Below are 56319 nucleotides of genomic sequence, written 5' to 3'. Positions count from 1 at the left end.
AAGTTTTTGCACAGTAAAAACAAACATCAAGAAAATGAAAAGACAACGTACTAATCCTGAGAAAATATTTGCCAATGATAAGGGGTTAATATCAAAAATTTATAAAGAACTCATACAACTTAATAAAAAAGCAAACAATACAAATAAATGGACAGAGGACCTGAATACACATTTCTCTAAGGAGGATATACAGATGGCTAATAGACATATGAGAAGATGCTCAAAATCACTAACCATCAGAGAAATGCAAATTAAAACCACCATGAGATACCACCTGTCATAATGGCTATAATCAATAATCAACAAACAGCAAGTGTTGGTGAGGATGTGGAGGGAAGGGACTGGTGGTGGGAATGCAAACTGGTGCAGCCACTGTGGAAAACAGTATGGAGATTCCTCAAAAATTAAAAATAGAACTACCTTGCCCTAGCTGGTTTGGCTCAGTGGATAGAGTTTTGGCCTGTGGACTGAAGGGTCCTGGGTTTGATTCTGGTCAAGGGCACATGCCTGGGTTGCAGGCTCAATCCCCAGTCAGGGGCATGCAGGAGGCAGCTGATCAATGATTCTCTCTCATCATTGATGTCTCTATCTTTCTCTCCCTCTCCCTTCCTCTCTGAAATCTATAAAAATATATTTAAAAAATAATAAATTACATTATGACCCAGAAATTCTACTTTTGGGAATTTATTCAAAGAAATCCAAAACACTAATTCCAAAAGATATATGCACCCTTATGTGCATTGAAGCATTATTTACAATAACCAAGTTATGGAAGCAACCTAAGTGTCCATCAATAGATGGTTGGATGAAAAAGAGGTTGTACATATACAATGGAATATTACTTGGCTATAAAAAATGAAATCTTACCATTTGAGACAATAGGGATGGACCTTGAGGGTATTATGTTAAGTGAAATAAGTCAGACAGAGAAATACTAATACCAAATTATTTTATTTGTATGTTTAATCAAAAGCACAAAATAAACAAACAAAACAGAAATAGGCTCATACATACAGAGAACAGACTGATGGTTGACACTTGGGAAGGGGGGTAGAGGGCTGGGTGAAAAAGGTGAAGGATTAGTAAGTACAAATTAATAATTACAAAATAATCCTGGAGATGTAGAGTACAGCATAGGAAATAGAGTCAATAATATTGTAATAACTATGTATGGTTCCAGGTGGGTATAGGATTACCAGTGGGATGATTTGGTAAAGTATATAAATATTTACCACCATGGTGTACACCTGAAACTAATATAAAATAATATTGGTTGTCAACTGTAATTGAAAAATAAAAGTATTAAATTTTTAAAAATGTGACTAAACAACCAAAAAAGGAGAAAGCTTTATTTTAAGAGCAGTTTCTCTACAATTACACATTACAGGAGATCTTATTAATCAGAGATGTGGCAGACATATTTTCTGGGCTATTTAATTGAAAAGGAAAAAATTAGAATTCCCACTTTTTATGGAAGTTTTGGTCACAATTATGATCATATTGATGAACAAAATAAAAAATAGCTCTGATTATAGTAAAGCTATTTTTTATTTTTTTATTTAGCTATTCAGAATTATATTGTGCCTTTGACCTGTGTCTGATGATGCACTGCTAAACATGGAGGAACAAATAGCAGAAACACCCCATGTATACTCCAGTGGCACTTTTTAAGGATAAGAATTACTTTGTTATGCCAGAAATTAAGATCTCGTGAAACACCAAGGAATTCTGATTAATCCCAGGTAAATGTCAGGTCAATTGTAGAATAAAAATTCAAGTTATGCTATACTAGCTCCATTAGAACATAATACTAGACTACCAATTGAGTTAACGTACTGAAATCACAGTCTTTCCATCCTGTCTCTCAGCTAAGATTAAAGTTGGCTGAGCTCTTTAGATATTTCCAGCATTTATTTTGACCTCAAATACCTGTCATTTGTGTTTTGTTTCCTTCCCTCCTTACTACTCTATACAATAAAAGACCAGCAACCATAACAGTGTAATGACCGGAACAACTGATTGACCAGTCGCTATGAGGTGCATTGACCACCTCTCAGTCCCTCCCTCTAGCTGGCAAGCTCAGATCACTGGATGGCCAATGGGGAACTGGGATGGGTGGTGGCAGGGCAGGACTGAGGACTGGCGAGCAGGCAGAAGGCAGACCTCTTGGTCCCTGCCCCAGCCCGCAGGCTCAGATTGATCGCCCGGCCAACCGAGACCCGGGGTGGGTGGAAATGGCGGGGCAGGACTGGGGACTGGCAAGTGGGACGAAGATAGCCCTGATCACAGGCTAGGCCTAGAGACCCTACCCGCACATGATTTCACACACTGGGCCTCTAGTCTTATATACTTCACTCTGCTCCCCCATGTCAACACCCACATCATTATATTGACAACTTCTTCTCACAAATACTATATGAGGGCACACTACAAAGCTGGTCATAAATTATTGACATGTGAATCCATACACAATTGTGGGATGAGTTTTCCTGGGTAGCTGTGCTTCTGATTTGAAACCTATTAAAATAAAATGCAATGAGATAATTAGAACAAACATAAAGAATACAGACTACTATTCACACAATGCTAAAATAAATCTTTGAGGATATTAGTAAAAAGAGTTCTTAAGTGTCTACATTTATTGGAAAAGGAGACTTGAATTTAGATTGTATTAGTTCTCAAATGGTAACATATCCTTCATTATCTCTCTATATAAAACCCTAAGGAACCATTACAACTGAACAACCAGAATGATCAGAACAACTGGTCAACCAGTTGCTATGATGTGCACTGACCACCAGGGGGCAGACGCTCAACACAGGAGCTGCCTGCTGGTGGTCAGTGCACTCCCACAGCCAACCTCCCATGGCCCTTCACCCCACCCGACCAGCCATCCTCCCACAGCCCTTCCCACGGCCAGCCAGCCCCCAGTAGACCTTGACCACCAGCCAGGCCAAGGGACCCCACCCATGCATATGAATTCGTGCACCAGGCCCCTAGTTAAGGTATAAAAGTGATTAAAAATGTTTTTTTAATTGAATTTATTGGGGTCACATTGGTTAATGAAAGCATACAGGTTGCAAGTGTACAATTCCATAAAACATCAGCTGCATACTGCATTGTGCACTCACCACCCAAAGTCGTTTCTTTCCACCACCATTTATCTCCCCTTTTGCCTTCTTCCACCTCTCCCCACCCCCTTTATTTGTTTGTTTTATTTTGTTTAATCCCTTAACCTTTTTCACCCAGCTCCCCAACCCCCCTCACCTCTGACAGCTGTCAGTTTGTTCTCATTATCTATGAGTCTGCTTCTATTTTGTTTGTTAGTTTATTTTGTTCATTAGATTCCACATATGAATGCACTCATATGGTATTTGTCTTTTTCTGACAAGTTTATTTCACTTAGCACAGTACTCTACAGGTCCATTCATGCTGTCACAAAAAGTAAGATTTCCTTCTTTTGTATGGCAGACTAGTATTCTATTGTGTAAATATACCACAGCTTTTTGTTGTTAATCTTCACCCGAGGATATTTTCCATTGATTTTTAGAGAGAATGGAAGGGAGAGGGGGAGACAGAGAGCAAGAAGCATTGATGTGAGAGAGAGATGACAATTGGTTGCCTCCTGCATATGCCTGGGCCAGGGCTAAGGGATCGAACCCACAACCATTCAGACTGATGCTCTATCCACTGAGCCAAACCAGCTAGGGGCCTATGGCGGCTTTTTTATCCCTTCACCTATTGATGGGTACTGGGTCTGCTTATGTGTTATTGTTTTTATTTGTTTTATTTAATTTTTCTAAAGGTCTGCTTATGATTTTAAGAAATAGTACTACTTGCATAAAATTAAATAAAGCTTCAGACAAAACAATTAATATTCTATAGGCAGTTCTTTGCTTATCTCTCAAACTCTTTCCTAGAAGTATATTTATCAAATAAAGCAACAGTTTAGTGAAATTATTATTGGGTGTATTAGTGAGTAGACCAAGTAGAATAGTTATTGCTGAAAGGGATCTAGAACTGAATGAGGAATCAGAGATAGCAAAGGCCATTTAAAGAAGGGGAGAAAAAACAACTATATATTTCAATGCATCCTAAAAGCAGAATTATATTAGAATACAATTTAAAAAAAAAAAGAATACAATGTCAGACAATTACATTAACTACCATGGGTAAGTGGAAGTATGGCTCTGTTCTATTTGCTCTTCAGTCTCCTGAAGGAGCAGTACTAATTACTCAAGCTACAAGGACATCACTGAGCCTCAGGGTAAAAATTATAATCTGATATTCTTCATCTTGCCTATCTATCTCCCCTTGGCCTTGTGCTTGGAGGATTGAGAGAATTCTTCTGTAAAAAGGACTAGGCTAAGGGCATGAAACAATTTTTATCAAGGCCTTTGGGAGAATTCTGACCAAAATCTTACTTGACATCCAAAAGTTTTTTTGTTTTTTTTTGTTGTTGTTGTTGTTGTTTTTTGGATATGGACATACCTAGATTAAATTACAGCCACCCAGAAAACCAAGGCATAGTAATGTATCCAAATATTAATTTGGAACCCCTCTTTTGATTTTAATAAGAGAGCATTATTTCTAATATGAGAGGCCCGGTGCACGAATTTGTGCACCAGTGGGGTCCCTCGGCCTGGCCTGCGGGATTGGGCTGAAACCAGCTCTCTGACATCCCCTGAGGGGTCCTGGATTGCGAGAGGGTACAGGCCAGGATGAGGGACCCCACTGGTGCACAATCGGGGCCAGGGAGGGACATGGGAGGTTGGCCAGCCAGGGAGGGATTGTGGGAGGGTTCCAAGGCATGTCCAGCCCGTCTTGTTCAGTCCTGATCGGCCAGACCCCAGAAGCAAGCTAATCTACCGGTCAGAGCATCTGCCCCCTGATGGTCAGTGCACGTCATAGTGAGTGGTTGAGTAGCCTTAGCATATCATTAGCATATTACGCTTTGATTGGTTGACCAGCCAACCAGCCAACCAGACACTTAGCATATTAGGCTTTTATTATATAGGATATCTCCGCAGGCAAGGGGGACAAAAGAAAGAATAAACAAATGGGATTACATTAAACTAAAAAAAGTCTTTACACAGAAAAAAAAAAATCAAGAAAATGAAAAGGCAATTTACTAATCCCAAGAAGGTATTTGCCAATGATATATCTGGTAAGTGGTAAATATCCAAAATTTATAAAGAACTCATACAACTTAATAAAAAAAGCAAACAATACAAAAAAAAAATGGGCAGAGGACCTGAATACACATTTCTCCAAAGAGAACATACAGATGGCTAATAGACATATGAAAAGATGCTCAAAATCACTAACCATCAGAGAAATGCAATTAAAACCACTATGAGATACCACTTCACACCTGTCAGAATAGCTATCATCAATAATCAACAAACAACAAGAGTTGATGAGGATATGGAGGGAAGAGACCCCTTGTGCACTGTTGGTGGGAATGCAAATTGGTGCAGCCACTATGGAGAAGAGTATGGAGATTCCTCAAAAATTAAAAATAGAACTACCTTATTCCCTGCTAGTGTTGCTCAATGGTTGAGCATTGACCTATGAATCAGGAGGTCATGGTTTAATTCCCTTTCAGGGCACATGTCCAGGTTGTGGGTTCAATCCCCAGTGTGGGGCATGTGGGAAGTAAGTGTCCAGTGATTCTCTCCCATCATTGATGTTTCTATCTCTCTATCCCTCACCCTTCCTCTCTGAAATCTATAAAAATATATTTTAAAAAATAGAACTACCTTATAACCCAGCAATTCTACTTATGGGAATTTATTCAAAGAAATCCAAAACACTAATTCCAAAAGATATATGCACCCCCATGTGCATTGCAGTGTTATTTACAATAACCAAGATATTGAAGCAACCCAAGTGCCCATCAACAGATGATAAGATGAAAAAGAGGTGGTACATACATCCAATAGAATATTACTTGGTCATAAAAAAATTGAAATCTTATAAGTTGTGACAACATGGATGGACCTTGAGCATATTATGCTAAGTAAAATAAGTCAGACAGAGAAAGACAAATACCATAAGATTTAATTTATATCTGTAATCTCTCAGAGGGAAGTGGGGGTGGAAGAAAGAGATTAACTAAAGAACGTATATGCATACTAGAGGCCCGGTGCATGAAATTCATGCACAGGTAGGGTCCCTAGGTCTGGCCAGTGATCAGGGCCAATTGGGGCCTTCCTTCCCCAGCTGCCGGCTGCTGGCTACCAGTTGCAGGCCGGGGCCTTCCTTCATTCTGTGCTGACTCCTGGTGGTCAGTGCACATCATAGACTCCCGGTCTCCTGGTTGAACTCCCGAGGGGACACTTTGCATATTAGCCTTTTATATATATAGATATGCATGCCCATGGACACAGAAAATAGGGTGGTAAAGGCCTGGGATGGGATGGGAACTGGGTGGAAGAGGCAAATCAGATTCTTAACTGCTTGATATGTTCTTCCCTTTCTAAGAAAGGGTATGAGAATTTGTCTCTCTAGATACTTACAAGTTAGGAGAAAACTTTGAGCCATCCTCCCAGAGCCATGGTCCTTCAGCCTGAGGGCGAGAGAGCCCTATCCAAAATGAGTTAGCAGGTTGGGAAGACACTTGCTTTTCTATAAATTCCTGTAGGGAAACATAAACACAAATACACATCAAGAAGAGAGAGATAAACAGAGATAATAGAGACAGAAAGACAGAGAAGAGACAGAGATGCTCTTATAGACACCGTGAATCACTTTGGTGAAGGATGCTTGTGTACACTGCCATCAACTTCGAGAGAAGTGCCAATTCTTGAGTGCCACTTAGTGTCTCAAAAGGCATATTTCATTTCTTCAGTCATTTTATTTAATTTCCCACTCAAAGAACTGTTTAGATTCATAGTGTAGAATGTTTCCTGATTACTGACCCTTCTTATAGGCCATCTTAGTCCTAAACTTCATTCATGATGAATTGTAAGTTCCACTTCTGAATTCCTATCACATTTGTTGCCAATACCAAACATTTAGCTTTTTAAAAAATCCTTACCCAGTGATATTTTTTATTGATTTTAGAGAAGAAGAGAGAGAGAGAAACATTGATCAGTTCCCTCCCATATACACCATGACCAGAGATCAAACTTGCAACCTAGCTATGTACCCTGACCAGGAAATGAGCTCGCAACCTTTATTTTTTTTTTTTTTTTTTTTTTTTACAATACCATACATATTTATTGAAAAATATCCACTTATAAGTGGACCCACACAATTCAAACCAGTGTTTCTCAAAGGTCAACAGCATATTGAAAAATATTTGTGGTTTTTTTTGTTTGTTTGTTTGTTTTGTTTTTTTATGTCTCCTTTTTTTTTCTCCCATTGACCTCCCCCCAGCCTCCCCTACCCCCCAGTACATGCCTTTACCTGTCCCCGCCCCCAGTGTCTGGTATCCATTGGTTATGCTTATATGCATGCATACAAGTCCTTCGGTTGATCTCTTACAGCCCCTCCCCGCCCCACCTCCCCTGCCTTCCCGCTGTAGTCTGACAGTATGTTCAATGCTTCTTTGCCTCTGTATCTATTTTTTTTTTCCCATTTCGAGCTCGCAACCTTTTTAATGTACAGGAGGATGCTCCAACCAACTGAGACACCCAGTTAGGGCCCAAGTGTTTAACTTTTAACAGATGTTGTTTCTTTTTTCTTACAAATTACATGAGCATTGCAATATCAAGTTTACTTTTTTCACCTATTTTGCCTTTTCCAGTATATTTTAAGGAGTAAATGATATATAAATGTATATTATCATTGCAGCTATTTTTCTTGATAATTATGATGACAGGGGGAATAATGTTCTATCACCAAATTTAAAAATTGAAATCCAAACCCACGAAAATAAGTAGTTGCCTGATTATGATAGTCATGCAAATTTGCAGTGTATTCAGAAGGATTTGTTTTAAAATACAATGTGCTTATTTTTTAATTAATTAATTAAAATTAAAAGCATAAATTATAAACATTACCCACTTAATGCATGCTATTACTATAATTATGGAGAATAATAAATATCACCTTTTATTGCTTTTATTTAATTTAATTTAAATCTTTATTGTTCAGATTATTACAGATGTTCCTCTTTTATCCCTCCATAGCTCCCTCCACCTGGTTCCCACCCCACTCCAGGCCACCCCCTCTCCCAACTGACCTCGTCTATAGGTATAAGCTCTTTGTCCAATCTCTTCCCACACCTCTCACAACCCCTTCCCCCTGAGAATTGTCAGTCTGCTCCCTTTCAATGCCCCTGATTCTATTACATTCACCAGCCTGTTCTGTGCATCAGGTTTTTTATTCATTTGATTTTTAGGTTCACTTGTTGATCTCTTTGTCTTTTGCCCTTGGCATTTTAATTATGATGTGTCTTGGTGTGGTCCTCTTTGGATTCCTCTTATTTGGGGTTCTCTGTGCTTCCTGGACTTGTAAGTGGTAGGGGAAGTTCTCTGTCATTATTTCTTCAAATAGGTTTTCAATATCTTGCTCTCTCTCTTCTTCTGGTGCCCCCATAATTCGGATGTTGGTACCCTTGAAGTTGTCCCAGAGGCTTCTTACACTATCTTCACATTTTTGGATTCTTTTTTCTTTTTGCTTTTCCGGTTGGGTGTTTTTTGCTTCTTCGTATTTCAAATCTTTGACTTGATTCTTGGGATCCTCTAGTCTGCTGTTGAATCTCTGTATATTATTCTTTATTTCAGTCAGTGTATACTTAATTTCTGATTGGTCCTTTTTCATATCCTTGAGGGTCTCAGAGGATATGAAATTTCTCAGAGGTTTCTAGAAGATTCTTGAGTAACCTTATAACTGTGGTTTTGAACTCTATATCCCATAGTCTGCTTTCCTCCATTTCTTTCATTTGTGACTTGTTTCTTTGTCTCTGCATTTTGGTTGCTTCCCTGTGTTTATTTCTATGTACTGGGTAGCTGCTAAGTCTCCTTGAGTTGATAGAGTGGCCTTGTGTACTAGGTGTCCTATAGGACCCAGAGGTTCAGCCTCCCCAGTCACCTGAGGTGGACGCTCTTGGTGCACCCCTTTGTGGGCTGTTTTCACAGTTTAGTTGTAGTTAACCTTTGATTGCTGTTGGTATCACTGGGAGGAATTGACCTTCAGGCCAATTGGCTGTGAGGACCAGCTGTGTCTACACTGGAAGACCTGTTGCACAGGAGACACCCTTATGGGGCAGAACTTGCTTCAGTGGGGCTTTGGTGCTCACTGAGTCTGCCCCTTGAGTGCATCTCTTATGGATGTGAAGAGTTGTAATTCAATATGGTCTCACTCTGACCACTGGGTACACTGGCTCTTGGATCTCCAAGGAGGTGCAAGGTCAGCCACTGTCTGGGGCCACTCAGCAGGAGCTACAGAGACATCTGCAGATTCCTCCTCTTTGTATGGGGTTTGGAAGTGCCCAGATGAGGCCCAGCTGTGAAGCAAGGCCAGCTGCTGCTGCCAGGCCTTGGGCCTTCTTCAGCTGCAGTTTGACAGGTTTTAGGTGGAGAAAGGACAGGCCATTCATATGCAAAAGCCAACGCCCATAGATTGAGTGGGGTTGTAAATTGGGTGTGGCAGGGTCTCTGGGAATCAGGAGGGTGGAGCAAACAGCAATGGCTGCCAGTCAGCCCTGCACTGGAGAGGTCCCCGGGTCTCCATGTCCCGCGCCCCTTTGCTGAAACAATGATCACTACGAGTACCTCTGGAAGAAAGCTGCCCTCACATTCCTGTCCCAATGCCAGACAGTCCAGTTTCTCCCCATATGTGTCTGGGTCCCCTAGAGCAGCCTTGGGCAAACTACGGCCTGCGGGCCAAATCCGGCTGTTCTATCCGGTTCTCTTGCTCTCCCCTCTGCTCCTTTACTTTGAATTTATATTAGTTCACACAAACACTCCATCCATGCTTTTGTTCCGGCCCTCCGGTCCAGTTTAAGAATCCATTGTGGCCCTCGAGTCAAAAAGTTTGCCCACCCTGCCTTAGAGTCTCACCTGGAACTGGAGTTCAGAGAAAGTGGGAGCTTGTATCTCCCTCGTGATTAAAAGAGCAGCATATCCAGGTGCCAGCACTTTCTGTGTCTCCGCACCTCTTACCAGTCTCAATGTGCTTTGTTCACCTCTCTAGCTGTGGAACTTCCACTCAGCCAGCTTTCCCGCAGTTCTGGGTGGTAGTTGTTCTGCCTTTTAGTTGTAATTCTGATGTGGTTGTGAGAGGCAGCAAGTATAGGTGTTTACTTATGCTGCCATCTTGGTTCTCCTCCAATATCAGTTTTTCTTAAGGAAGATTATCATTACCTGGAATCTATCTCTATTTTTCTGCTCAGTATAGACTACAGATAACTATAACTGAAATCTACACTTACCAATTCTTTTGAACTATCTATCTTCAGGAGATAAGAGTCCAGTTGAGAGCACTGTCTTTTACTTTCATTCCAGAAATTCAGTGATGTGCGAAATAGGTAACAGCTATTTTCATGTGCAATCCAGTTAGGGGGACAAGAGCTGGAAAGAACTCCTGGAAAGAGAAGATAACTATGATGTGGTGCAAGCACCATGCATCCTGAGGACACAATAAATAATTAATGAATCACCATTAAAATATTTCCATTTCAATTCAAACTATAAGAATATGACTTTACAAAATAGGCCATCTTAAAATGTCCCCATTCATTTAAAATTTAAAAATGAATTAATTATAAAAGTGTTTTAGACAGTCAGCCTTCCTTTCTTTCTTGTCCATCATTCCTTTAAATTCAGCTGGGAACTCCCTTTCTTTGTAATTCTTAAAATAAATCAACTCAAAATAAATCATTGAGGTATATGGTAATTTCATGTTATCTTTTTTACAGGTATGAGATCCATTTCAGAAGGCAATTTTCCAAATGAAAAAAGTATAAGAACAGTTATTCACAATACAGATTATTGATGTTTCGTATTATTAGCTACTTAGTACAAATCATGAGGAAGGATGTGTACACAGATGGAAAATTGAAGTAAAAGTGTTGTCATATTTAATTATGATACAATTTGAAGATCAAGTGTATATAAAATTGTAGTGAAATTGTATGATAAAAATTATTTAACTAGAGTTTTCAGGAACATATCTATGAGGTCTATCCCTTCTATATGTGTGTCATTTAGCCTCTTAATTCTCGCTAACATGTTTCCTTCTTTTCTTTATCTCTTCCTTTTTTCCTTTCTGATGTGGTATTTTTTATTCTTACTATATCACTGTAAAATGTCAGTTCCCCAAAGGCAAATAATATATTTCAAATTATAAAATCTCCTGTAGGCTTAAACACATAGACAGGGATAAATTAGTTACTGATTTGGAAAAGAAAAATCCAACTTAGAACAGTTCAGCCAAGTACATGGATTTTTATGATATAACTTCATTGTATATATAACAGGGACATTTTGGACTGAGATAATACTGATGTGTGCTTTCTTTGAATGCACAATCACTGTATGTAAAAGTTTTCTCTTCCCCAACCCTTCCAGGCCATAACACCAATAATTAACCCTCCTGAATCAAGAATTCCATTAATCATTTAACTTTGCCCTTGCCTGTGGTTGTGAGAGCCTTGGGAGAATCCACACTCTGTTCCAAAGATGATTGTGTGGGTTGATTGTGGTTCTCTTTATTTCTTGATGGGAAATTGTCATTCTTCAATGAGTTGCTTCCTGAATTGGATCTCCAAATACCTTCATATGCCAACAATAGTGACAAAAGGATCATTCTACTATGTTTGAAAATTTAAACTCCAGAATCCGTATTTTTGTTGTAATATAAAGACTAATTCTAAAGAATATATGCATCCCATGTTCACTGCAGTCTTATTTACAATAGCCAAGATATGGAAACAATCCAACCAACTATAAATAGAAAAGTGGGCAAAAAAGTTGTGATATATATATATATATATATATATATATATATATATATATATGAAATATTACTAAGCCATAAAAAGAATGAAATCTTAGAAGATATTACGCTAAGTGATGTAAGTCAGACAGAGAAAGACCAATACCATATGATTCCACTTACAGTATATATGGTATCTAAAGAACAAAATACATGAACAAGTAAAATAGAGACAGATTTGTAGATATAGACAGCAGACTGCTGATGGCCAGAGAGATACTTTTTTTCTTTAATCATCACCCAAGGATATGGGTTTTTGTTTTTGTTTGTTTGTTTTACTGACTTTAGAAAGAAAGGAAGGAAGAGGGAGAGGGAGAGAGAGAGAGAGAGAGAGAAACATTGATGCAAGAAGCATTTATCATTTGCCTCCCACACATGCCCAGACAAGGAATGGAACCTGCAATCTGGGCCTGTACTCTGACTGGGAACCAACCGTGATTCTCTGGTGCATGGGATGGCACTTCAACCAACTGAGCCATACCATCCAGGGAAAGAGATACGTTTTTTATTAATGATAAACAGGTAACACATTGCTGATGCAGAGGTAAAGACTGATAGCTGATAGATAAATAGATGGTAGATTAAATAGGTGGGAGGAAAACAACTTCCATGAAGATAGTACAGTAAAAAGAGGAAAAATGAAGCAGAGAAGAAGAAAGAGTATTAAGGAGAAAGCAAGAAGCACATAGAATAAAGTCAATTGGAGCCATGATAAATTTGAAATAATAATAAATCTTCTATCTTTTTTTTTTACATTTTAAAAATGAGAGCTCCCTGAGAACCTGCCCAGTACCTATAATGTAGGCTGTACTCAATAAACATTTGATAATTAAATAATCTAATAAAGACTCTCTGAAGGCAAAATAGTACTTTATTGACAATAGAATGCATGAGATATAAAATCTAAGGAGATTTATTCATCCATTACAAAATATCTACTAAGTACTTAGTAAGTGCCTCAGGTAATTTCTGCTATTACCCAAAGGCATTTCTATTAAAGATGAGGTATAAAACAGTTTTCTTAAATCATGAGATATCAGAATAGCTTGTAGTCTTGTTAGGGAATTTATTTTATTAGAAAGATAGCACCACTTTGTACTTTCTTCTTCACTTCCATGGTTTCCTTCCATTAGTTTATTCCAGAAATTCCATAGCTTTGAAACCAGGAAGATAGTGGAGCAATGTAGTTCAGAATATGAATTTTTTTAGACACATTGCCTAAATTCCTAATCATGGTCCTACCACTAACTAGTTTATGATCCTTAAAAAGTAAAATAGCCTCCCAGACTCTTACTTTCCTTATAAATAAAATGAGAATTAATAGCACCAATTGAATAGGGTTCATATATATAGACTAAATTACATTATGCATGTCAAGCTTTTAAAAGAATGTCTGGCGCATTATAAATGCTTGTTAAATATATGTTGCTGTTAATCTTCTACAGTAGTACTCACCCATAGTACCCAGGACTATAGCTATCACCAGTATTACCAAGCATAGGCTTCCCAAAGTCACAGCAATGGAACGCCAAGGAAGAGATGCAGCACAAGGTCCTGATGGAGACAGAGGGAACAGGGATTGAATGAAGAAATAAGATGCCTGGCCAGTGTGACTCAGTGGTTGAGTGTCAACCTATGAACCAGGAGATCACGGTTCGATTCCCAGTCAAGGCAAATGCCTCCTGGTTGTGGGCTCGATCCCCAGTAGAGGGCATGCAGCAGGCAGGCAATAGATGATTCTTTTTCATCATTGATGTTTTTATCTCTCTCTTCCTCTGCTTTCCTCTCCCTGAAATCAATAGAAACATATTTTATTTTATTTATTTTTTATATATATTTTTACTGATTTCAGAGAGGAAGGGAGCAGGAGAGATAGAAATATCAATGATGAAAGAGAATCATTGATTGACTGCCTCCTTCATACTCCACACTGGGGATCGTGCCCACAACTCAGGCATGTGCCCTTGACTGGAATTGAACCCGGAAGGATTCAGTCTGCAGGCTGATACTCTAACCATTGAGCAAAACTGGCTAGGGCAGAAACATATTTTTAAAAAAAGAAATAGGATGATGGATCATGGTACACTTCAATTCTACAATTCATCCAAATCTGGCAAATTCTGAAGTGAATCATTGATCACTGATATTCTGATTACCTTTAGCATAGCTCTTTGGATTCTGGAATTGTAATTTGAGCACAGTGCCTTTATAACTATGCACTCCTAATTTCAGTTCCACATTGATGTCTATAAGTCTTGACATTACCAGGATTCCTGAAATCCCACTCATTCTTAGAAGAGACAGCTTCATGTAGGGGAAATAATAGTGATTACTACAGGTGATCTTCCCTTTTTATGTAGGTGTTGCATGACTTTGGGCAAATTACTTATTTTTTCAAAAAATTTCTGTTTGTGAAAAATGAGGTAATACTATTTCAAAGAATTATTGTGGAAATTAAGCAAGCTAACACATGGAAAAGCACCTAGTTTAGAGACTACTGGCAGATTATAGGTAACTCACTGTGTTTCTATACATATGCATGAACACACACCCACCTCCCTACCTCTTGCATCATCCAGTTTTTCCACTCTTCCCCAACAGGTTGCCCAAAGAAAGAATTGTGTAAGTGGTGAGAGCAAAATAATTGTGCAACGTGAATGACCAGAAAGCAGAAGAGAGCAAATTCTGATGTCAATCCCCTTGAATAATCTTTTTCTTGATAATAGGGAACTTATTTTATGTCAGCATCACCACTCCAAGAATATAGTTTTGCCTCTGAATAAGAACAATCAATTAAGAGCACTTCAAATAGAGAATTGTCAAATAGGAGAATTATAGAGGAGACTAAATGGAAGAAAAAGATCTTTTAATGCTCTTCTCCACATTCCACTTCTTTCACATTTTCTTTAAGACTCATGTGTTACTAATAGGACCTTTTCATCTAACACATATATTTTTCTTCACTGGTTTACAAAAAATTTCTTTTGTTTTTTAAAAACATCCAAATCAAGATCTTACCACATACACATAAAAAATTAGATTCAGTATTCTAAATCCTATAACTTCCAACTTCCCTTTGGCCTTTACCACAAAATCACAAGTTTGTTTTTATCTCTCACCTATCTTCCATCTTTTCATTCTTCTCTTTCTTATCTCTAATATCTTGATATGGTTTATGTATACACTTCTTTCAGTTTTCTTGACCTCCATTTTACAATTTACTTCTATCAAACTAGTCACTCTTATTGAAATTCTTTCATCTTTGCAGCTTATCATACTTATTACCAGTTCCTTGCTGCTGACCTATCTATTTCTGTAGAACAGATATTGTGAGTACTTTCTATCATCCTCATAATTAATTTAAATATGAACAATTAGTCACTGAATGGTTGCTACAAGAAAAGCCTTATCTTCAGTGACTTTGGAAAACCTTTTAAATATTAACCTGTTAATATTTAAAAGGTTTTCTGAACTTTGTACTGTCTTTGCAATTTGTCTTTAAATCTAAAACTGTTCTAAAAAGTAAAAGTTTTTTGAAAAATAATATATATGTGTATATTAATAAAACCCTTACATTCACAAGTCTTTCACATTTTCTCCACTTGGTTAAGTTTTTTAGTTGATGAGAATGAAAATGTGGAAGGCAGAAAGAAAAAAAAATACCTTTCTCTGAGGACACAGGTCTCCTGGTGATGCCTCGAGAGCTGAACTGTAATTGAGTATATCCATCTTCATCCAAATTTTCTAGCTCAGATGGGTATGCCATTATTCCATTGAGTTTCTCAATTGACACAGCATTCGGGAGCTCTTCCCTCTCTTCTAAGACAATTGCCTGTGGACCAAAGAGGATCTATGAAGCAAGTCATATGTGATATGCATTTAATGAACTTTAACAAGTTGAGCTTAAGTAAGTAGTCCAACCAGTTATACAAAAGCAGGAAATGAAAACTATGCCGTAAGTTCCCATTTGTATCTTTAGATCCTGTTTCTGAGACTGATGACTTAAAAAAATTATAAGGCAGAACCATAGACAGGTCTTTATTTCAGACCAAAAATAAGAAACATAAAAAGATTAATATTTTATGCTGTTTTCATTACTTTCACAAATAAATTTTACATCATTAATTGGCTTGGCCTATGTAAACTATCAAACAATTTTGGTACTTTAGTTTTATCATTACTTTGTTTTCATTTATTCATGTACTCACTCATTCACTAAACATATTGAATGCCCATCTTTTGAAATGGCAGGAGCTGGGAATACAAGGATAAATGAAGACACTCATTCTCTCATAGTGGAAACCTACAGATAGGTATACGAAGGATGCTATAAAAAGGTACATTGTTATAACAACAGACTAAACAAATTTCTTTGGGATTTGCTAGAGATTGATAATACAAAGTAGTAATTATTTATTGAACAATTACTATAAGCTAGGTACTAGCCAGTGGGTATGTTTTCTCACTCAATCTTAATTTTCCAATAAGACCATGTGATGGGTATTATTTTTCCTATTTTTAAATGAAAAAGTTAAAGCACAGTAATTTTAGCCCCTTGCTCAGTTTTAAGAAGATAGTAAAAATACTGAAGCAAGGAATCAAACTAACATCTACTCTTGCTGGAAAATGTATGATCTTTTCTGTTTTGCTACACTGTTTCATTCACCATTTCATACACTTATATTGCTAATAACATTATAGAGAATTCTGGGACTGAAATATTATGCTAAATGTTTGATTTTTTTTTCTGTATTCCAATTGCCATAGTAATTCCCCCCAAAACACTTACCATTGCTGGAAACTAGAGATGTACCCAACCCATTTACAAGACTTTGAAGCAAGTAGAATGAAGGAGGCATGTAACATTGAAGCAATGAGGACGGATTTCCTTCAGTAATCTTTCTTTCCTGCTGAAGGAAATAGAGAAGAGGACCAGCTTGGACTGCATGCAACTTCCCCAAAACAAAAGGCTAGAGACTTTTTAAAGGCTGGAGTGTGCTAAGGAAAAGTTGCTGAGTGGCATTATGGGGAGTTAATCCATGTGACTAGATCATTCGGATTTGTTAATTATGCTTATCCAGAAGAGAAAGAAACGTCTGTCCTTATGACAGGAAGCAATGGTGCCTGTTGAAGCTGAGTGGTGCTTCCACTGAAGTTACACACCCTTATCCTCCACAGGGGCTGGGAGAGCGAGCGTTATCTCCCTAACTCCCTGAATGCATTCAAAGAGATGTCTCTAAGGTCCTTGAAGAAAGTTTGGGGTGGTAGATTTTTACATCTTAAAGGTCAGGTAAGTAATTTATAATTGTACTAGAGGCTCAGTGCACAAAATTTGTGCACTGAAGGGGGTCCTTCAGCCCAGCCTGCATCCTCTCCCAGTCTGGGAGCCCTTGGCGGATGTCCGCCTGCTGGCTTAGGCCTGCTCCCCAAACAAGTTTGTATATTAATCTGTTGACCAAAATGTGACCAGATGCTCATAGGAACCTAACTGGAAGCAATCGTTATTCAGGGTTCTCTGTGACTTCATAGACCTTTGCCATGAATAACAAGAATTGACTGTATAGACAACTAGATAAACAATTTTAAAACTTAACAGTAACCACAATAATTGTTTAAAGCTTTGGCCAACAAAATATACTTTCAGGGAATGTTTTATCACTGACATTGTTTAGTATGGTAAATGGTGATAATAAAAAGCAGACTGACTTTTATTTTTTTATTTTTTATTTTTTTAAATATATTTTATTGATTTTTTACAGAGAGGAAAGGAGAGGGATAGAGAGTTAGAAACATCGATGAGAGAGAGACATCGATCAGCTGCCTCCTGCACACCCCCCACTGGGGATGTGCCCGCAACCAAGGTACATGCCCTTGACCGGAATCGAACCCGGGACCCTTCAGTCCGCAGGCCGACGCTCTATCCACTGAGCCAAACCGGTTTCGGCCAGACTGACTTTTAGTACTCTTTATTATTTTTTTCGTTCTCTACAGACAATTCACCACCACCACTTTATGGCCTGATTGGTACGTTCCTTGGATATATCTCATCTGTTTATGATTAGTTTATAAACTCCAAAAGGACAAGCATTCTATCTCTACTGGAATTCTGAGTCTGATGTCTAGCATAGTGCCTCAATATACTCTCTAATGAGGAAGATGGACAGAAAACAAACATATTTATACTTCTTATGAACTAAGAAATACATTTTAGGTAATTCCAATTTCTAGTCCCAAATCACAACCAAGTTGTCTTCCTTTCTTCCTTTTTTCTTTCTTTCTTCCTTTATATTTATTTTTTATATTCCAATATTATATTCTATTAGTTTCTGGTGTATAGCATAATTGTTATGTTATTGTCGTGATTATCTAGTTATTAATGTTAGTAACTAGAGGCCCAATGCACAAAATAGCGTCTCTTCCCTAAAAGGATCTAAATGATGTAATGCCTACCTTTTTAGCTTCCTTTCCTAACCATCTTCCCTTCACTGTCTTCAAACACCAGCCTTCTTTTTTTAAATCACAGGAACGTACCAATTTTATTTTTTTCTCAGGGACTTTGGACTTCCACATAGGCTGAAGTGCTTTGCCTTGAGAATTATGCCTAGTGGAATTTTTCTTGCTAATCAGTTTTCAGTTCAAATATCACCTCTCCAACAGGTCTTCCTTAATTACTCAGTCTGAAGCAGAATACAGCCAGGATGCCTGAATCATATCAGTCTGAATCATATCATACAGTTGTTTGTTATTTCTTTAAAGCACTTTACAATATTTGGATATATCTCATCTGTTTATGATTAGACTCACTCATCCACATGTTTGTAAGCTCCATGAATTAAGAATCTTGCTTGTCTTTGTCACTGTTAGTTTCGAAGAACTTAGACTAGCTTCTGATTCATTGTAGGTTATCAATAAGTATATGTTGGGTTGATGTATAAAAGAATGCATATAAGTAATGGGAAATACTTTAAAAGTAATACTATATGTATGAAATATATACAAGTACCTTTATATATTATAGTCTAAAATTACTAAATTCTATTGTCTGATTTAGTTCATAAACTCCAAAAGGACAAGCATTCTATCTCTACTGGAATTCTGAGTCTGATGTCTAGCATAGTGCCTCAATATACTCTCTAATGAGGAAGATGGACAGAAAACAAACATATTTATACTTCTTATGAACTAAGAAATACATTTTAGGTAATTCCAATTTCTAGTCCCAAATCACAACCAAGTTGTCTTCCTTTCTTCCTTTTTTCTTTCTTTCTTCCTTTATATTTATTTTTTATATTCCAATATTATATTATATTAGTTTCTGGTGTATAGCATAATTGTTATGTTATTGTCATGATTATCTAGTTATTAATGTTAATAACTAGAGGCCCAATGCACAAAATTCATGCATAGGTAGGATTCCTACGCCTGGCTGGCAATCAGGGCCAATCTGCAGGGCAACCGGCAGGGCGATGGGGATGGGGTGCGCGCCACTGGCACCCACCTTGGCCAGCCTGGCATGTCCACTCGCCGGCCCTGCCTCCCACTGCCACACTGGTCCCCTCCCTCTGTGGGGCGACCGGCGGGACGATTACCGGGTCCTCACTGGCACCCACTTTGGCTGGCCTGGGGCCTGCAAGCTGGGGGCAGCTCCTGCATTGAGCATCTGCCCCCTGGTGGTCAGTGCGCATCATAGTGACCAGTCGTTCCACTGGTCTTTGCGCAGTTTGATCAATTTGCACATTAGGCTTTTATTATATAGGATAGGAAGAGAGAAAATAAGAGGCCAGACATTATAAGCATGGTCATCTGGGCAGCATCACCAGGAAGCTACAATTTCACACTCCCCAGAAAACCACCTGTCCATTTCCTGAAGATCACTAGGGGAATGGATCCAACAAAAGGGGAGATGGGCTTATGCACAGCAAAGTTGGGGTGACATAGGGAAGATGCTTGCTTGTCAGTCTAACCTGGGATAAAGGTAATCAGCTATGGGTGGTGAAGCCACTGCAAGCACATGAAATCTTGAAGGGTTAATGGATTACATTCCTGGTTGTAATCCCCAGACAAAGAGCACCCGCTCTGTTGCCCCTCTTACACCTCTTGTTCTGCTCTTGTGCTTTGGTGCTCTTGCTCTGTGACCCACACTCACCTCATGCGTTGTCTGTTCTCTCTCCATAGCCATGTAATCCTAGAGTCTGCATGTAGAGCCGTGCAGACTCTACATGTAGGATGCTGGACTGGACTGTGCTTTAGTATGGAGCGAAGACTCCGGGAAGTGGTCTTAATTCTTACCCTACTGAAGACGAGATTGGACTTCTTCCATGGCAGAACATAGGAAAATGCAACATTGGAAACCCAGTGGTTTAATTCCATGGAAATAAAGATCACTCATCCTCCCGTGTGAGTCTCAGGAAATTCCTTTCCTTGCAACATCACAAAAACTCCACGTCCATCGGTAATAGATGAGGACACAGATTGCACTCACTGATAACAATTAGACAATCATATACTTGACAACATGTTCTCTCTGTTATTTCCAGTACCCACGTGGCATCCTACATAGTTATTACAATATTATTGACTATATTTCCTATGCTGTACTTTACCAAGTTGTCCTTACATTGCCTTTGGAAAGCAAGGGGTAGACTAAGAAGGGTTGGTGTTATTTTGAAGTGGGAAGTTTTTTGTATGTATATTTGTTTGTTTGCTTTAAGTTACATGTGACATTATCCTTCTTTCTTCCACCCACAGTGGCCCCTCCTTCTTCTTTGCATTTGCTTTTGTCACTCTATAGCCATCCATGTTTTGGTTAATTGAATATATTTGCTATATTTCTTTTTGTCCTGTGCCCTTTAACTCAAAATCATCTCTAATAGGAAGGAAAATATAGCAAAATGAGATGCAAGATAGGCCAAACAGAAAAGTCTCTAGACTTCCCAGTATTGATACGGCTAGAGCATCTCTGATTTTGCTTGTTTTATATTTGGGAATTTCATAAATAATTTTATTTAGAAAAAAAAGCAATCAAACCTACAAAATATTTGGAAGGAATTCACCTGGTATATTCCATTCATTTTTAAATGGGAGGGGGCAGAGGGAGTCACAAGATAGGACCATTTAATTGCATAAGGGAAAAAAATATCTGTTATTGGCAGAATTTCTAAATTCAGAGTCCATGTTCTATCTAATAAATGCATCATGTTGCCTTGTTCTTAATTCTGTCACTGAATGACTTTAGATGTGTTATTTAATTTTCTCTACTTGTTTCCTCACCAGTAAAATAATGATGGGTCTTAAATCTCTGTTGGAATATTTGTACAGTGAATAAGAGAGGAATGGGATAACTAAAAGATGAAAATAGATTTCCTGTGGTGTGTGATCTAAGTCAGTATGAATTAATCAAAAAGATTTATCAAAATCAGGCAGGAGTGAATGATATGGTGGTGCCATCTGCTGCTTTGTATTAGAAATTTCAAGGCAAGTTGGAGGAAGTTGAACTGTTTTAATAACACTTGTGAGTAAAATTGAAGAATCTCTGCAGGCTGGACCTGATTCATAGTAAAAATGTGACGTTCACTCTGCTTAAAGGTATCTCTATATCTTCATCTCTAAGGAATTGTGGATGTTAAGAGTTATCTTTGATTATAAGAAGCCATTGGAGTCCTTTAATAATTACCATATCTCTTTATTTTATTTTATTTCTTTTGAGTTTAAATGCATTTTATTTTTAGACAACCTACATGACATGTTTTTTTCTTAAAAACAATACCTCCACTCTGAATAAATGAAGGTCAAAATAAATGAAGAGCTCAAGATAACATCAGACCTATTTGTCCTCATCTTGGTGTAGGGAAGAAGAGCAGCAGCCAGTTACGATGACAGGTGATAGATCCAAATTGCCAAATTTATAAACATTTTTCCATTTCTAAGCCATCCTTAAAGAAAATCATACATGGGAGTCACACCATCCTCCAGGTAGTCCAGAAGAGCAACCATGCCATCTGCATTCATGTTTTCACCAATGAAGAACTGCTAGTTTTTGAAATTAGCAAGGATGTGCTTGACTTGTTCTGCAGCCCCTGTCATAAAAGGCTTTATTCTTTCTGTTCTTCAAGTTTCCCTGTGATTGATTTCATATAATCTTTGATGTACTTCTTGTAGGCTTCTTTTGTGAAGCTGGTTTCCTGTAAATGATGGTTCATGACAATATCAGCACCAGTGATTACTGTGCTTTCAGTATCTTCACCCTCAGGGCCTTCAGCGGAGGCATTTCCACCAATAAGCGAGTCATCAATGTTACCTTCTGTCCTACTGACCTTCTTCCCCTCTTCCTCCAGGCACAGCCCATCCATGATTTCCCGGACCTTCCTGTAGCTATCGGAGAACATCTCATCATGGCTGATGAGGTCCCAAAAATGATCATAATGAAAGTTTTGCTTCCTCCTTTCCAATTTGGGTGCCTTTTATCTCTTCTTCTTGTCTGATTGCTATGGCTAGGACTTGCTGCGGCGCTGGGGGGGCGGGAGGGGGGTGGGAAGCAGGCGGAAAAGCTCTTTATTTTATTTTTAATTTCTGCCACCATATCATAAGTTCCAGAGGGCAGGGAACTTGTCTTGTTCACTACTAATTCCCAGCATTTAGAATACCACTTGCATGTATTTTTTTTAAATATATTTTATTGATTTTATACAGAGAGGAAGGGAGAGTGATAGAGAGCTAGAAACATCGATGAGAGAGAAACATCGATCAGCTGCCTCCTGCACACCTCCCACTGGGGATGTGCCCGCAACCAAGGTACATGCCCTTGACCGGAATCGAACCCGGGACCCTTCAGTCCGCAGGCTGACGCTCTATCCACTGAGCCAAACTGGTTTCGGCATACTTGCATGTATTATTAAGTGAGTGAAAAAAATAGTGTATATGTAACTGATAATTTAATTGTTCATTTCCTTCCTCCACACTAGACTGTAAGTACCTTGTTCGCACTAAAGAAGGAAGGCATTTGATAGAGAGTTGTTAAATGGATTTTTAAAAAGTAAGAAAAATTTCTAATGCACATCTGTTTGTCAAAGTAAACTAGAATAACTTGGAGAAACCAAAATATCTTATACCATTATTTTGGTATGTAAGTTACTGAAGTATATACAGTAATGTTGATTAATGATGGAGATATGTTCTGAGAAATGTTTCGTTAGGTGATTTTGCTGTTGTGTGAACACCACTGAGTGCACTTACACAAGCCTAGATGGTATAGCCTACTACATACTTAGGCTATATGGTATAGCCCTGTGGTTGGCAAACTCATTAGTCAACAGAGCCAAATATCAACAGTACAACGATTGAAATTTCTTTTGAGAGCCAAATTTTTTAAATTTAAACTTCTTCTAATGCCACTTCTTCAAAATAGACTTGCCCAGGCCATGGTATTTTGTGGAAGAGCCACACTCAAGGGGCCAAAGAGTCGCATGTGGCTCGCGAGCCGCAGTTTGCCGACCACAGGTATAGCCTATTGCTCCTAGACCAGGGGTGGGCAAACTTTTTGACTCGAGGGCCACAATGGATTCTTAAACTGGACCAGAGGGCCGGAACAAAAGCATGGATGGAGTGTTTGTGTGAACTAATATAAATTCAAAGTAAAGGAGCGGAGGGGAGAGCAAGAGAACCGGATAGACAGCCGGATCCGGCCTGCGGGCCATAGTTTGCCCAAGGCTGTCCTAGACTATAAGCCTCTATAGCATGTTACTGTAGTAAATACTGTAGGCAATTATAACACAGCTTGAGGCCTGGTGCACAAAATTCATGCACTTGGGGGGTCCTTCAGCCCGGCCTGTGCCCTCTCACAGTCCAGGAGCCCTCAGGGGATGTCCGACTCCGACTGACGGCTTAGGCCCAGTCTGACATCCTTAGCACTACTGCAGAGGCGACAGAGACTCCCGCCACTGCTGCTGTGCTCACCAGCCATGAACCTGGCTTCTGGCTGAGTGGTGTGCTCCCTGGTGGTCAGTGCGCATCATAGCAACCCGTTGTTCCGCTATTTGATGGATTTGCATGTTAGCCTTTTATTGTATAGGATGTTAAGTACTTGTGTATCTAAACATACCTAAACTTAGAAAAGTTATGGTAAAAGTATGGTATAAAAAAATGAAAATAAAAAGGTACACTTGTATAGGGCACTTATCATGAATGAAGCTCACAAGAGTGGAAATTGCTATGGATGGATCAGTGAGTGAGTGGTGAGTGAGTGTGAAGGTCTAGGACATTAGTGCACATACATGCCTGTAGACCTTATGTAAATATTGTACATGTAGTCTACACTACATTTATTAAAATCATTTTTATTACTCAGTAATAAGTTCATCTTTGCTTACTATAAATTTTTACTATAGAATTTTTTTAACTTTTTTACTTTTGTGATAAAACATAAAATACAAACACATTGTACAGTTGTACAAAATTATTTTTTTCTTTGTATCTTCATTCTATAAGCTTTTTCCTGTTGTTAATTAAATTTTTTTTTTTTACTTTTTAAACTTTTTTAAAAATATATTTTTATTTATTTCAGAGAGGAAGGGAGAGGGAGAAATAGAAACATCAATGATGAGAGAGAATCATTGATCGGCTGCCTTCTGCACACCCCCTACTGGGGATCAAGTCTGCAACCTGGACATGTGCCCTTGACCGGAATCAAACCTGGGACCCTTCAGTCCACAGGCCAATGCTCTATCCACTGAGCCAAACTGGCTAGAGCCTTTTTAACTTTTTTGTTAAAGGCAAAACACAAACATACAAATCAGCTTAGGCCTCCACAGGGTCAGGATCATGGATATCACTGTTTTCCACCTCCATATCCTGTCCCACTGGAAGGTCTTCAGCTGCCATCTCCTATGATAACAATGCCTTCTTCTGGAATACCTCTTGAAGGACCTGCCTGAGGCTCTTCTTGAAGAGGTTTCATTACTCTTTAGAAATATGTCCATGGTGGTTTACTTTTATGTGTGGGTTTTTTAGTCATAGATTTAAGTAGGTAATGCACCATGAACATTTCTTTCTAATAATGGAAACCTTTTGGTGTTGAGTCCATGTTTTAAAACCTTTCGATGTTGGAGTCCATGTTCTCTTGCCTTTTGAGCTAGGCATTCCTGCTCCAGTTCCAACAACTTCTCATTAGACATTTTCTCAGGCACTATCTTTAGGGGTACCTCAATGTCATTCTCATCCATACCCAGGTTAAAATTGTTTGGCATCTCAATTTCAGCCTTGTTGATTTTTGCAACTTCCCCATCTTTGGCAAATTCTTTGAAGTCATGGTGGAATCTCTTGAGTGTCTTTTTCCATGTCATTCAGACACTTCTTGGTGACATTACCCCAAGTCCAAACAAGGTTCTTGATGCCATCATAGATGTTGTAATCTTTCCAGAATTGCATCAGTATCTTTCTCAGTAGCAACAATAGCCTGAACGAAGGTCCTCCTCAGGTAATAAGCCTTAAAAATTGCTATACCTCCTTGATTTATTGGTTGAATCAAAGAGATGGTGTAGGAAGAAACACCACTTTGATATTGGGATGAAGATTACCAATAAAAGGAGGATTTAAGGAATATCATCAACAATAAACTGAATCTTGAAAGTTATGTTTTTCTCCAAACAGTACTTCATTTCACTGGCATAGCAATTTAAGAGGATATCTTAGAATAGGAGCTGGGTCATCCATGACTTACTGCTCCTATAGTGCACTGGCAGTGTGTGCTTATTAACATGCCCCAAGGCCCTGGGGTTCTCAATGTGCCAGATCACAAATGTTTTAATTTGTAGCTTGCAACATTATCTCCAAGCAAGACTGGTATTCTGACCTTAAGAGCCTTAAAATCTGGCATTGATTTGGTCTCTTTATGGATGAAACTCCTTTTAGGTGTCTATTTCCAGAATAGGGACATTTTATACATATTGAATATTTAATCTGGCAGATTCTTTTCTTCCAAAATCAGTTGATCTAGAGTTTCTAAAAATTCTTCAGCTGCCTTCACATCAGAACTGGAGACTCAACACTTACTTTCACATTATCCTATATAATAAAAGCCTAATATGCTAAGTGTCTGGTTGTCTGGTCATCTGTTCAACCAATCAAAGTGTAATATGCTAACGATATGCTAAGGCCACTCAACCACTTGCTATGATGTGCACTGACCACCAGGGAGCAGACAGTCGACCAGTTGACCAGTCAACCAGTCTCTATCACGTGCACTGACCAACACGGGGCGGATGCTCCGACTGGTAGGTTAGCTTGCTGCTGGGGTCTGGTTGATTGGGACTGAGCGAAAGGGGCCAGATACACCCTGGAGCCCTCAACCTCCTGTGTCCTTCCCTGGCCCCTATCATGCACCAGTGGGGTCCCTTGGCCTGGCCTGTGTCCTCTTGCAATCCAGGACCCCTCGGGGGATGTCAGAGAGCTGGTTTCAGCCTGATCCCACAGGCCAGGCTGAGGGACCCCACTGGTGCATGAATTCGTGCACTGGGCATCTAGTGTAATAAATAATGATTCTTGAATTGTTTAAATCACCCAGAGATAGCAGGAAATTCAACATCGGAGGTGGGTCCAGCCTTTGCTTTCAACATCACAAACTCTTTGCTTTGGCTGTGATTATCATAGTACTGAGAGGGATACACTTCTGTGCCTGATCTTCAATCCAGATCATTAGAAGTTTCTCCATAGCTTATATAGGCCTTTCTCAAATTTTTTTATTAGCCTGATTACCTTCAATAAAGCTGATGTTCTAACAGTGTCTGTCACTTTGTTCTAGTTCTTCAAGATCATAGCCTAATTGGTGAGCAAAAACCATCACAGATTTTCCACTTTTGTAGTTCTAGTTTTATTTTCAGATCATCACTTGATGTGGCTTCTTACTGGCAAGATCAGCAGTGGATTTTGTATGCGTAGGAGCCACAATAAAAAAAACAACATGAGATTAAATCAAGCACAAGAGGAAATTATGCAATCAGGAGACACAGTAAACACAAGATGTATGCTGTTGCTAGCAGTATAACATGTCCTACTGTTTTACAATAAGTAGAAAAAATTTACTCTAAAATAATGATAAAAAGTATTGTATAGTAAATTCATAAACAGCAACCTAGTTATCATTATCAAATATTATGTATTATACACAATTGTATGTGATTTTATACAACTGGCAGCCTAGTAGGTTTGTTTATACCAGCACCACCACAAACATGTGAGTAATGCATTGCACAACATTATGATGGCCATGATGTTACTAAGTGATAGGAATTTTTTAGTTTATTATAATCTTACTAGAGGCCCGGTGCACGAAATTCGTGCATGGGGGATTGTGTCCCGCAGCCGAGCCTGCACCCTCTCCAATCTGGGACCCCTCTCACAATCCAGGACTGCTGGCTCCCAACTGCTTGCCTGCCTGCCTTCCTGATTGCCCCTAACCACTTCTGCCTGCCAGCCTGATCACCCCCTAACCACTCCCCTGCCAGCCTGATTGATGCTTAACTGCTCCCCTGCCAGCCTGTTTGCCCATAACTGCCCACCCCTGCAGGCCTGGTCACCCCTAACTGCCCTCCCCTGCAGACCTGATCAGTCCTAACTGCCCTCCCCTGCAGGCCTGGTCACCCCTAACTGCCCTCCCCTGCAGGCCTGGTCACCCCTAACTGCCCTCCCCTGCAGGCCTGGTCCCTCCCAACTGCCCTCCCCTGCTGGCCATCTTGTGGCGGCCCTCTTGTGTCCACATGGGGGCAGCCATCTTGTGTGTTGGAGTGACGGTCAATTTGCATATTACTCTTTTATTAGATAGGATGGAACCACCATGGTTCATGGTTGACTGAAACATTGTTATGCCACTCATTACTATAAGCAGGTATTTAAGAATTTTATATTAGGAATCCTACATCATTTTCAAAATACAACATACATGCTTAATATTTAGAAAAAGTTTCTTATTTAGTGTTTTTAAAATATTTGGGATTTGCTGTAAATAAATAAAAAATGTAATGCCATCATCTGACCAGTGTGGCTCAGTGGTTGAGTGTCAACCTATGAACCAGGAGGTCAGGGTTCAATTCCCCGGCAGGGCACAAGCCCAGTTGTGGGCTTGATCCCCAGTGTGGAGCATGCAGGAAGCAGCCGATCAATGATTCTCTCTCTTTCCTTCTCCCTTCCTCTCTGAAATCAATAAAAATCTATTTTTAAAAAATGTAATGCTATTTAAACATATCTCACAAAAGAGCTTAACAAAGGCAGATGATTTTTTTTAAAATATATATTTCTTTATTGATTTCAGAGAAGAAGGGAGAGGTAGAGAGAGATAGAAAAATCAATGATGAGAGAGAATCACTGATCGGCTGCCTCCTGCATGCCCGCTACTGGGGATCGAGCCCACAACCCCAGCACATGCCCTTGGCTGGAATTGAACCTGGGACCTTTCAGTCTGCAGGCCAACGCTCTATCCACTGAGCCAAACCAGCCAGGGCAAAGGCAGATGATTTGATGTTTATGAATCAATTGAGGTAGATGCCTGCTGTCAGTTTTACAGGATGCTTTATTAAACTTAAATTATATTGCTATTGTTTTTTCACTTTCCAAGAGTAGAATTGTAAATTATCTGTCAGTTTTTCTCTTAACACAATAAAAGAATTAGGAAAGAGGTGAAACATATAACCATTCACTGGAATATAACATGAAGCATTTTGGTTAAGGACCAATTTAATAATTTCAAAGCCACTTCGATTTTCTTATGGTCCAGGTACAAGTCAGATGGCTAGTACTCCTACTTAGAATTCTGAGTTTCCCAGCTGTACAAATGCTTATAAAAACTTACTCCTCTCTCAATTAAAAGAATTGCTCCCAGGAAAGCAGTGGCCCATCAATTTTTGGTTCATAGCATTCTACACATGTTAAGACCTTGTACACCATAGGATGAGGATGAATGATCATGGAAGGGTGAAGGTTGAGAGGATTTGGGGAGTAAATGTAGGTGCAAAGAAGATATATTTGGGAATATTATGATGTAAAGTTCAGATATTTTAATGGAATTTCCCAGCTGGTGTGGTTCAGTGGTTGAGCATTGACCCATGAAACAGGAAGTCACAGTTAAATTCCCAGTCAGGGCTTGTGCCTGAGTTTCACCTGGGTTGTGGGCTTAATCCTCATCATTGTGTTTCTATCTCTCTCTCTCTCCCTCTCCTTTTCTCTCTGAAATCAATATATATATATATATTAAAAATAAAAAATAAAATAAAAAAGCGTTGTCATCAACTTAGAAGTAGAAACTAAACTAGACACAGAGGCAAAAAAAATCATCTTCCAGTGTTGGACTAGAATTTTTTCCAGGGATCCTTCCAGCTCAATGTAGCAGGATACAATAGCAACACCCAGAAATCTATGACTTTTTTATACACCAATAATGAACTCACAGAAAGAGAAACTAAAAAAACCAATCATATTTATCAATGCAACAAAAAAAATAAGATACTTAGGAATAAACTTGGCCTGATCAGGGAGTGGGGCCAGCCGGCCAGCTTCCTGCGGCTCCTCCCCCTGGCCGGCCTGCCTGATCGGCGGATCCACCACGATAGGCCCACAGCCCCTCCCTCAAGCTGGCCCCACCCCCCAATGGGTTTCCAACACTCTAATCAGTCCACAGCCCCTCTCCCTGGCAGACCCCACTCCTAATTGCACTCCCATCACAATAAGAGGCGGGACTGGCTGGCCATACTCCTGCAGCCCCTCCCCCCAGCCACCCTCATCCCCAATGGACCACCACCACCCTGATCAGTCCACAGCCCCTCCCCATGGCTGGCTCCGCCCCCAATTGGCTCCTCAACCCCAATCAGGGGTGGGGCCCACCGGCCAATCGCCCGCCTCCCCCCAGCCAGCCTGGCCCTGACCCAGCCCGGATCAGGGTGGGCCGGCTGGCCAACCTCCTGCCATCTCCTCCTGACAGGCCCAGCCCTGATCTGCCCCAACTGGGGCTGGGCCAGTCAGACCCTACCCATGCATGAATTCCTGCACTGGGCCTCTAGTCAATTTACATTTGACAAGGAAGGCAAGAGCATACAGTGGAGTCAAGACAGTCTCTTCAATAAATGGTGCTGGGAAAATTGGACAGATACATGATGAAAAAAAATGAAACTAGACTACCAACTTACACCATACACAAAAATAAACTCAAAATGGATAAAGGACTTAAACATAAGATAGGAAACCATAAAAATCTTAGGAGAATCCTTAGTCAGCAAAATATCAGACATATGTCATAGCAATATCTATACTGACACAACTCCTAGGACAATGGAAACTAAGGAGAAAATAAACAAATGCGACTACATCAAAATAAAAAGTTTCTGCACAGCAAAATAAACCATCAACAAAACAACAAGAAAGCCCACTGCATGGGAGAACACATTTGCCAATGTTATATCCAATAAGGGTCTAATCTCCAAAATTTATAGGGAACTCATACATCTTAATAAAAGGAAGATAAACAACCCAATCAAAAAAATGAGCCAAGGACCTAAATAGACACTTTCAAAAGAGGACATACAGAAGGCCAAGAGACATATGAAAACATGCTTAAGTTACTAATCATCTGAGAGATGCAAATCAAAATGACAATAAGATACCATTTCACATCTGTCAGAATGGCTATCATCAACCATTCAACAAAGGACAAGTGCTGAAGAGAATCTGAAGAAAAAGGAACCCTCGTGCACTGCTGGTGGGAATGCAGACTGGTGCAGCCACTGTGGAGAACAGTATGGAGTTTCCTAAAAAAATTAAAAATGGAACTCCCATTTGACCCAGTAATACCACTTCTAAGAATAAATCCCAAGAAATCAGAAACACCAATCAGAAAATTAAAATACCAACAGCATATTAACATATAGGAACCCCTATGTTCATAGCAGCACAATTTACAATATCTAAGATTTGGAAACAGCCAAAGTGGCCATCAGCAGGTGAGTGGTTTAAAAAGCTGTGGTACATATACACAGTGGAATACTAAGCTGCTATAAAAAAGAAAAAACTCTTACCATTTGCAACAGCATGGATGTACCTGGAGAGCATTATTCTATGTGATATAAGCCAGTTGGGGAAAGATAAATATCACATGATCTCACTCATTTGTGGAATATAATGACCAACATAAACTAATGAACAGAAATAGACCTAAAGACAGAGAAGCATCTAACAGACCATCAAACCTCAGAGGGAAGGCAGGGAAGACAGGGAAGGCAGGGAAAGATGAGGGGAAAGGGTAAGAGATCAACCAAAGGACTTGTATGCATGCAGATAAGCATAACGCATGGACACAGGCACTAGCGGGGTGAGGGCATGTGCTGGGGGGTGGGAGTGGCTGAGGAGAGGTCAATGGGGGAAAAAGGAGACATATGTAATACTTTAAACAATAAAGACTTAAAAATGTAACATGGAAATGCAAAGACATAGATAATTTAAAACAAATTTAAAAAAAATTGAAGGACTATCACTATGTTATTTCAAGATATCTATAAAACTACAGTCTTCAAGATAGCACGGTAGTGCAAAAATATACAAGTAAATCAATGGAACAGAACAGAGTCCAGAAATAGACCAAAGTATATATATATATATATATGGATAACTGTTGACAAAGTGCAAAGGCAATATAGTGAAGAACAATTAATCTTTTCAGCAAATGTTGCTAAAATAATTGAATATATTTAAGCAAAAAACAAACTTTGATACATAATTCACAAATTAACCCAAAATATGTCATAGATTTCTATGTACAATCTGAAACTATAAACTTTCTAGAAGAAAGCATAGGAGAATATTTCTTTTTAAAAATATATTTTTATTGCTATCAGAGAGGAAGGGAGAGGGAGAGAGAGAAACACCAATAATGAGAGAGAATCACTGAACAGCTGAGAGAGAATCCTGCACACCCTGCACTGGGGATGGAGCCTGCAACTCAGGCATGTGCTCTGAGAATTGAACCGTGAACTCCTGGCTCGTAGGTCAATGCTCAACCACTGAGCCATGCTGGCAGGCAGGAGAATATTTCTATGAGTTTAAGTTAGGTAACAAACTTTTAGAAACAACAAAAGAAACATGAACATGGGCTTTATTAAAATCAAACACTTCTGATTTTCTGAGTATACTACTCAGAGAACAGAAAAACAAGTCATAAACTGAAAAAAAATTATCAAGACAATTTCTGATAAAGGACTTTTATTTAGAGTACGAAGAGCTTTCAAAACTCAATTATAAGAAAACAAATAACAAATAAAAATTCTCAAAAAATGTATAGTTGACTTTATCCAAGAAAATATAATAAATAAGCATATAAGATGCTCAAAATCATTTTTCATTTAGAAAATGCATATGAAAACTACAATAATATATTATTGCATACCTATAAGAATGGTTAAAATGACAAGACTAACATTCCAAGTGTACCCAATGATGAGGTGGACTTGGAACATCTGTACACAGCTGGTAGGAATGTAAAATGGCACAACTTTGGAAAACGGTGTGGCAGTTTCTTAAGTAGCTAAACATAGATCTAACGAATAATCCAGACATTACTCAAGAGAAGAGAAATCTTATGTCCATACAAAGACTTGTACACACATGTTCATAGCAGCTTTATTTGTAATAGTTCTTTGCAAGAACTCAATGGTGTCAACATGTAAAAGGATAAACAGTTTGTGGTCTAGCCGTACAACAGAATAATGTTACTCATTATTTAAAAAGGAATGAAAAATTGATATAAACCACAAGATAGATGAATCTCAAAATAATTAAGCTAAGTGAAAGAAGCTATGCAAAAAATAAATAAATAAAAGAAAAAAAAATCACACTATTATTTCATTCATATAAAATACTACCAAATGCAAACTGAAATGGATTGGTAGTTGTCTGGGGAGGAAATACTGGGGAGGAGCATGGTGAACTTTAGGGAAGATGGGTATGTTCACTCTCCTGATTTCAAGGGAACATGTTTACATGTGTAAAAGCTTATGGATTGGGTCTGGCTGCGGGGGCTCAGTCCGCCACCGCCGCCGCCGCTGCTGCCGCCGCCGGGCTTTGGTCTCCGCCAGGAACACTGCGCTGCCGCTGCCGAGCATCCCCAGGCAGAGGAAAAAGAGGCTCAAAGCGGTCAAGCACCTGTTCCAAGCTTATGTAATGTGTTAATGTTGGAGTTCCAGTTTGAAGTTGTAGTTCCGCCATGGTAGGCACATTGGAACTTGACAACCATATCCAGTCCTTGCCAGATACATCCCCTTGTCCACACACCCCGTGTGAGGTCCCTCCAGGTACAAGGTGGGCACCAGGGCTGAGAAGTGTGACCGCCGCTGCAGCAGGGACCCCCTGCCGGGGAAGAAGGGCGTGGAGAAGGATGGCCACCACCGCTGCCTCAAGTGCTTTGACAAGTTGTGCGCCAACACCTGGGTGGAATGCCGCCCGCCCATCGGTGTGGACTCCAAGGAGTGCCCTATGGAACCGCTGCCCGCACCTGCTTCCACGGTGCCCAGTGCCTGCACCCCTTGGCCAGCGAAACTTTTAGGTCCAAGGACAACAAGATCCTGTGCAACCAGGGCACCACTCGGGAGGCCTCCCCCAAGTGCAAGGGCTGCTTCAAGCCACTTGGGGCAGGAGATCAGAATGGGGAGCACAAGGGGACCGTCTGGCACAAAGACGGCTTCACCTGCAGTAGCAGCAAGCAAGTCATCGGCTCTGGAAGCTTCTTCCCGAAAGGGGAGGACTTCTACTGCGCGACTTGCCACGAGTCCAAACTCGCCAAGCATTGCGTGTAGTGCAATAAGGCCATCACATCTGGAGGACTCACTTACCAGGATCAGCCCTGGCGTGCCTAGTGCTCCGTGTTACCTGCTCTAAGAAGCTGGCCGGGCAGCGTTTCCCCGCTGTGGAGGACTGGCATTACTGCCTGGATCGCTATAAGAACTTTGTGGCCAAGAAGTGTGCTGGATGCAAGAACCCCACCACTGGGTTTGGTAAAGGCTCCAGTGTGGTGGCCTATGAAGGACAATCCTGGCACGACTACTGCTTCCACTGCAAAAAAAAAAAAAAATCCTCCGTGACTCTGGCCAACAAGCCTTTGTTTTCCATCAGGAGCATGTGTATTGTCATGACGGTGCCCAAAGCTGTAAAGTGACAGGGGCTCCTGTCCTGTAAAATGGAACTGAGTCTTGTTATTTGTGTCCTCACCCTCTGCCCTATACCATCCACAGGGAAAGAGCGGCCTTTCACCTCTTCGAAGTTGTTCCTGTCTTTTCTCCCATTTTACAGTGTTACTCAAATAAGGGCACAATGGTCATTCTAGAATTTAGCAAAACCGACTCCGCAGCGAAGTTAATTTTGCAATGGCTGCATTAAAAAATGAACACTGAGATGGACTCTTCTGCATGTTTATCACAGAGCAGAAAAGTGCTAACCAGTTAGCCGCTTAGGGATATAAGCAACAAGCCTAAGAAATAAAGCCCCCACTGCGATGCCCTTCGTGACTCAGCTGGGACCCACCGTGCCATCGACTCGCTGCTCACCCTGTGTTCTGTGAGCAGAAAGAGAATTTACTGAAATGCATGGTTTAACTTCCTCATCAAAACCTTCCTTCTGTTCTTTTGTGCTTTTGATCGACTAATACGAATTTCTAGAAAGTTAGCATTTGAACTTTTAGGTCCAAGGACAACAAGATCCTGTGCCTTGATGTGGAACATGCAGGTATGTGGAACGTGTAGGCAGATCTGAGAGAACCAGCCTGTTTCAGAGGAACATCGGCACTGTGAATACTTCTGAAAGCTTAACAAAACTAACCCAGCTGTTGGGTGTGTTTTTTAATTCATAATATTTTGTTTTAATTAATACCAACAAGATTATGGGTTTGGAGACTTGCATGAACATACTTTAGCCGCCTCAAATGTTCCTGCAGTTTGAAATCATCCTATAGAAGTAGCCACAAATCTCTAGAAGGGTAGCTGAGCAGGCATCAGGACTGTCATTCACATGGATGTGACATTTCCAAACAGCGGCAAGTTGAATCCCTTGTAACATAGTAGTTGCTGTTCTTTTGTTGATTTGTTAAAGAGGCTCACCAATGTCTCTTGTGATTCTTAGGACTGTTCTTCAAGAGCTTAGCTCGATTTTTGGGCGAGTGGGGAGGTCACCGTCCTCAAAGGCAGATTTCCATGTATTGCTTACCTGAGATGCCAGATCACCTACTTACTGTTTTCTATCTAGTTGTTATATTATATAATAGAATGAGATGATATCAAAGTGAACTTGTAATGACAATACATATTAATATTCTTGTAGCTATGGTTAGAGAAGCTGATGCCTCATTTCTACATTTTGTCATTAGCTAATATCATCTAACATTTCAGTATATCCTTACAGAAATAAAAGTAGCATATAAATAAAGAAAACTTATGGTGTGCTGGAGGCTAATTCCAGCAGGTCATAGGTGCAAGAAGTTCATCAAAAGGTTGATGGAACTTGGGGCTTCAGCAGGGCTGAAGATCTGCATATATTATTGCCTGCTGCCAGACAGCTGAGGGTAGTTCCCCAACCTGATAATCTTTTACTGTTTACCAAATCTTACCTTTGATATGTATATCTGATTTGCTTTAGGGCAAAATGTGTTAATAAAAAAAAGCTAGGGATCTGGACATTCGGGGAGCTTAGTCACTAGAACTAAGTTTCTGTCTGGCTTCCTCCCCCCCGCCCCCCAATGCCTTCCAAATTCATATTTCTTCTCTAGCCTCTTCATTCATTTATGCACTGCCCCTTTTCCAGATTCCTGAATCCTAGTAGATGCTGAGAAAGACCCCGGCAATTGTGCACTTTATATATGTTCAGTTTATTATGAATCTGTTAATAAAAGAAAATGTCTCTTATTTTCCTAGGAATGATAGAGATTTTTTTTTAAATAAGATTGGTGCTAGATTATGTGTCATAGGATGAAAAGGCTGAACTGTGGGAGAAAGTAGTAAAAACACTGAAAATAGAAGATATATTTCTAATTACATTTGTTTCTGTTCAGTGATATTTCCATACCTGGCTCAGTTTGTTTTACAATTGATTGTCATTCGTTTTTGGTTCTGTATGTTTCTGCATTATAGCATAGTATAACAGAATTAAGAAGTGTTTATCAATAAAAGGTATGTACTTTAGTGAAAAAAAAATCAACTATTTTCCCCTCTGAGCCATCCTACTAGTGAATCTAACAAATACAGATTAAGGGTATTAAGCTATCCTTTGGTAGAGAAAAGATGAAGAAATAAACTAATAAACTAATTCAGGAACTGATACTTAATTGTAGACGAGGTCACAGAAAAGACCACCCAATTTCTAATTACTTTCTAATGTGAAGATATGGTGTGTGTGTGTGTGTGTGTGTGTGTGTGTGTGTGTATTTGTGTGTAAGCAAGAGAGTCTGAAGAGAGACCACGATTTCAAAGACCAACAAATGGTCACTTTTAACATTGAGAACATGCGTTTCTGGATTCCAGTATGACCTTTCCCCTTTTCTGTTTCTTCATGCTGTTTCCCATGCGTGCTTCCCCCTTGTTGCCCTCTCTCTGCCGTTGGGCAACTCTTTTCTGTTCTATCTTCTATGCAGTTTTAGGGGGGCGAGGGGATGATGGCCCTGAGGTAGAGAGGGTTCCCAAGGTTTGGAGAGGAGCAAAACTTTAAAATAAAAAAAGAAGAGGGTCCAAAGGCTGGTTGGGAGGCTTCGGACAAGCTAGGTGAAAAAATGTAGACGGAGATGGAGTCAAAACGTTTGTTATAAAGGTATCAGGCAGCTGGAGCCCACTTTCTGTGAAGAGCTCTAGAGTCAGCTAATACCTGTTCTCCGGGCTCTCACAGTTTGCAACCAAGTGAGGAAGAATAGCTTAAATTCCAGAAGAGAATGCAAAGATGGGCTCCTCCCTTTCTTCCGGAGCCTTCAAATTCACTGTGCTCTCAGCAAAGTCGCCTTCTTCTGACATATACTGTATGCAGTTAAAATGCAGTCCTCAACAAAAACGGCTCCACTTTGTATATACACACAGGTGTCTGAAGGATTCTTCTGGGAAAGAGCTCCCCTCAATCTAAATCTAAACCTGTAGGTGGGGACACAAAAGAAAAAGTAGATTACTGCCACCTTGTGGCAGGAATGCAGTCTTGTCTCAAAGTTTCAAATCTATAATGAAAGGGGGAGGGAAAACTCCAGAGAAGGGTAGGTCCCCCTGTGAGAGGAGACTCTCAGAAACCCCCAAGCTTCTCTCTGGCAAGAAGAGCACATTGTGTGGAATGCTGCGGTAACTTCACTAGTGGGTTCAGCAAAGAAGGGAGAACTTACACGTTGGGCATCAGAGGAGAGCCATCCTCCCAGAGCCACGAGGAGCTTGGTTTCCTCTTAGTTAACCCCGTCCAGAATGGGGCATTGGAATGAGCAGTTAGTTGTTTGACGAATTCCTGTGGGGAGCAACATTTCTGAGTTGATGTTGGAGTTCAGTGTGGTTGTTTTACAGATTCACAAAACTAAAGAACCAAAGGAGATCTTTGACATCTTCTCGATGATTTTACAGAAAGGTTTACTGAAACCTATAACCTGTCCATCAAAGGTCATATATGGAATTCATGGCTAGGTTAGTACATAGGTATTCTCATTCTCAACAAGGGCTCCTCCACCCAGGGCCTAACCCTGATTTATTTCCCTCTGAACCAATACACCACCTTAATACACAGCCATAAAAACTCACCAGATCATATGTGCTATTAATTATCAGCATCTGGGCATCCAAAGACAAGCAGTTCCCCCGGCTTGTTTCCCAATTAAATGAACTAGAGGAAAATTGGTAACAGTTTTTTTCATGCCAGAGCCAGTCTTGGGGACAAGGACCTAGGAAGCGTAGAATATCTAATCAGTAGAGTTATGCCTGAGAAAAATATTTCCACAATTCTTCAAAAACATGTTTTCCTATAATTCTTAAATCAAGTCTCCCCTCAGAATTCATACTATCTCTTCATAGATTATACCCAGACTCTGCAAATACCTCACTTTTTTTTAATTTTTTTAAAATATATTTTATTGATTTTTTACAGAGAGGAAGGAAGAGTGATAGATAGTCAGAAACATCGATGAGAGAGAAACATCGATCAGCTGCCTCTTGCACACCTCCTACTGGGGATGTGCCCGCAACCAAGTTACATGCCCTTGACCGGAATCGAACCTGGGACCTTTCAGTCCCCAGGCTGACGCTCTTCCACTGAGCCAAACCGGTTTTGGCAAATACCTCACTTTTTTGAAGTAAAAGAAAAAGCATTCTGATTTTAGTAAACTAAACTAGAAGTAAGGCGGGCTAAAAAGCAAAGCTTGGGCTGTGATGTAATTTTAGAATCTGCTCTACTTTTTTAAAGTTAAGTTTGGAATAATGGAAGTGAACATTAGGGAAAGGAATACTTAATAGTCATTCTGCTATTAAAAGTTATGCTTATGTATTTTAAAATTTCATGTCTTTGAATTGTGGGTTTAGGCTTAAATACCATGCCCCCTTATTTAAGACACATGCTGTATATGTAGTAGCCCATACGTGGCTCTTAAGTACTTGAATTGTCTGCTTTAAGATATGCTATTAGTGTAAAACACAGGCATGATTTTGAAAATTTAGTATGAAAAAATCATATGAAATATCCCATTAATAATTTTTATACTGTCTAGTGTTCAAAAACTATTTCAGCCCTAGCTGGTTTGGTTCAGTGGATGGAGTGTCAGCCTGTGGACTGAAGGGTCCAGGGTTCCATTCAGGTCAAGGGCACATGCCGGTTTGCGTGCTCGATAACCAGTAGAGGGTGTGCAGGAGGCAGTCAATCAATGATTCTCTCTCATCATTGATATTTCTATCTCTCTTTCCTTCTCTACCTTCCTCTCTGAAATCAATAAAAATATATTTAAAAAAGTAAAAATAAAAAATAAAATAAAATGCTTAAAATTAAATTAAAAAATAAGAACTATATCGAATATATTGGGTAAAATAAAATGTTATTAAAATTAATTTTATGTTTCATCTTAATTTTTAAGTGTGGTACTAGAATATTTAATATTGTATATGTGACAACACTATATTTCTATTAAATAAAGATGTTCTAGCCCTAGCTGGATTGTCTCAGTGGGTAGATCGTCAGCTTGCAGATTGAAGGGCCCTGGGTTTGATTCTGGTCCAGGGCACATGCCTGGGTTGCAGGCTCTATCCCCAGTGTGGGGCATGCAGAAGGCAACCGATCAATGATTCTCCCTCCTCATTGATGTTTCTATTTCTCTCTCCCTCTCTGAAATCAATAAAAATATATTTAAAAATAAAAGAGTTTCACTTTATATAAAAATTAAAAGTAAAGATGTTCTAGGGAGAACAATATATTGACATAAAGTGAGCATCTTAATTTCAGTAAGATTTCAGAAAACAGGGAGTTTTCAGTTGCAAAATCCTCATAGTGCAAAAACCTCAACTGAGGACTTAGGCAATAGGCAATATTTGCCAATGTGTATATGTTTATGGATTTATTTTTTAATTTTTTATATTTTTAATATATTTTATTGATTTTTTACAGAGAGGAAGGGAGAGGGATGGAGAGTTAGAAACATCGATGAGAGAGAAACATCGATCAGCAGCATCCTGCACACTCCCTACTGGGGATGTGCCCGCAACTGAGGTACATGCCTTTGACCGGAATCGAACCTGGGACCCTTGAGTCTGCAGGCTGACGCTCTATCCACTGAGCCAAACTGGTTAGGGCTGGATATATTTTTTAAATAAGGTTTTTAAAATTGATTTCAGAGAGAGGAAATGAGAGGGAGAGAAGGATAGAAAATTAGTTATCCATGACTGGCATCTCTGGGAGATGGCTCTGCGTGGTCTGATGTAAATTTAATCCCATGCAACTGATAAAAACAAACTGTTTTTACAGATCCACCTGTGAAATAAATCTTTGGTTGGAATGTAGCTATGTCTGCTTATATAATGATTTGTATCCTTAATATACTAGCCTTCTTCCTTTAAGTCTTCTTTGACATGGGATATTCTTTTATTTCCTCGATAACTCCCTTCTTAAAGAGATTAAATATGTTTGACAAAAGCTAATTTTGTCTAAAAATTTCTGCTGATTTTGGAAGTTTAAATAACCTTATAGCCTGGCCAGTGTTGCTCAGTGGTTGAGCATCAATCTATGAACCAGGAAGTCATGGTTTCTTTCCCAGTCAGGGCACATGCCTGAGTTGTGGACCTGATCCCCAGGAGGTTGCAGGGGGCAACTGCTCAATGATTCTCTCTCATCATTGATGTTTCTATCTCTCTCTCCCTCTCCCTTCCTCTCTGAAATCAATAAAAATATATTTTTAACAAAATTAAATAATCTTATAAATGTTAAAGGGATTAATAAACTGAAAAACTTTATACAAAATGAGTTATTATTATTATCATTTAACTTACCTGGGTTTCAAGTTTTCATCTATAACATAAAGAAATCTGTGGTTATCTGTGGACTGTTATTACTTAATATCCAAAGAAGTCTCATGGTTAAGATTAACTGAGCTATACAAGCAAGAACTGGAGATATCTCTTTTTACTAGTGGTAGCCATTAATGCTTAGAGTAGGACTCATTCAATGCCTGAAACATACTTCATTTCACACCCTCTAACTCTCCTTCTGACTAAAAGCATATGCCTGACTTAATTACATATTATAGGAAGGCGAAATAAATCAGATAATTTCTGTAACAACCTGAGTTCACATTGTCATCTCCTTCTTATAGATGCTACTATTTCTACCTGCCTCCTAGAGTCTGAGTCCATTATATAGCTGAGATCAATTCAATTTTTCTCATATAAACTAACTTCCTGGGCCCATTATATTTTTGTCTAATTTGAAGTATCTACCCAACACTTCCAAGCCAGTCTATCTTCATTGATTCAATTTAGATTGATGTAGTATACTTTTTTAAGAAAATTTTCCATAGAACAAAGCTAATGCAGAGGTAAGAGTTCCAGGGACAAAGGACATTGTTTAGGAAAAAAAATAAATGACTGAGATACATTGGAATGAAAGCAGATAAGAATCTGTGGCAAGGAGTAAGGGAAGAAGGATTCTTCCAGAAAAATCTCAGCACTAGAATTTTAAAATGGGAGAAGACTCTTAAAAGGAAAACAAATTTAAACTCACCAAAAGTGTGCTTAATGAAATCAGATATCTCAAGAATTTGAGGGAGGATAAGGAGGGGATGACAGAATTAGAGAACTTCTGGTGTAGAACATTATGAAATAAAGTTATAACATTATGTAAATAACTAGAGGCCCGGTGCACCTCAGCCTGGCCTGTGGGGATCGGGCCAAAACTGGCTCTCCCTAGGGGTCCTGGATTGAGAGGGTGCAGGCCAGGCACCAGGCCTCTAGTATGCATAGAAGATCTTTGATTAATCTCTTCCTGCCCTCCTGCCTCCCCCCATCCCTCTGAGATTCATCAGTCTGTTCCATGTTTCCATGCCTGTGGTTTCTGCTCCTATGTTGATCGTCTGCCCTGTTGGTCAGTGCGCATCCTAGCTACCAAGCAGATGGTCAAATGGGTGGCCACTCACTTAGGCTTTTATATATATAGATGATACACATATCAATATGCCAATTTTGTGCCTAGAGGCTTTTCCAAAAGAGAGTTAAGATTAATTAGAGGAGCTTCCAACCTCATACCTGAAAAATTTGCTGCTTTTTTCAGAGCTTCTTGGAGATTCAGGTTCCGGTGAAGAAGTTCCATTTGTTTTGTGGATTGCTCATCCAACTCCTGGGTAAGGTTTGCATTCATTTCCTTGAGTTTCCTCTGTAATTCAAGGGAAGCTTTTTCCTCCTGTTTCTGGGCTAAACTCTGTCCCTCCAGTACATTTTCCTGGTGAGTAAGGTTTGCTTGCTGTTGCTTTAGAAGATCAGTCACCTGGGATACTAAATTATAGCTGGATTAAGAAAGACTTCATTTCTAATCCCCAATAAAAGTCCCTCCACTGGATATTTAAGAAATCAAAGAACTAAACCAAGTAATTTATTTTGAAAGCAGATAAATTGCTGGAGAATGACCAAAATTTACTCAAACATTATGGATTTGAAAGTTCTTTGATATTCCTAGAATATTTTTTTTATATCAGGAACTGTCACAGACACTTGTGATTAAAAAAATTATCAAGGTTTTACTTGTTACTGAGAGTTACACACAAGTTAAAAGCAATCCCAAGTATCAATGGCACTAATAAAATGTAGACAATCTACAAATAGTTACCAGCCAGAATTAATGACTATTAGTAGGAAAGTCATTAATCATTTACTATATTTGTGTCTTCATTCCTCTGTCATCTCTTTCTACATTTTCAGACTTCCTGATTTTATTCAAGAACTATGATACCCTTTTTTGAGAAACCTTCCTGCCAGACTATTTTAAGTGGCTGTGTCACAAGAGTCTCAAACATTTTTTTTTTTTTTTTTTTTTGCCAAAGCATATTTTAGGAAGGGTGGAGATGCAATAAAAGTTGTGAAATCAAGCAGGCAAAAGTATGTTAAGGGCCAAATATCTCAGTTCTAGAAGCTTGATGATTCAGTACAAAGCAGTCTCCTTGCCTTTCAGGCCAAGTTTGAGCTTGTTGCAAAGTAATCAGAGCCTCAGAGTAAGACTCTTCCAATCACCACCACTGGTCAAAGATACTTCTCCCATCATCAGGAAAGGCCCTAGTGTTACATCAATTGAAAAATAAATGGTTGTGACCATAAACAACAATTGGAAAACAAATAGCACTTGAAAAGCCTTAATACCTGGCTCTACCAGGGGTGGGCAAACTTTTTGACTCGAGGGCCACAATGGGTTCTTAAACTGGACCGGAGGGCCGGAACAAAAACATGGATGGAGTGTTTGTGTGAACTAATATAAATTCAAAGTAAAGGAGCAGAGGGGAGAGCAAGAGAACCCTCCGCTCTTTCGGCTCCGGGGGCCGGATAGAACAGCCGAATAGGCCGGATCCGGCCTGCGGGCCGTAGTTTGCCCACGGCTGGTAGACAGCCGAAATAACTCAGATCTACAATCTCAATACACAGGCGGATGAGGTGGGTACTCGACATGATTTTCTTTCCTTCTTGGCCACTTTCATTCTTCTTTCATTTCTTTTCCCCCGAAATAACCTCTTTCCAAAATATCCATACAATAAATGTGAAGTATTTTATTAAAATGTACTTATTAAAATTTTGTTTCCGGTTCTTAGCTTTAAATTGGTATTTAATCATCTCTATTAAAACTCAGCATGAGCTAAATGAGGTTTCTTTTAATTTTGGGTCTCTCAGATGATCTTGTGGATAATTAACTTCAAATTATTTTCATTCTCATTGTATTAGGATTTATGTAGGCTCTATCCATAAAGTTATGAAAATTAATCAAAACAAAAACCTACAATTCATAATCTTCATTCCATGCCACAATTTGAGAGACTAGCACAATATACCCATTCATCTTCCCACTCATTCTAAAAACAGTTTGCTTAAAATATATCTAAGGCAAGGTTGTTTATAGGTATTCTGAAACCAATTTACAAACCATGTTTATAAATTCTCATCTTTTCCCTCCATCACTTGTGTCGGCACTTACATTGCACTGTCAGCATTATGATGGTCACCAGTAAACTCAGACAAAGGATCCCCAGCGTCACAGCCACAGGGCACCACCATTGAGAAGAAAGACAACGAAGACCTAGAATGACAGAGAATAGAATCAGAAAAACAAAAAAACAGATGGAGACAAGTAATCAAACCATTCTTTGGATCTTGTCTACTGGTATACCTGGTACTTTGCATTACTTATTTTTAGTCTTCCCAAAGACTCTGCAAATAATGCATTATCCATATTTACAGATGAAACATATGGATAATTAAAGAGCTTAAATAACTTAGTCACTGCCACACAACTGACACAATTGATGATCCAGGATTCAATACCAGATATTTGACTATAAGTATCTGATTCTAAAGCTTATACTTTGTATATTCCCCCTGACAATGAAATTCTCAGTCCAGCTTGGTTGGATCAACTTGTTTTCAATGTAGACCAAATCAGTGTGTGCACGCACACGCGCGCGCACACACACACACACATACACACACACAGTGTGTTTTATAATAACATAATATATATATGAATATCTGATGTTAAGCAAATAAGTTTTAGTCAATTAACTGGTATCATCTCAAAGAATTACAACATAATTTTGTGCTATTCAACTCTTCATTAAAAGTACATCTTGGAACTGAGATTACTGGGCAAAGAAAACTAGAAATGAAACCTCTATATTCATTTGACTCATATTAATGCCATGTTCTATATTTATACCAGCTGTGGCCCTATTGTTATAAGAAAAATATTCACTACTAATATAGAAGCAAAATCATGTAACTCATAGTTGTGTACGACTAATTATGCGTTCTACCACTAAAAAAAGCACAGATATTTTGGTTCAGCAGGAAAATATCTCATATAATGTATTTGGACTTCTCATCATGTGAGATAAATAAATAAGGCACTGATGTTACCTTATATATGCAAATAAGGAACTGAAAAGTTTAGTGACTTGCTAAGATCACACAGACACTAAGATCCCAACTTAGGTCTTTATCCAGTGTAAAAATGTAATGATATAAATCAATCAATCAATGATCAAATATATTCACAGAGTTCTCTTATGTGTCAAAAGCATTTCTGGATTACGTGAGAGAGGAGAGAAAATGGCAGCCAAATAGGCAGACCCCCTTTTTTTTAAATACATTTTTAAAAATTCATTTCAGAGAGAGGAAGGGCAAGGGAGAGAGATAAAAACATCAATGAGAGAGAAGAGAATCATGGATAGGCAGACCTTTCTTGTACCTCCTCCAAGGGCCAGACTGGAAATAAAGCTAAAGTGAGGGACATAACACCTGGAATTACCAACTGAGGTCCAGCTGAGGAGGAGACAGAAAACACCTGGAGACCAGCAGGAAGGGCGAAGTCTTGAGAGGGGCTGCCCCAGCTGCCCTGCGGTAGGCCAAGCGTGAGGAAGGATCACTTCTGGAGGGTCTTTTCCCTTTGATGACAGAGGCCCAGAACCCAGTTTGGGCTCCACAGCTCGGAGCACCACACCCAAGACCAGCAGCCCATGTAACATCCAGCCGTGAAAGGCGGGAGGGCTGTTGGCTGCAGCGGAGTCCAGAGCCCATAGACTGGAACCAGTCCTAGAGAAAACCTCAGTTTCTGTCTCCCCCCATTGCCCACCCCCCCAACCTCCCCCCAGAGCATAGGAGTTTTCATTTGTAGCTACTCACCCAATGCTTTGGTGCAGGGACTGCGGCGTGGACTGGAGGTGACTAAGGAGAGGGTGGAGTGGGAAGCACCGGGGGAAGACATGGAAAAGCAGCAGTCGGGAGTGCTGCCTTCGGTTATAGGCTCCCAACCCGAGAGGGCCATTTTTTCCTGAGAGAAGCTGGCTGCTCCCAATAGCTGAAGCTCAGGAAAAGGAAAAACTCTTCCTTAAGGTGATATAGCCTGCCCCACCCTCAGGAGCCCTGATTGCCACACCCTGCAGCTTGACATTTGCAAAGGAGAATGCAGCAGAGGCCAAGCCTACGGGTTTGAACAGTCACAAGGAGTGTCTGTGACTGGGTTGGGGGTGGGGCCATCTGCCCCATTATTCCCAGAACCTGACTGGTGCCTTCCCCATGAGGGAGAGCTGATAGAAACTCCAGATTTCCAGCTGATCTCACTGGATTGCATACAAGGGTCTCTGCCCAGCCAAAGGCAGAGTAATATTCTGAGCCACTCCCAGAGGAGTAGCTCTGGGACAGTGAAACGTATTTACCACTTGCCCTGAAATATGAACAGCACCTCCCCCTTATGGGAGACCCAGAGGTCTAGATTCCTGATTTTGCCTAAAGCCCTTTCAGAAACAGATTTTTCAGTGATTAAGAATGACGGCTGTCAAGCAAAGGCAGGCAGAGGCAGAGCCTGGAGAACCTGGGGAAGCTTACTGGCCCAGACCTGCACCCCATGCTGCTAACAAACCTACTTTATAGGGCAGCTTGACCCCTTCTGCATGCAGCCAAGTCCTATGGAGACAGACGTAAACTGTGGGTCACTTGGAACTTCAAGCAGGTTGGTGAAAGCCAAAGGAGGACAGTTTCTGACAGTGGTTAGTACCTAAGTATCTTCCAGGAAGCCCAGAATTGGCAGACAGAACAGTCAGTCAGTCATCAGAAAAGTAGGATCCAAAGAGAGATCCCAGAAGGCACTAAACTCTGCTGAGATGAATAGCATTTCACCTTTTTTTCTTTCTCCCTCCTGCCCCCCATTCAAACACATGGAGGCTAAATAGCATGTTATTAAACAATGAATGTGTTACCAAAGAGATCAAGGAAGAAATAAAAAAAACTTCTGGGAAACAAATGAAAATGAACACACAACAACCCAAAATCTACGGGACACAGTGAAAGCAGTCATGACAGGGAAGTTCATAGCATTACAGGTCTACCTCAAAAAAACAAGAAAAACTTCTGATAAATGATTTAACCCTACAACTTAAATAATTAGAAAGAGAACAACAAGAAAAGCCCATAGTAAGTAGAAGGAAGGAAATAAAGATCAGAGTGGAAATAAATGACATGGAGACTAAAATAAAAACAATACAAAAGATCAGTGAAACCAAAAGCTGGTTCTTTGAAAAGATAAACAAGATTAATTACAGTCAGACTCATCAAGAAAGAGAAAGGACCCAAATAAAAAAATCAGAAATGAAGAGGTGAAGTAAAAACTGACATTACAGAAATACAAATGATCAATAAAAAAATACTATGAACATGCCCGACCAGCATGGCTCACTGGTTGAGCATCAACCAGGAGGTCATGGTTTGATTTCAGGTTGTTGTCTTGATTCCCAGTGTGGGGTATGCAGGATGCAGCCAATCAATGATTCCCTCTCATCACTGATGTTTCTATCTCCCTTTCTCTCTGAAATCAATAAAAATATTTTTAAATGCTATGAACAATTATATTCCAACAAGGTGGACAATCTGGTCAAAATGGACATATTCCTAGAAAAATAAATCTTCTAAAACTCAAACAGAAACGATGAGAAAACCTAAATAGGCTGATAACTATTGATGAATTTGAAGCAATAATTTAAAAACTTCAAGCAAACAAAAGCCCTGAACCAGATGGATGGCTTCACAAGAGAGTTTTACCAAACATTCGAAGAACTAACATTATACTCCTTAAACTATTCCAAAAAATCCAAGAGGAAGTAACACTTCCAACTTCTTTTTATGAGACCAGCATTAGCCTAATTTCAAACCCAGATAAAGACACTACAAAGAAAGAGAATTCTAGGCCAGTATCCCTGATGAACATAGATGTTAAAATCCTCAACAAAATATTAGCTAATCGGATCCAGAAATACATTAAAAAGATCATACTCTGTGACCAAGTGGGATTTATTTAGAAGATGCAAGTCTGATACAATATTCGCAAATCAACACATGTGATACATCACATAAACAAATTGGAAGACAAAAATCACAGGATTATATCAATTGATACAGAAAAAGCATTTAATAAAATCCAACATTCTTTTTTGATAAAAACTCTCAACAAAGTGGAATAGAGAGATCATACCTCAACATAATAAAGGCCTTATATGACAAACCTACAGCCAGCATCATACTCAATGGGCAAAAAGTAAAACCATTTCCCCTAAGAACAAAAACAAGATAGGCATGTCCACTTTTACCACTCTTACTCAATACTAGAGGCCCGGTGCACGAAATTCATGAACGGGGATATGTGTCCCTCAGCCCAGCCTGCACCCTCTCCAATATGGGACCCCTCGAGGGATGTCCGACTGCCCACCGGGATCGGGCCTAAACGGGCAGTCGGACATTCCTCTCAGAATCCAGGACTGCTGGCTCCCAACTGCTCGCCTGCCTGCCTTCCTGATTGCCCGTAACCACTTCTGCTTGCCAGCCTGATCACCCCCTAACCACTCCCCTGCCTTCCTGATTGCCCCTAACCACTTCTGCTTGCCAGCCTGATCACCCCCTAACCACTTTTCTGCCTTCCTGATTGCCCCTAACCACTTCCCTGCCAGCCTGATTGATGCCTAACTGCTCCCCTGCCAGCCTGTTTTCCCCTAACTGCCCTCCCCTGCAGGCCTGGTCACCCCTAACTGCCCTCCCTGGAAGGCCTGGTCCCTCCCAACTGCTCTCCTCTGTTGGCCTGATCGCCCACAACTGCCCTCCCTTGCAGGCCTGGTCCCTCCCAACTGCCCTCCCCTGCTGGCCATCTTGTGGCGGCCATCTTGTGTCCACATGGGGGCAGGATCTTTGACCACATGGGGGCAGCCATCTTGTGTGTTGGAGTGATGGTCAATCTGCATATTACTCTTTTATTAGATAGGATAGAGGCCTGGTGCATGGGTGGGGGCCAGCTGGTTTGCCCTGAAGGGTGTCCCGGATCAGGGTGGGGGTTCCCTTGGGGCGTGGGGCGGCCTGGGTGAGGGGCCTGTGGTGGTTTGCAGGCCGGCTCTCGCCCTGGCCATCCAAGCGGAGGCCCTGGTATCTGGGGTTTATTTATCTTCTACAATTGAAACTTTGTAGCCTGGAGCGGAGCCAAGCCTTCTGCTTGCTCCGTGGCGGCAGCCATTTCTGTTGGGATTTATGTATCTTCTATAATTGAAACTTTGTAGCCTTAAGCGAGGCCTGGGCCGGCCAGGGTGTACGGAAAGCTTGGCTTCCTCCATCGCCAGGGGCAACTCTAGCCTCCTGCTCTTTCCAGCTCCGTGGCTGCCACCATTTCTGTTTGGGTTTATGTATCTTCTATCATTGAAACTTTGTAGCCTTGAGTGGAGGCCTAGGCCTAGGCTGGCAAGGGCAGGCGGAAAGCTTGGCTTCCTCCATTGCTGGGGAAACCCAAGCCTCCCTCCTGCTCTCTGTGGCCGTAGCCATATTGGTTGGGTTTATTTGCATATTCACTCCTGATTGGCAGGTGGGTGTAGCAGAGTGATGGTTAATTTGCATATTACTCTTTTATTAGATAGGATAGTACTGGAAGTCCTAGCCACCATGATCAGATAAGAAGAAAAAATAAAAGACATCCAAATTGGAAAGGAGCAAGTAAAACTGTCATTATTTGCAGATGACATGATATTGTACAGAGAAAATCCTAAAGGCTCCACCAAAAAACTATGAGATTTAATAAATGAATTCAACAATGTAGCAGTATACACAATTAACACCTAGAAATTGATGGCATTTTTATACACCAATAATGAACTCTCAGAAAGAGAAACTAAAAAAATAATCCCATTTAGCATTGCAACAAAAAAATTAAGATACTTAGAAATAAACTTAGCCAAGGAGGTAAAAGACCTGTATTCAGTAAAATATAGAACGTTGAAAAAATAGGTTGAGGAAGATATAAACAAGTGGAAGAATATACTGTGTTCATGAATTGGTGGACCGAGACACAGAAGCATGGAACAGACTGATGAACTCCAGAGGGAAGGTGGGGGTGGGGTAGTGGGTGGGGAGAGATTAACCAGGGAATTTATATGCATATATGCATAGCCCATGGACACAGACAATAGGGTGGTGAAGGCCTCAGAGGGGCAGGTGCAGGGTGGATGGGGTCAATGAGATAAAACACAAAACGTACATCTGTAATATTTTCAACAATAAAGATAAATTTAAAATAAATGTCCATACTACTCAATGCAATCTATAGATTCAAAGCAATACCTATTAAAATACTAACATCGTATTTCACAGATCTAGAACAAACACTCCAAAATTTATATGGAACACCCCGAATAACAGCAGCAATCTTGAGAAAGAAGGACAAAGTTGGAGGAATCATAATACCAGTTATACTACAAAGCCACTATAATCAAAATAGCCTGGTACTGGCACAAGGACAGGCATATATCAGTGGAACAGAACTAATAAGACCCCAGAAACCGACCCAAGCCATTATGCTTAATTAATATTTGACAAAGGAGGCAAGAGCATACAATGGAGTCAAGAGAGTTTCTTCAATAAATGGTGTTGGGAAAATTGGACAGATACATGCAAAAAAATTAAACTAGACCACTAACTTACACCACACACAAGAATAAACTCAAGATGGATAAAAGACTTAAATATAAGTTGCGAAACCATAAAAGTCTTAGAAGAAACCATAGGCAGCAAAATCTCAGACATCTCTCACAGCAGTATGTTTGCCCATACATCTCCTAGGGCAAGGGAAACTAAGGAGAAAATAAACAAATGGTGCTACATCAAGATGAAAAGCTTCTGCACAACGAAATAAACCATCAACAAAATGAAAAGGGAGCCCACTGTATGGGAGAACATATTTGGTAATCATATATCTGATAAAGGGTTAATTTCCAAAATATGTAAGGAACTCACACAACTTAACAAAAGATAAGCAATCCAATTAAAAAATGGGCAAAGCACCTAAATAGACACTTCTCCAAAGTGGACATACAGAAGGCCAAAAGACATATGAAAAAATGCTTGATCATTAATCATTTGAGGTATCAATGAGGTATCACCTCACACCTGTCAGAATGGCTATCATCAACAAATCAACAAATGACAAGTGCTGGTAAGGATGTGACAAAAAGGGAACCCTATTACACTGATGGTAGGAATGCAGGTTGTGCAGCCACTGTGGAATACAGTATGGAGTTTCATCAAAAAATTAAAAATGGAACTGCCATTTGGCCCAGTGATTCCACTTCTAGGAATATATCTTAAGAAACCTGAAACACCAGTCAGAAAGAATATATGCACCCCTATGTTCATAGCAGCACAATTTACAATAGCTAAGATCTGGAAACAGCCCAAGTGCCCATCAGTAGATGAGTAGATAAAAAAGCTGTGATACATTTACACCATGGAATACTATGAAGCTGTAAAAAAGAAGAATCTCTGACCCTTTGAGACAGCATGGAGGGACCTGGATAGTATTATGCTAAGCAAAATAAGCCAGTCAAAGAAAGTATCACATGACTTCACTCATACGAGTATGTGGAATCTAATGAAAAAAAAATAAACTAATGAACAACATAGATCCAGAGACATAGAACAGACTGTCAAATCTCACAGGGAAGGCAGGGGTCAAAGATTAACTTAACCAGGGAATTTATATGCATATATGCATAGCCCATGGACAATAATATGATGAAGGCCTGTGAGGGGTGGGTACAGGGTAGAGGGGGTCAATGGGAAAAAATGGTAGACATCTGTAATACTTTCAACAATAAAGATAAATAATTAAAAAAAGCATTTCTGTTAGGCTCTATAGATAATGCAATCAAGTCAGCAATTTTGACAGGAAGGAATATGGTTCATTTACTGATTCAAATTTGTTAAGCTCCTAGACCTAGATGGTATGTGGCAAGTTAGCAGAGAAGTAAAAATAATTGTGTCTTATGCAAATAATTGCCTAATCCTACCCTCAGGGGCAAATATCTGTGTAAATCTTTCAACCAACATTTTCCTTGGTCAGTATCTGTTCTATAAAGGTATACAGTATAGGTGATCAATTCATGAGTTTCATCACCCAAACTCATGAATTTTTAGAAGTCACAGGTTCACTCCAGGGCAGGGAAGGCACATGTCCCCATTTTCTATTTTCCACCCTTTGTCCTGTCTCCTTGGTAGGTAGAGACCATTCATCCAACCCCTACTCACAGTAGTATTTTTCTAATCAGAAAGCAATCAGATCTTGTGCAGTAAGTGACTGATCTAAACAGGGTCTGAAAGAAGAATTTACTTCATAATTGCAGTAACAGTCAGGCACTCAGTATTTACTACATGAATAATGAATGAATGAATGAATGAATGAGCAAATGACTACTGTTAACTTGCAGGTTTACCTATATATGCCAGTACTATTTTAATATCAAATTAAGTTCATCAGCACAAATGTTAAATTATTCCATGTTCACACTTATTTTTGCTATTGAGAGAAATTTATGTTTTGTTTATGAAAACATGTCCTGGAATTTCTTATCTAAATTTGTATGACTCCATTTGTATGAATTCCCTCTTTTATATTTTGTTCCTTTCTCTAAGAATGGATATAAAATAAAAGGCAATTTATGTAGACTGTCTGTGGATTTAGGATTGTGAATTTATTTTTACTTAAGCAATTTAATCTACTGTGTATATCAAACAAATTATAATTTTTCAAGGCAGTGATATACAATAAAACATAATTTATACTCATACTGAATATTATTTTATCTGCTTTGGATAATTTATGAAATGTATCCAGTTTTTGCAATGCCTTGAGTGCTATTATAAAAATTATCACTGAATACTCTGGGTGAATTAACATTTTTTGAACCATCTGATGCATTGGGTTCTGAATAAATGGAATATTGTGATACAATCTTAACTTTAGCATTTACCAGCTGCATAAAGATGGGTAATTCAGTGGAACCCAATCCCTAGCTAGTCCTCTGTAAAAAGAAGATAAAATAATAATAGTCTTAATCTCAAGGAGTGAAGATTTGGAGAAATAATGCATCTAAAGTGAATATCATAGGACATAGTAAATGATCAATAAAAGTTAGTTATCATCATCATCTACTACATCGTCATGCAAACCAAGTTAGTTCATTCTTCATCTTTATCATCATCATCTCCGTTGTATCAAAGTTGCTTTTCTTTCTTTTTTAAAAAATATATTTTATTGATTTTTTTTTTATATATAGAGAGAGAGAGGAAGGGAGAGGGATAGAGAGAAACATCAATGAGAGAGAAACATCAGCTGCCTCCTGCACCCCCCCTCCTGGGGATGTGCCCACAACCAAGGTACATGCCCTTGCCCGGAATTGACCTTGGGACACCTTCAGTCAGCAGGCCAATGCTCTATCCACTGAGCCAAACCGATTAGGGCTGCTTTTCTTTTAAGTAAATGTTTTTAATTCTATAGTTAAGTGTTTTAGCTCTTTAATCTTATATTCACTTAATTTACATTTTAAAGCTAATCCTGGGATTCATTCACCCCCTCCTTACCTTTAGCTTTCCCTCCATTTGTCCTCTGATCAGGTTGATCCTTCATAGTCTTGCTCTTGAAGTCATCAAAAATCATACCCAAATTCATTCCAAGAATGAGAAAGTGAAGCAGTCAAGGACCTCTACAAAGTAAAAATGTCTGAGTTTTTGCTGGAGTGTTTAAATAGCTACTGCTATCTAATAGAATGACTCAATCATTGGTAGGAGGAAGGAGAGTCTTTGCTTCATATTTACTGACGCAAATTCTTGGGTTATTTCTATTGCAGGAGGGGAAAGTGGTGATTCTGAGAGTATTTCAGGATATTTCACTAAGTAATTTATGAAAGGAAAAACTGTATTTTCCAAGAGCATTAGAGAAAAGGAATTTGTAACCACTCTTCAGACAAGGAAACTGAAACTCAAATTAGTAAGACACATTAAATTTGTGGAAAAGTGTACATTTAGACCAGTTGTGTGATTCCAATGTCTATATTTGCTTGCTTTTTTCATTGTAGCAGATTATCTCGACACTGTGTCTTTATAAGTCTCACATTTTCCTTTATAATTTTGACTTTTAATTGGCAATAAGACAGGGATTCTTGGATTTATCACGTATGGCTCTTACCATCAGCCATAATGACCTGGGTGATTTTAGAATTTAATTAAGGGTACTATTCAGATAGCAACAGTATAGCATAGCAGCAGAGAAAACCGGAGTCAGATGGAACTAGCTTCAAATATTTCCTTGGCTAATCCTTTGATCTATAATCTTGGGGAATTACCTAACAGTCTGAACCTTTGCCTTTGTCTATAAATTGAGACATGTTATTGGGATTCAAATGGAATCTTGGGTGAAAATGCTAAGCTTTGTACTTCAAGTATGATGAGAATCCAATTATTAATAATTATTAATATCAATAATAGTAATATTCAACACAGATGAATTGCCTGTCAAAGAATTTTGTTTTATACATGATTGACTTGACTCCCCATAAGCATGCCTATATGTGTTTACTGATAGAACTCTTACCTATTTTCCCTCTATAACTTCTTAACCATAAAAGAAAAATATTATGCTAAGAGAACTGTATTCTTGAGAAGGGACCTAAGATTGAGCTAAATCTCTCAGACATTCTTCTCCATAATTCACCAAGTCCCAGGAGAACATAATCATTCATTTTCTTTTGGGTCAATAGTCATGGGAAGCTCACTTAAGCAGTTCAGGATCTGGTGATGAGTTCTACAAATCCTTCAAACACAGTTCTTTTTTTTATTTAAAAAAAAAATCCCCTCTACTAAACATCTACAGGTAAAATTACCATCCTTCATTTCTTTCCTCCCCTCATTTTATATGTCTCACAGTGTATGCATTGATTTCAATTCTGTTAATGTTATTCCACCTCACCAACAAAATGACAAGTCCTTTGAAAGTAAGGAGAGATCCCTTTCTATTAATAAAATTCATTCTTTCCTACTACACTGGCATACCATATAAACTGTGTAATAGTCCGCAAAAAGTAGACAATCAATAGGTGAGATTCTTAACTATAAACACATACACAGCATAAGCTGGGTTTTAATTTAGCAAGTCTGTCTCAGTTATTTTATTTTGAGGAAGTGGAACTGAAGTCCAAACAGTTTAGGGTTGCTAAATGTCTCTCTTCTCTATCAGATGCCAGACAAGAACTCGGCTCACAAGTTTTTCAATTATGCCAGTTAATAAAAAACAAAGGTGACAGATGAGATATAGATTCAGTATGAACATCTCCTGAAATAATTCATTAAGAGACTTTTCAGATCACCAAAGCAGAGACTACCCACTCCATAGAAGACTTTAAAAGTACAGTGTGAGGTAGAGAACACCCACATGAAGGTTACCCTCAAATTTTTTCTTGACTTCCCTCAAACTAGAAGTTCACATTGAGGAGCCACAACATGGAGGGCTTAAACATTAGATCAGTCACAGTCTTCTGGGTGATCTGGCTCCTTAGCACAGCTTTTTTTGCTTTCACCTATTCAAGCCTGATAGAAACAAGCAGTTCCTCTCTTTGTTTATTTGTGGTAAAACGTACATAAAACTTTTACCATTTTAACCATTTTTTAGTGTACAGTTCAGTGGCATTAAGTACATTGTTTTGCAACCATCACCACACTTCATCTCCAGAACTTTTTCATCTTCTCCAGCTGAAAATTGGTACTCATTAAACAATAACTCCTATGATGGTGATTTTTATCTGTCAACTTGTCTGGGCCACAGAGTGCCCAGATATTTGGTCAAACATTCTTCTGAGTGTTTCTTTGAGGTGTTTTGGGTGAAAATAATATTTTAATCACTAGAGTAAAGCATATCTCCCTCCATACCTTCTTCAATCTTTCCTCCTGAATCTTCTTTCCTCTCATCCAATCAGTTGAAAGCCTAAATAGAACAAAAGGCTGATCTTACTCCAAATAAGAAAAATTTTTCCTCCGACAGCCTTTGGATTGGAACTACATCATTTTCCCAGGTCTCTAGTCTGCTGGACTGCACTACACATTTAGATTTGTCAGCCTTTATAGTTGCATGAACCAATTTCTTATAATCAATCTCTTTCTCAATATACTCATCCTAGTGGTTCTTTTTCTTTGGAAGACCCTAATTAATGCCTTCCTTCTCCAAGTTCCTGGAAACTACCATTCTATTCTCTGTCTCTATAAATTTGCTACTCTAAGTATCTCATATAAGTGGAAGTCGTCTTGAATCTGACTTATTTCACTTAACATAATGTCTTCACAGTTCATCCAAGTTGTAGCCTGTGTCAGAATTTCCTTCCTTTTTAAGGTTGAATAACATTTCATTGTATGTATAGACCACATTTTTTCATCCATTCACCCATTGATGGACATTTGTGTTTCTCCTGTTTGTAAAAATCCAAGGGGATAATTTCTATAATCCTTGTGGGGCAGATAGCTGGACAGACTTAACAGACTCTAAGTGGGTCTCATTATCCCTGCCTCTCAATGTTCATGCCCTTGAATGTGGGTGGGATTTGTGGCTTGGAGTATGTATGTGACCATGTGTATGGGATAACAAACGGTATAGAGCCTAAAGTTTCTCTCCTTCTTCTCTTTCTCTGCCTAAATTTAAAGGGAAAAAAAACTTACATGAATCCCACTACCACAAAGAAATGAATTTGTCAGAGGGAGCGTGGAAGTGTATTCCTCCCCAGTTAAGCCTTCATATGAGAACCCACTCCAGTGATACCTTGATGGCAGACTGTGAGAC

At 39.4% G+C, this 56319-nt stretch overlaps 2 protein-coding genes and 2 pseudogenes across 6 annotated transcripts; 1 reads left to right on the top strand and 3 right to left on the bottom strand.

Annotated features, from left to right (window-relative positions):
• Positions 1 to 933: 933 nt before the first annotated feature.
• Positions 934 to 16908, bottom strand: CLEC7A (C-type lectin domain containing 7A). Of its 3 annotated transcripts, XM_080661806.1 has the most exons (7): positions 16739 to 16908; positions 15613 to 15781; positions 13405 to 13503; positions 11589 to 11726; positions 10385 to 10536; positions 6522 to 6640; positions 934 to 2517 (listed from the first exon to the last, which is right to left on the bottom strand). In XM_080661806.1, the coding sequence occupies exons 1-7, from the start codon at positions 16739 to 16741 to the stop codon at positions 2385 to 2387; spliced, it is 813 nt and encodes a 270-aa protein (XP_080517932.1). In that variant the 5' UTR covers positions 16742 to 16908; the 3' UTR covers positions 934 to 2384. The 3 variants fall into 3 exon arrangements, with proteins under 3 accessions (XP_080517932.1, XP_080517933.1, XP_080517934.1); XM_080661807.1 differs by lacking the exon at positions 11589 to 11726 and having other exon boundaries at positions 16739 to 16880; XM_080661808.1 differs by lacking the exons at positions 11589 to 11726; positions 16739 to 16908 and having other exon boundaries at positions 15613 to 15784.
• A 4943-nt stretch (positions 16909 to 21851) lies between these two features.
• LOC308244309 (translationally-controlled tumor protein-like) lies at positions 21852 to 22334 on the bottom strand (annotated as a pseudogene). The gene has a single exon. The product of its transcript is annotated as a translationally-controlled tumor protein-like (transcript).
• A 10638-nt stretch (positions 22335 to 32972) lies between these two features.
• On the top strand, positions 32973 to 34149 carry LOC308244308 (four and a half LIM domains protein 1-like; annotated as a pseudogene). Its single transcript has 2 exons — positions 32973 to 33135; positions 33260 to 34149. The product of its transcript is annotated as a four and a half LIM domains protein 1-like (transcript).
• A 2776-nt stretch (positions 34150 to 36925) lies between these two features.
• Positions 36926 to 45465, bottom strand: OLR1 (oxidized low density lipoprotein receptor 1; the record flags this gene model as incomplete). Its single annotated transcript, XM_080660766.1, has 6 exons — positions 36926 to 37076; positions 37316 to 37431; positions 37719 to 37858; positions 41694 to 41939; positions 43621 to 43722; positions 45324 to 45465. The coding sequence occupies 6 exons, from the start codon at positions 45463 to 45465 to the stop codon at positions 36926 to 36928; spliced, it is 897 nt and encodes a 298-aa protein (XP_080516892.1).
• Positions 45466 to 56319: the final 10854 nt, after the last annotated feature.

The sequence above is a fragment of the Plecotus auritus genome (genome assembly GCF_963455305.1).
Source record: "Plecotus auritus genome assembly, chromosome: 3".
In the NCBI taxonomy this organism is placed as follows: domain Eukaryota; kingdom Metazoa; phylum Chordata; class Mammalia; order Chiroptera; family Vespertilionidae; genus Plecotus; species Plecotus auritus.
Note: the sequence above shows the minus strand (reverse complement) of the source record. Positions and strands in the feature narration are given on the sequence as shown.

What these genes read in the sequence shown, in the direction of transcription:
- CLEC7A (XM_080661806.1), bottom strand. An exon ending in TAGATAGTTCAAAAGAATTG is followed by an intron (nt 6,641 to 10,384) that starts GTAAGTGTAGAT and finishes GTTTCCCTACAG; the next exon opens with GAATTTATAGAAAAGCAAGT. An exon ending in TCAAAGTTTTCTCCTAACTT is followed by an intron (nt 2,518 to 6,521) that starts GTAAGTATCTAG and finishes TTATTTTAATAG; the next exon opens with GTTTCAAATCAGAAGCACAG.